This window comes from Idiotropiscis lumnitzeri, unplaced genomic scaffold, assembly GCF_059441095.1.
Source record: "Idiotropiscis lumnitzeri isolate Australia: NSW breed Sydney's pygmy pipehorse unplaced genomic scaffold, RoL_Ilum_1.0 HiC_scaffold_37, whole genome shotgun sequence".
Taxonomy (NCBI): Eukaryota; Metazoa; Chordata; class Actinopteri; order Syngnathiformes; family Syngnathidae; genus Idiotropiscis; species Idiotropiscis lumnitzeri.
The window spans coordinates 638,847-710,935 of record NW_028283575.1 but is presented as its reverse complement, the minus strand read 5'-3'; the positions used below and the strand labels follow the sequence as shown (position 1 = coordinate 710,935).

General features: G+C 43.2%; 1 long non-coding RNA gene across 1 annotated transcript; it reads right to left on the bottom strand.

Moving 5' to 3' along the window:
• Positions 1-25,535: 25,535 nt before the first annotated feature.
• LOC148315802 (uncharacterized) lies at positions 25,536-43,636 on the bottom strand. The gene is made up of 6 exons (XR_015840561.1): positions 43,541-43,636; positions 30,802-30,921; positions 29,428-29,597; positions 28,490-28,627; positions 28,272-28,362; positions 25,536-27,005 (listed from the first exon to the last, which is right to left on the bottom strand). It is a non-coding gene; the product is annotated as an uncharacterized LOC148315802 (long non-coding RNA).
• Between the last annotated feature and the right edge of the window lie 28,453 nt (positions 43,637-72,089).

The following is a 72,089-nucleotide window of genomic DNA, read 5'->3' as shown; positions in this document are numbered from 1 at the left end:
TCTTGCTCCATGCCGCTAAAGCAAACACGAACCTCAGTTTTTTACAGCGTCAACATTTGCATCATCCTCCATCAATTGTTCAATTTGACGTTGCATGGAGGTCAATTGAGCAAATTTGCAGCTGCGTGCCTGCATCCGTTTAGGCTTGTGATCTTCTACAGCTTTTCTCCGTCATTTTTAATGTCCGCTTTCCACTGTCTTGTTCCTCCATGTCAATCCACAATGAAGCAAACAAAAACGTCAAACTGACTGTAGCGTCTCAATTTGCAGGTCAGCCGAATGACGATCAAAGTTTTAAGCAGTTTACTCACGCACCTGTTACGTGCGCGTCCTTGTTAACTCGCGATGCTTGTCAAGTATGGACGCATGCTAACAGCTAGCAGCTCATTGTCCCGACTGGAAAGTTGCTCCTTAGCTGTGATGTGCCTAGGGTTACACTATCTATCATTAACAAACACAGCCAGCCCTCCTCTTTCCTCTTACCGCTTTCCAGTGTCCTGTCCGCAAGTAGTATTTGGAAGCCGTCAAATTCCACAACGGTGTCCGGCGTTAGCTCTGTTAGCCATGAATCCGTGAACATCAGCAAGCTAGCTCATTGGAAGTTCCTCTCGTGCCGCGTTAGCGCTGTTAGCTCGTCCATTTTCTTGGGAAGGTATCTAACATTTCCCATAAAAACGGACGGGAGGACGGGGTGGTCACGCCTCCTCTTTGCCTGGCGTTTCGCCCCCGCGCGACATCCCCCGTCTCTTCCTCCTCAACTCGTGGGGGATATCGGGTCTCGCTCCGGGAGTCGGCACGGGGTTAGCACGAAGTGCTAACAGCTGATCTCTTGTGTAAACGATTGATCCGTAGCTCCCAGTGACATCTCCGGACACGATCACGCAAAAAACAGCCCTCAGCAGCAATAAAACCACCGCAATTTGGATGTCCATTGCTGCGATGAGGTAAAATAAATAAAACTGGGTAAAGGGAAAAACACGCGAAAAAGGCTCAAATAGTGAGCCGTGCTGCTCTAGCAGGTAGCCACTCGCGTGGCGACGGAACCGGAAAAACAAATGTGGTCCCATCAAAATCTGATTGGATATTTAAAAATAAAAGCGTGAAAATTTGCTTATTTGTCTGTCGTCACCAATGATTAAAAAAATTAAAATCATTACAAAATCCTCAAGCTATCGTGATACCAGACGAGTTCTGCGGGACACCAGACCACCCCAGTTGTCCACAAAAAGTGGTCACTTCAAAATTTGATGTGGCATTTCAAAATAAAAAAATCACCTGAAATATGCACTGTGATCAACACTGATTTAAAAGAAAAATCTTTAAAAAATATCCTCAAACTATCGTGATACCAAACCAGGACTGGGGATACTAGACCACACCAGCTGTCCACCAAAAGTGGTCACATCAAAATGTGATGTGGCACTTCAAAATAAAAGTAGCCTGAAATTCGCTTATTTCACGGTCATCACCACTGAGTTAAAAAAAAACATAGCTCGAGCTTTCGTGATACCAGACCAGTTTTGTGGGACACGAGACTACCCCAGCTGTCCATAAAAAGTGGTCCCATTGAAATCTAATTTGTAATTTCAAACTAAAAGTTGCCTGAAATCTGCACATTTCACTGTCATCATGCCTGACTTTAAAATTTCATTAAAAAATATCCTCTAGCTATGGTAATACCAAACCAGGTTTGGAGGACACTAGACAACACAGCTTTCCACCAAAAGTAGTCCCATCAAAATGTAAGGAGGCATTTTAAAATAAAAGAGCTGGAGCTGTCGTAATACCAGACTAGTTTTGTTGGACACTCGACGACCCCAGCTGTTCATCAAAAGTGGTCCCATCAAAATCTGGTGTAATTTCACAATAAAAAAAAAAACACCTGAAATATGCACATTTCATTGTCATCAACACTGATTTTAAAATAATCATTTCAAAATACCCTCGAGCTATCGTGATATCAGACCCATTTTGGGGGACACTAGACAACCCCAGTTGTCCATCAATTGCGGTCCCACCAAAATGTGATACGGCATTTCAAAATAAAAGTAGCCTGAAATCAGCATACATCACTGTTATCACGCCTGACTAAAATATCATGACAAAATATCCTCCAGCTATCATGATACCAGACCAGACATATTTCACTGTCATCACCATTGATTTTAAAAAATTAATTAAAAACTAGAGCTGCGAGCAGCTATAAAGGGCCCTCGCCACCCGGACAACGTTGGGGTACTGGCACGTTGGAAATGTGAAATATTTCCGAGAAATAACGTGAGGAATCTTCAAGAGGAATTTGCTTGTAGTTAAAGTTAGAGCAGCTTTTGTTTTCAAAGCCTCGTCAATGTTTGAAGTAAATTTGTTGGCAGGCACTACAGGTGCATCAAATCAAAGACTAATAGACTGAAAAACATTTTCTTTCCGAGAGCCATCACCATTCTGAACTCTCACACACATGCACACACACACGACCACCCTTACCTTGCTGAACAGCGACGTATTGTGTTGTATTTCTCCAATTTCATACTATTTTCCATCACAATATTTATTCTCTTATTTATCTAATTTATATATTTGATTAAATTATTGTTGTATTGCACTGGAGAGGGGAGCTCCCTAATCTTGTTGCACACTGTACAATGACAATAAAAGGATTTCGGATTCTGATAAATTTAGAATGGCCGACTTCCTGTTCAATTTAGCATACGGCTCCATGAGACTTTTTATTAGGTCTTGGCTTTGTACACACTTCATCAAATTTTCAGTTTGGTGAAACAGAGATATGGGGCTGTTTTTTTTTGTTGTTTTTTTTTTCTAGGGGGCGATAGCGAGCCATTTTTAAACAACTGTACGACAAAATAATAAAATATTGTGAATATTGAATCAACTCCCGGTTGGGTGGACGCTGGCACGTTTGGCTGCCACTGCTCACCGGTAACTCTCAGAAATTTTTTGGATCCGCTTGTTGTACCTGCTTTAGCAGTTTACAATCCCTCCAGTTACAGTGATTTTATTTATTATCTGTATGTTGAGCGATCCCGATTCTCATGAATGCCACCCACCGATTGCATAGTCGCTGACGCGTCTACTGTGGCTAAAGTTTAGCTTACCTATCAAAGTTAGCACCTTATGTACAGGGTAAGTTTGGGATTTTTTTAGAGCATGAGCAGGGGAGTTTTTAAGCATTTAGTCCATTGTGGTGAACCGCCCCCATTTAAGTAAATTCAAAATGGCCGACTTCCTGTAAAACCTAGCGCATGGCTCCAAGAGACTTTTTTGTAGGTCTTGGCCTTATACATACTCCATCGAATTTACAAAAAGTAGGTGAATCACTCAACCAGGGCTGATGTTTTTGAATATTTCTAGAGGGCCATGGCAAGCCATTTTAAAAAAGCTGCACATTCCATTCCGCAGGATTGCTATGGACATTGTGGGTCCTTTGACAAAAAGCAGTGGTGTAGTGTGTGACAACGCCACACGTTTCCCAGAGGCATTTCCATTGCGCACAATCACTGCTCCGGCAGTACTTTGTGCCTTGGTGCAACTCCTTTCCAGAGTTGGCATACCAGATGAGATTCTAACAGACCAGGGAACCAATTTCACTTCAAGGTTAATGCAACTGTTCAACAAACAACTGGGCATCTCCGCCATCAAAACCACTCCATACCACCCATAGACTGATGGACTAGTGGAAAGGTTCAATCAGACCTTAAAGAAGATGCTCCAGAAATTTGTGGATGATACTGGAAAAGACTGGGACCGGTGGCTGCCCTTTTTGCTGTTTGCCTATCGCGAAGTTCCTCAGGCGTCAACAGGTTTCTCTCCCTTTGAACTCTTGCATGCTTGGGAGGTTCAGGGGCCATTGGACTTGCTCCGAAAGGCCTAGGAGGCACCTTCCACCACGTGAAGTGATCGGGGGGTGGTGAAATTTGTGCTGGAAATGAGGGAGAGACTGGCCAGGTACCAGTAGGAGGCAGAGGTCAACCTGCGGGAGGCCCAGAAAAGCCAGAAGACCTGGTATGACCAGCAAGCTCGCCACCGGGAGTTTAAACCCGGCCAAAAAGTATTGCGGCTTCTCCCCACATGCAACAACAAGCTTTTAGTAAAGTGGCAGGGGCCATATGAGGTCACCCGGAAGATGGGTCCAGTGACCTATGAGATTTTCCATCCGGAGAAGAAAAAAAATAAACAAACTTATCATGTGAACCTCCTCAAAGAGTGGAAGGAGCGTTCAAACCAGGCTCCAAAGGAGGTCATACTCGCGCGGAAGGTGGAGGAGGACGACGACGACGACAAGGACGAGGACGACGACAATGATGATGATGATGATGATGATGACGAGGCAGAGCTGGAGTCCTCGACGACGACAGATGCGCCTGCACTGGCACGTCGGAAACCCAAGCAAGTCACAGAGATGTGCTTAATTTTCAAGACGGTGCCTTCTCTTTTTTCCGCCAGCCCAGGGAAGACGACGGTGGTAGAACACGTCATTCGTCTCAAAGAAGGATTACCAATTCGTCAGCGCCCCTACCGAGTTCCGCAACACTTGGTGGAGAGACTAACCAAGGAGCTCCAGGAAATGCTGAAGCTTGGAGTCATTGAGCCTTCCAAGTCGGAGTGGTGCAGTCCGGTGGTTATCATCTCCAAGAAAGATGTGTGCTGATTTAGAAAGAGAGTGAAAGACGTTTAAGAGAAGAAGCAGAAAGTACTTAATATGGAGATAAAGAAAGACGAAGAAACAGGAGCGAGAAAAAAAGGAGGAAATGCACCAGCCGAGGATCAAAGAGACAGTGACAGTGAAAAAGGAAGTCAGGGTGAGAGAGCTGAGGAGGAGGGCCAGCGAGAAAAGGAGCCGGGATTGCCTCAACAAGTGGACAACAGCGCCCTGGGAAGCCTGCCACAAGAGATGAATGCAAAGCGGCCTGCCAAACAATCACACCAATCCAAGATAATATGCGTAAATGGGCTGCGGGCCTCACGACCACCCCGTCAGCACCGATCTTCTACCAAGGACGTGGAAGAGGAAGAGGACACCTGCCAACAAAAGACGACGTCTGCTACAACTGTAGGAAACATGGCCACTTTGCTCGAAACTGCCGTCAACCACCCAGGAAAACCGATTACAATTTACACAGACAGAATCAAGTTTGATAAGAAATTTGTGATTTGTCAGGACCAGTCGTGAAAGCAACGGAGGATCACGTGACGTAAAAAACAAACAAAAAAAGCAAGTGGAGAAGCAGTTCTACATGAACGTGCGTTTTACTTATTAGGCCGTGATACACTGACACAATTGGACCTTAATATCAGAGTCAATAAGCAAGGGCGAATTCAAACAAACGTCAAAACTTTAAAAGGGCACATTATTATCGGTTGCTACATTTGGAAGAACAAAATAGGACGTCAATAAATTATTAGAAGTAGCTCACAATAGAGTCTGTTTGGGCGATGACGTGCAACACATGGTTAGTCTGCAAGGGACTATCAGATACAATGTATCAAAAGTAAGTGAAAACGCAACTATGGTTTCGTGCACCACCACATGCAACACTTGCACCATTCTCATGGAAAGACTCTCCCTGCTGGAGGGACGTGTCCGCCAGCTAGAGCAGAGTACTGTGGTAAGCGTAAATGTGGCGGACAGCACCGGTTAGCATTGGCCGTAAACGGCTTGCTAATCGCGTTGAGCCTGTTAAGACACAGAGCAGTTCCATTCCACCTCGGTCTCCTGGCTCCCGCACTTTAGTGAAAGGTGACTCCATTACTCGATACATTAAGCTTGAAAATCCAACCACAGAATGTGTATTGCTGGGGCCAGAGCACCCGACATTGAAGCTAATCTTATGGAGCTAGCACACAAGAGACCTAGACACCAGCGCAGTGCAAACAACGCTAGCTATTCAGATATAGTAATACACGTCGGCTCCAATGACACTAGTGTTACTGCCGTTTCAATGATACGCTGGCTAAAGAAAGTTTTAACGCGCACTCACTCACCATGGGTTGAAGTTGCGATGACGTTCGCTCGGCTTCACTGGTCTTGATGTTGATGTGTAGTTATGTATGTCACGTCAAACAGTCAAGGGTTAGTCTTAATCGTAGTCATTTCAGTCCAGATGTCATGCCGTGAAGTCAAGTAAATCAAATAAATAAATCAATGGCTACGGTCTTCCAAACTTCAAATCAAAAACATCCGCGCATATGCGGTAATCAATACAATATACTATCTTCTATCTTCCAGTTTGTACATAAATAATGCGTCTTGAGTAAGTGCGGTTGAAAAACGGTATCCGACCAGCGTTCCCCCACCTGTCCTGCATTTGTTATTTATGGATGAACGCAACCAGTGCTGACGTCATCAATTGCCCTAGTGGTGGTGTTGCCATACTGCATTACTCAAAAGAAAACTGCTCCAACAACTAGGATGAAGCAATCAGAGATCACAAAGAAAAAACATAGCAAGGACTTGTGATCTCGCCAGAAAGATGAGTCTGAGTCGAGTAATTGTCTCTGGCCCCTTGCCTGCGAGAGGCAATGATGAGAAAGATGGGGGTGTAGCCCTCATTTCCGAATTTAATCTAAAACTTAGTCCTCGTCCTAGCAATTCCTTCAAAACATTTGAAGTTCTCATTATGCGATCCACGGCCGCACTGCCGTTTTATCTTGCCGTTTTTTACCGTCCCCCTGGCTCTTACTCAGGCTTTTTAGATGAATTTTCTGAATTTGTGGCTGATTTGGTAACTCATGCGGATAATATATCATGGGCGACTTCAACATTCATATGAATCTCCCGTCGGAACCACTTACCGTGGCGTTTCGGACAATAATTGATATGTTTGGTTTCATGCAAATAATAGATGAAGCAACGCATATAAATGGTAACACGTTAGATTTGGTATTAACCCGGGGCTTAGCATCCTCAAAAATAATTGTATTACCATATACTAGTGCTATAGCTGACCATTACTTAATCAAATTTGAAGTCTTGGCGCATTGCCATCGTTCTGACCATGATCAAAGCTATAGCAGCCGCAACATTAGCTCCTTAACCACCGCTGCGCTCTCTGAGCTACTCCCTTTAGTAACCGATTCGTTTCCTAATTATATTGGTACGATTGATGATCTTACAAACAACTTTAATGTCGCTCTGTTAAATGCGCCTGACTCCGTCGCACCTTTAAAAACTAAAACTTGTCCAAAGAGGCTGACTCCGTGGTTTTATGAGGAAACACGCATACTGAAACGATTCTTGTAGGAAGCTTGAGCCCAAATGGCGTGCGACCAAACTGGAGGTCTTCCGTCAGGCATGGTGCGCTAGTTTATACAAGGAAGCGCTCAATCTAGCCAAAACTAATTATTACTCTAGATTAATTGTTTTACATAAAAACAACCCTAAATATTTATTTGCTACTGTAGCAATGCTAACGCAACAGCAACCAACCTCGGATAGCTCTTCCTATTCAGCTCACGATTTCATGCAATTCTTTACTCAGAAGATTGAGTGTATTCGTGATGAGATTAAAGACACTGTTCTTACAATTCCGTTGAATTCCGTCATAAATGGTGTTAATAGGGACATTAGGGCTGATAACTGTCCGATAACCTTATCTCAATTTAAAAAAGTATCTCTTGAAAGCCAAACAAAATTGGTTAGTGGGGCAAAACCGACAACTTGTGTGCTCGATCCGCTTCCTGGCAAACTAATTAAAGAACTGTTTATGACCCTAGGACCGTCTGTCTTAAATATTATTAATCTATCACTTACCACGGGTATAGTACCAGCAGCTTTAGGACCGCCATTATGCGACCGCTACTTAAGCAACCAAACCTCGACCCAGAGAGTCTCAACAACTATAGACCGGTTTCAAATCTTCCGTTTATTGCAAAAATCTTGAAAAACTTAATGAATATATGACTAGTAATAATCAATTTGAACCTTTCCAATCAGGTTTTACCGAATGGAAGCTACGGAGGAGGAGGGCATGCTCGCGTCACAGTTAAGCCGAAGAGGAGCACCTTCCCCGGGCACGGGCGGTGTCAAGCGGCCCCTAAGTTTAACCGAATGGAAGCTCCGGAGGAGGAGGGCATGCTCGCGTCACAGTTAAGCCGAAGAGGAGCACCTCTTCCCCCCGGGCACGAGCGGAGCGCGAGGCTGTCAGTTATGAATGAATAAATGAATAAATAAATAAATGAAGAATGCCACCTTTCATTTCACTGGCATGATCCGTGCCTGTCATGCCGCGTGTGTTTTTGTTTTTTCAGCTGTGTGGGCGTTCCTCCAGCGATCGTCTCGCGCCATGCGGTCAGCTGCTGCGAGACGCGCCCACCAGCCCCGCACCGGATTCCCATTCACTCACTGATTACACTCACTACCACCTACACTGACTACCTGGCGTCGGATTGTTATCCTACTTGTGTCTGCGTTTGGAGAGTCCTGCTCAATCCTCCAGCTCTGCTGGAGGATCATAACATTCACAGGGCACACCGGACGGCGTACCAGAAGTTAAAAGTCGAAGTAATTAAATAAATACAAAAATAAGTAATTGAATAAATACAAAAATAATGGCTGGGGAATAAAAAAATAAGAAGTTTTAATAATAATTTTTTTTTGTTATAACATGAATTTCACTCTCTCTCTCTCTACCCGTATATATATATATATATATATATATATATATAATTTAAGCATTTTTGAAGGTGCGCCGCTACTTCGCGGATTTTCAGTTTTCGCGGGTGGTCTCGGTCCCCATTAACCGCGATAACCGAGGGTTCACTGTATTACTCTTACTCGATCTTGGCGCCGCTTTTGACACTTGATCATAACATATTATTAAAACGCCTTGAAACTTGTGTTGGCATTTCAGGTTCAGCGCTTTCTTGGTTTAATTCGTATCTGTCGGAGAGGAGGCACCGTGTAATTCATGGCAATGCGACTTCTGATCTTTGTAAGATCACACGCGGAGTTCCGCAGGGATTGGTACTAGATGCTACCGCTTGGTGATATTATACGGAAATATAACATTAGTTTTCATTGTTATGCTGATGATACGCAATTATACATGCCGTTGGATATAACGAATCCGTGTGATTGCTATAAATTAGAGGCATGCCTTGCCGAAATTAAACTATGAATGTCTTTCAATTTTTTGCGTCTTAACTCAGATAAAACCGAGATGCTGATCATTGGACCAGCGCGTCATCGGTACCTTTTTCAAAGACACCACTATGAGTATCGATAAATTGCCCAAAAGGATTCAACAAGATCAATGTCTAAAGTCATTTTTGGCCAATTTTCAATCAGATTCGTTAAAAGGGCACCGTGCAGTACGTCAAAATGTAAAAAATTATAATTTTTGTCACCACTGGGTGGTGCAAGGTGGTCGCTGCTCAGGCCCTAATAATAATAATAATAATAATAATAATAAAAGTAATAATATTTTCTACAAAAACAATAGGGACCTCGCAGCCGTCGCAGCTCGGGCCCTAATAACAATTTCTACAAAAACAATAGGGACCTCGCCGCGGTCGCTGCTCGGGCCCCAATAATAATTTCTACACAAAGTCCATTGTGGTGACCCGCCCCCTTTTAAGTAAATTCAAAATGGCCGACTTCCTGTAAAACCTAGCTCATTGCTCCAAGAGACTATTTTGTAGGTCTTGGTCTTATACATACAGTGAACCCTCGCTACTTCGCGGTTCACCTTTCGCGGGTTCAGTGCTTCGCGGGTCTAAAAAATATTCGGGGGCATTGTAGTTTCGCCGAGCGACACAACGGGGCGCTGGAGCGGTTAGACGGCCGGCGTGCGCCGAAGAAGAGCGTGGGCGAAGAGGAGAGTGGACGAAGAAGAGCACGTTCCCCCGGACACGATCGGTGGCGACGTTTCGCGTGGTTCGGACCGTACCAGAGCTCCGGCCAGCGTGCGTGGCAGTTAAGCCGTAGAGGAGCACCTTCCCCGGGCACGGGCGGTTCCAAGCGGCCCCTAAGTTTAACCGAATGGAAGCTCCGGAGGAGGAGGGCATGCTCGCGTCACAGTAAGCCGAAGGTGCTCCACCTTCCCCGGGCACGGGCGGTGCCAAGCGGCCCCTAAGTTTAACCGAATGGAAGCTCCGGGGGAGGAGGGCGGGCGTGTGTCACAGTTAAGCCAAATTGGAGCACCTCTTCTGCCCGGGCACGAGCGGCGCGCGAGGCTGTCAGTTATGAATGAATAAATGAATAAATAAATAAAGAATGCCACCTTTCATTTCACAGGGCACACCGGACGGCGTACCAGCAGGTAAAAGTCGGAGTAATTAAATAAATACAAAAAGAATGGCTGGGGAATAAAAAAATAATACGTTTTAATAATAATTTGGTTTTTTTGTTATAACATGAATTTCACTCTCTCTCTCCCCGTATATATATATATATATATATATATATATATTTATTATATATATTGTATATTTTTTTTAAGCATTTTTGAAGGTGCGCCGCTACTTCGCGGATTTTCAGTTTTCGCGGGTGGTCTCGGTCCCCGTTAACCGCGATAACCGAGGGTTCACTGTACTCCATAAAATTTACAAAAAGCGAGGTGAAACACTCAACCAGAGCTGCTTTTTTTAACATTTCTCGAGGGCCATGGCGAGCCATTTAAAAAAAGCTGCACAACTAACGTATAAAATATTGATAAATTTGCTCGGCCTGATGTGTGTGTAAAGTTTTACGAGTTGTCGTTCATATTTAGAACCTCATAATCAGCTTTGTTTTATTGACGAACAGTGCAATGCCACTCCCACAACTTTTCATGAAAAAGGACGAATTTCGTATTGTGACATCCTCATGGCCGAAACAGTCATCCGAGCATATATGAGGGCGACCTTGTTGAGTTGCACGGAGAAAAACATCCAAGAAAATAACTTGTATTAGCTTTTACCAGTTGGTGGCGCTACTACTACGATGTAAAATAAGTTGGTAGATGTCTTCAGGGCTGAAGTATCCTCAAATGTGTACAACTTCGAGAAGATAGGATCATCTGAGTCATGTTGCCGGAGCTTTTGTTGCCACAGAGTACAATCAGACTTTTCAGCACCTTAATAGCCACGCCTTTTGCCAAAACGTCACAAAATTCGGCAGAGAGTAAGATCATTGTCTTGAGTCTTTTCTGACTCATTTTCAGTCGGATTCGTCAAAAGGGCACCGTGCAGTACGTGAAAATTAAAATAAAAACAAATTTTTGATTCCACTTGGCGGCACTGTGTGTATAACAAAATAATAACATTAAGATGTCTTCAGGTCGGGACGTTTTATTTACAGGTGAAGGTTTGGATTTTTAGGAGCATGTGCAGGGGAGTTATTAAGCATTCATTTATTTGTATTAGGTTCATTTTGTCTTCTTATTATTGATATTTGACTGATTCATTAAAAGCAGACAATTATGTTTTAGGTTAATTTTTTACCTGACATGTTTCGGCGAGTCTTTCGCCTTCTTCAGAGTGTCGCATGATGGTGTCTTGAGCTGATGTTCCATGAGGGTGTGACTTACCTGTCAAAAAAATGAAAAAAATCAGAGCAGTAAAAGAACAAGCACAACATGAACATTACAAATCAGCAATCACTGACCACTGCAAAAGGGAAAACCACATCATGGACCGGGAGAAGGGCAGGGTCATCCGCACAGAAGAGAACAAACAACAGCGCTGGATCAGAGAGGCCATTGAGATCTGCAAGCGAGGCATAAAAACCATGAACAGAGACAAGGGAGCCTTCATCCTCTCTACCACCTGGACCAGCATCTTGGCGGAGTGAACGGACAGCGGGGGGCGTGACTTGCCTTCATTCTTGTGACAGGTAAGTCACGCCCTCATGGAACATCAGCTGATAAAGACGGGTCACAAGACAGCATCATGTGACACTCTGAAGAAGGCGAAAGACTTTCGTATTGTGACATGCTCAAGGCCTAAACACTCATCCGAGCAAATATAAGGTAGATTTTGTTCACTTGCCCGGAGAAAAACATCAACAAAAATAATTTGTATTTGTTTTAACCAGTTGGTGGCACTACCACTGCGATCAAAAATAAGTTGGCAGCCGTCTTCAGGGCCTGAATATCCTCAAATGTGAAAGATTTCCAGAAGATGGATCATCTGAATCATTTTGCAGGAACTTTTGTTGCCACGGAGAATAATCAGAATCTGCGGCACCGTAATAGCCACGCCCTTTGAAGGAAAGTCATAAAAATAGGGATAGAGTAAGATCAATGTCTTGAGTCTTTTCTAGCCAATTTTCAATCGGATTCGTTAAAAGGGCACCGTGCAGTACGTCAAAATGTAAAAATTGATATTGATTGGCGCAAGGTGTATAACTGAATATAAACATATAGATGTCTTCAGGTACCGACTCTTTATGTACATGTGAAGTTTTGGATTTTTAGCAGCATGTGCAGGAGAGTTATTAAGCATTTTGTCCATTGCGGCGAAGGAAATCTTAAGTGAAAACTTTGAAGCCCCGCCCCCGTCATATAGTATTTCGGAAACAAAAAATTTTAGCCCCAGTGTTTGTCCCAGGTCTTAAGATGCTCCAGACAGAACTTTAAGGCAATCAGATGAAGCCTTTAGGATCAGGGTGCAAAAGAATGACCCCTGTAAACATGCAAAAAAGGGCAAAAGTCGGACTTTCAAAAATTCATAACTCACTTCCTGTTCATATTAGACGTTAAAAAATATAAAATTTTTCGCCATGCCCGATGAGACTGCCAAGTTTGGTGAGTTTTTGTGCATGTTTCGGGGGTCAAAAATGCGATCGAACAATCGGAAAAATAATAATAATAATAATTTCTACAAAAACAATAGGGACTTCGCAGCGGTCGCTGCTCAGGCCCTAATAATAATAATAATAAAAGTAATAATATTTTCTACAAAAACAATAGGGACCTCGCCGCGGTCGCTGCTCGGGCCCCAATAATAATTTCTACACAAAGTCCATTGTGGTGACCCGCCCCCTTTTAAGTAAATTCAAAATGGCCGACTTCCTGTAAAACCTAGCTCATTGCTCCAAGAGACTTTTTTGTAGGTCTTGGTCTTATACATACAGTGAACCCTCGCTACTTCGTGGTTCACCTGTCGCGGGTTCAGTGCTTCGCGGGTCTAAAAAATATTCGGGGGCATTGTAGTTTCGCCAAGCGGCACGACGGGGCGCTGGAGCGGTTAGACGGCCGGCGTGCGCCGAAGAAGAGCGTGGGCGAAGAGGAGAGTGGACGAAGAAGAGCACGTTCCCCCGGACACGATCGGTGGCGACGTTTCGCGCGGTTCGGACCGTACCAGAGCTCCGGCCGGCGTGTGTGGCAGTTAAGCCGTAGAGGAGCACCTTCCCCGGGCACGGGCGGTGCCAAGCGGCCCCTAAGTTTAACCGAATGGAAGCTCCGGAGGAGGAGGGCATGTTCGCGTCACAGTAAGCCGAAGAGGAGCACCTTCCTCGGGCACGGGCGGTTCCAAGCGGCCCCTAAGTTTAACCGAATGGAAGCTCCGGAGGAGGAGGGCATGCTCGCGTCACAGTAAGCCGAAGAGGAGCACCTTCCCCGGGCACGGGCGGTTCCAAGCGGCCCCTAAGTTTAACCGAATGGAAGCTCCGGAGGAGGAGGGCATGCTCGCGTCACAGTAAGCCGAAGAGGAGCACCTTCCCCGGGCACGGCGGTGCCAAGCGGCCCCTAAGTTTAACCGAATGGAAGCTCCGGGGGAGGAGGGCGGGCGTGTGTCACAGTTAAGCCGAATTGGAGCACCTCTTCTGCCCGGGCACGAGCGGAGCGCGAGGCTGTCAGTTATGAATGAATAAATGAATAAATAAATAAAGAATGCTACCTTTCATTTCACAGGGCACACCGGACGGCGTACCAGCAGGTAAAAGTCGGAGTAATTAAATAAATACAAAAAGAATGGCTGGGGAATAAAAAAATAATACGTTTTAATAATAATTTGTTTTTTTTGTTATAACATGAATTTCACTCTCTCTCTCCCCGTATATATATATATATATATATATATATATTTATTATATATATTGTATATTTTTTTTAAGCATTTTTGAAGGTGCGCCGCTACTTCGCGGATTTTCAGTTTTCGCGGGTGGTCTCGGTCCCCATTAACCGCGATAACCGAGGGTTCACTGTACTCCATAAAATTTACAAAAAGCGAGGTGAAACACTCAACCAGAGCTGCTTTTTTTTAACATTTCTCGAGGGCCATGGCGAGCCATTTCAAAAAAGCTGCACAACTAACGTATAAAATATTGATAAATTTGCTCGGCCTGATGTGTGTGTAAAGTTTTACGAGTTGTCGTTCATATTTAGAACCTCATAATCAGCTTTGTTTTATTGCCGAACAGTGCAATGCCACTCCCACAACTTTTCACGAAAAAGGACGAATTTCGTATTGTGACATCCTCATGGCCGAAACAGTCATCCGAGCATATATGAGGGCGACCTTGTTGAGTTGCACGGAGAAAAACATCCAAGAAAATAACTTGTATTAGCTTTTACCAGTTGGTGGCGCTACTACTACGATGTAAAATAAGTTGGTAGATGTCTTCAGGGCTGAAGTATCCTCAAATGTGTACAACTTCGAGAAGATAGGATCATCTGAGTCATGTTGCCGGAGCTTTTGTTGCCACAGAGTACAATCGGACTTTTCAGCACCTTAATAGCCACGCCTTTTGCCAAAACGTCACAAAATTCGGCAGAGAGTAAGATCATTGTCTTGAGTCTTTTCTGACTAATTTTCAGTCGGATTCGTCAAAAGGGCACCGTGCAGTACGTGAAAATTAAAATAAAAACACATTTTTGATTCCACTTGGCGGCACTGTGTGTATAACAAAATAATAACATTAAGATGTCTTCAGGTCGGGACGTTTTATTTACAGGTGAAGGTTTGGATTTTTAGGAGCATGTGCAGGGGAGTTATTAAGCATTCATTTATTTGTATTAGGTTCATTTTGTCTTCTTATTATTGATATTTCACTGATTCATTAAAAGCAGACAATTATGTTTTAGGTTAATTTTTTACCTGACATGTTTCGGCGAGTCTTTCGCCTTCTTCAGAGTGTCGCATGATGGTGTCTTGAGCTGATGTTCCATGAGGGTGTGACTTACCTGTCAAAAAAATGAAAAAATCAGAGCAGTAAAAGAACAAGCACAACATGAACATTACAAATCAGCAATCACTGACCACTGCAAAAGGGAAAACCACATCATCGACCGGGAGAAGGGCAGGGTCATCCGCACAGAAGAGAACAAACAACAGCGCTGGATCAGAGAGGCCATTGAGATCTGCAAGCGAGGCATAAAAACCATGAACAGAGACAAGGGAGCCTTCATCCTCTCTACCACCTGGACCAGCATCTTGGCGGAGTGAACGGACAGCGGGGGGCGTGACTTGCCTTCATTCTTGTGACAGGTAAGTCACGCCCTCATGGAACATCAACTGATAAAGACGGGTCACAAGACACCATCATGTGACACTCTGAAGAAGGCGAAAGACTTTCGTATTGTGACATGCTCAAGGCCTAAACACTCATCCGAGCAAATATAAGGTAGATTTTGTTAACCTGCCCGGAGAAAAACATCAACGAAAATAATTTGTATTTGTTTTAACCAGTTGGTGGCGCTACCACTGCGATCAAAAATAAGTTGGCAGCCGTCTTCAGGGCCTGAATATCCTCAAATGTGAAAGATTTCCAGAAGATGGATCATCTGAATCATTTTGCAGGAACTTTTGTTGCCACGGAGAATAATCAGACTCTGCGGCACCGTAATAGCCACGCCCTTTGAAGGAAAGTCATAAAAATAGGGATAGAGTAAGATCAATGTCTTGAGTCTTTTCTAGCCAATTTTCAATCGGATTCGTTAAAAGGGCACCGTGCAGTACGTCAAAATGTAAAAATTTATATTGATTGGCGCAAGGTGTATAACTGAATATAAACATATAGATGTCTTCAGGTACCGACTCTTTATGTACATGTGAAGTTTTGGATTTTTAGCAGCACGTGCAGGAGAGTTATTAAGCATTTTGTCCATTGCGGCGAAGGAAATCTTAAGTGAAAACTTTGAAGCCCCGCCCCCGTCATATAGTATTTCGGAAACAAAAAATTTTAGCCCCAGTGTTTGTCCCAGGTCTTAAGATGCTCCAGACAGAACTTTAAGGCAATCAGATGAAGCCTTTAGGATCAGGGTGCAAAAGAATGACCCCTGTAAACATGCAAAAAAGGGCAAAAGTCGGACTTTCAAAAATTCATAACTCACTTCCTGTTCATATTAGACGTTAAAAAATATCAAATTTTTCGCCATGCCCGATGAGACTGCCAAGTTTGGTGAGTTTTTGTGCATGTTTCGGGGGTCAAAAATGCGATCGAACAATCGGAAAAATAATAATAATAATAATTTCTACAAAAACAATAGGGACTTCGCAGCGGTCGCTGCTCAGGCCCTAATAATAATAATAATAATAATAATAATAATAAAAGTAATAATATTTTCTACAAAAACAATAGGGACCTCGCCGCGGTCGCTGCTCGGGCCCCAATAATAATTTCTACACAAAGTCCATTGTGGAGACTCGCCCCCTTTTAAGTAAATTCAAAATGGCCGACTTCCTGTAAAACCCAGCTCATTGCTCCAAGAGACTTTTTTGTAGGTCTTGGTCTTATACATACAGTGAACCCTCGCTACTTCGAGGTTCACCTTTCGCGGGTTCAGTGCTTCGCGGGTCTAAAAAATATTCGGGGGCATTGTAGTTTCGCCGAGCGGCACGACGGGGCGCTGGAGCGGTTAGACGGCCGGCGGGCGCCGAAGAAGAGCGTGGGCGAAGAGGAGAGTGGACGAAGAAGAGCACGTTCCCCCGGACACGATCGGTGGCGACGTTTCGCGCGGTTCGGACCGTACCAGAGCTCCGGCCGGCGTGCGTGGCAGTTAAGCCGTAGAGGAGCACCTTCCCCGGGCACGGGCGGTTCCAAGCGGCCCCTGAGTTTAACCGAATGGAAGCTCCGGAGGAGGAGGGCATGCTCGCGTCACAGTAAGCCGAAGAGGAGCACCTTCCCCGGGCACGGGCGGTTCCAAGCGGCCCCTAAGTTTAACCGAATGGAAGCTCCGGAGGAGGAGGGCATGCTCGCGTCACAGTAAGCCGAAGAGGAGCACCTTCCCCGGGCACGGGCAGTGCCAAGCGGCCCCTAAGTTTAACCGAATGGAAGCTCCGGGGGAGGAGGGCGGGCGTGTGTCACAGTTAAGCCGAATTGGAGCACCTCTTCTGCCCGGGCACGAGCGGAGCGCGAGGCTGTCAGTTATGAATGAATAAATGAATAAATAAATAAAGAATGCCACCTTTCATTTCACAGGGCACACCGGACGGCGTACCAGCAGGTAAAAGTCGGAGTAATTAAATAAATACAAAAAGAATGGTTGGGGAATAAAAAAATAATAAGTTTTAATAATAATTTGTTTTTTTTGTTATAACATGAATTTCACTCTCTGTCTCTCTCTCTCCCCCCGTATATATATATATATATATATATATATATATATATATATTTATATATTTATTATATATATTGTATATTTTTTTTAAGCATTTTTGAAGGTGGCCGCTACTTCGCGGATTTTCAGTTTTCGCGGGTGGTCTCGGTCCCCATTAACCGCGATAACCGAGGGCTCACTGTACTCCATAAAATTTACAAAAAGCGAGGTGAAACACTCAACCAGGGCTGCTTTTTTGAACATTTCTCGAGGGCCATGGTGAGCCATTTCAAAAAAGCTGCACAACTAACGTATAAAATATTGATAAATTTGCTCGGCCTGATGTGTGTGTAAAGTTTCACGAGTTGTTGTTCATATTTAGAACCTCATAATCAGCGTTGTTTTATTGACGAACAGTGCAATGCCACTCCCACAACTTTTCATGAAAAAGGACAAATTTCGTATTATGACATCCTCATGGCCCGAAACAGTCATCCGAGCATATATGAGGGCGACCTTGTTGAGTTGCACGGAGAAAAACATCCAAGAAAATAACTTGTATTAGCTATTAGCAGTTGGTGGCGCTACTACTACGATGAAAAATAAGTTGGTAGATGTCTGCAGGGCTTAAGTATCCTCAAATGTGTGCAACTTCGAGAAGATAGGATCATCTGAGTCATGTTGCTGGAGCTTTTGTTGCCACAGAGTACAATCGGACTTTTCAGCACCGTAATAGCCACGCCTTTTGCCAAAACGTCACAAAATTCGGCAGAGAGTAAGATCATTGTCTTGAGTCTTTTCTGACTAATTTTCAGTCGGATTCGTCAAAAGGGCACCGTGCAGTACGTGAAAATTAAAATAAAAAAAAAATTTTGATTCCACTTGGCGGCACTGTGTGTATAACAAAATAATAACATTAAGATGTCTTCAGGTCGGGACGTTTTATTTACAGGTGAAGGTTTGGATTTTTAGGAGCATGTGCAGGGGAGTTATTAAGCATTCATTTATTTGTATTAGGTTCATTTTGTCTTCTTATTATTGATATTTGACTGATTCATTAAAAGCAGACAATTATGTTTTAGGATAATTTTTTACCTGACATGTTTCGGCGAGTCTTTCGCCTTCTTCAGAGTGTCGCATGATGGTGTCTTGAGCTGATGTTCCATGAGGGTGTGGCTTACCTGTCAAAAAAATGAAAAAAATCAGAGCAGTAAAAGAACAAGCACAACATGAACATTACAAATCAGCAATCACTGACCACTGCAAAAGGGAAAACCACATCATGGACCGGGAGAAGGGCAGGGTCATCCGCACAGAAGAGAACAAACAACAGCGCTGGATCAGAGAGGCCATTGAGATCTGCAAGCGAGGCATAAAAACCATGAACAGAGACAAGGGAGCCTTCATCCTCTCTACCACCTGGACCAGCATCTTGGCGGAGTGAACGGACAGCGGGGGGCGTGACTTGCCTTCATTCTTGTGACAGGTAAGTCACGCCCTCATGGAACATCAGCTGATAAAGACGGGTCACAAGACACCATCATGTGACACTCTGAAGAAGGCGAAAGACTTTTGTATTGTGACATGCTCAAGGCCTAAACACTCATCCGAGCAAATATAAGGTAGATTTTGTTAACCTGCCCGGAGAAAAACATCAACGAAAATAATTTGTATTTGTTTTAACCAGTTGGTGGCGCTACCACTGCGATCAAAAATAAGTTGGCAGCCGTCTTCAGGGCCTGAATATCCTCAAATGTGAAAAATTTCGAGAAGATGGATCATCTGAATCATTTTGCAGGAACTTTTGTTGCCACGGAGAATAATCAGACTCTGCGGCACCGTAATAGCCACGCCCTTCGAAGGAAAGTCACAAAAATAGGGATAGAGTAAGATCAATGTCTTGAGTCTTTTCTAGCCAATTTTCAATCAGATTCGTTAAAAGGGCACCGTGCAGTACGTCAAAATGTAAAAAATGATATTGATTGGCGCAAGGTGTATAACTGAATATAAACATATAGATGTCTTCAGGTACAGACTCTTTATGTACATGTGAAGTTTTGGATTTTTAGCAGCATGTGCAGGAGAGTTATTAAGCATTTTGTCCATTGCGGCGAAGGAAATCTTAAGTGAAAACTTTGAAGCCCCGCCCCTGTCATATAGTATTTCGGAAACAAAAAATTTTAGCCCCAGTGTTTGTCCCAGGTCTTCAGATGCTACAGACAGAATTTTAAGGCAATCAGATGAAGCCTTTAGGATCAGGGTGCAAAAGAATGACCCCTGTAAACATGCAAAAAAGGGCAAAAGTCGGACTTTCAAAAATTCATAACTCACTTCCTGTTCATATTAGACGTTAAAATATCAAATTTTTCGCCATGCCCGATGAGACTGCCAAGTTTGGTGAGTTTTTGTGCATGTTTCGGGGGTCAAAAATGCGATCGAACAATCGGAAAAATAATAATAATAATAATTTCTACAAAAACAATAGGGACTTCGCAGCGGTCGCTGCTCAGGCCCTAATAATAATAATAATAATATTATTAATAATAAAAGTAATAATATTTTCTACAAAAACAATAGGGACCTCGCAGCCGTCGCAGCTCGGGCCCTAATAACAATTTCTAGAAAAACAATAGGGACCTCGCAGCGGTCACTGCTCGGGCCCTAATAATAATAATAAAAATAATAATAATTTCCACAAAAACAATGGGGACCTCGTAGCGGTCGCTGCTCGGGCCCTAATAATAATTTCTACAAAAACAATAGGGACCTCGCCGCCGTCGCTGCTCGGGCCCCAATAATAATTTCTACACAAAGTCCATTGTGGTGACCCGCCCCCTTTTAAGGAAATTAAAAATGGCCGACTTCCTGTAAAACCTAGCTCATTGCTCCAAGAGACTTTTTTGTAGGTCTTGGTCTTATACATACAGTGAACCCTCGCTACTTCGCGGTTCACCTTTCGCGGGTTCAGTGCTTCGCGGGTCTAAAAAATATTCGGGGGCATTGTAGTTTCGCCGAGCGGCACGACGGGGCGCTGGAGCGGTTAGACGGCCGGCGTGCGCCGAAGAAGAGCGTGGGCGAAGAGGAGAGTGGACGAAGAAGAGCACGTTCCCCCGGACACGATCGGTGGCGACGTTTCGCGCGGTTTGGACCGTACCAGAGCTCCGGCCGGCGTGCGTGGCAGTTAAGCCGTAGAGGAACACCTTCCCCGGGCACGGGCGGTGCCAAGCGGCCCCTAAGTTTAACCGAATGGAAGCTCCGGAGGAGGAGGGCATGCTCGCGTCACAGTAAGCCGAAGAGGAGCACCTTCCACGGGCACGGGCGGTTCCAAGCAGCCCCTAAGTTTAACCGAATGGAAGCTCCGGAGGAGGAGGGGATGCTCGCGTCACAGTAAGCCGAAGAGGAGCACCTTCCCCGGGCACGGGCGGTTTCAAGCGGCCCCTAAGTTTAACTGAATGGAAGCTCCGGAGGAGGAGGGCATGCTCGCGTCACAGTAAGCCGAAGAGGAGCACCTTCCCCGGGCACGGGCGGTGCCAAGCGGCCCCTAAGTTTAACCGAATGGAAGTTCCGGGGGAGGAGGGCGGGCGTGTGTCACAGTTAAGCCGAATTGGAGCACCTCTTCCGCCCGGGCACGAGCGGAGCGCGAGGCTGTCAGTTATGAATGAATAAATGAATAAATAAATAAAGAATGCCACCTTTCATTTCACAGGGTACACCGGACGGCGTACCAGCAGGTAAAAGTCGGAGTAATTAAATAAATACAAAAAGAATGGCTGGGGAATTAAAAAATAATATGTTTTAATAATAATTTGTTTTTTTTGTTATAACATGAATTTCACTCTCTCTCTCCCCGTATATATATATATATATATATATATATATATATATATATATATATATATTATATATTTATTATATATATTGTATTTTTTTTAAGCATTTTTGAAGGTGTGCCGCTACTTCGCGGATTTTCAGTTTTCGCGGGTGGTCTCGGTCCCCATTAACCGCGATAACCGAGGGTTCACTGTACTCCATAAAATTTACAAAAGGCGAGGTGAAACACTCAACCAGGGTTGCTTTTTTGAACATTTCTCGAGGGCCATGGCGAGCCATTTCAAAAAAGCTGCACAACTAACGTATAAAATATTGATAAATTTGCTCGGCCTGATGTGTGTGTAAAGTTTCACGAGTTGTCGTTCATATTTACAACCTCATAATCAGCGTTGTTTTATTGCCGAACAGTGCAATGCCACTCCCACAACCTTTCACAAAAAAGGACGAATTTCGTATTGTGACATCCTCATGGCCGAAACAGTAATCCGAGCATATATGAGGGCGACCTTGTTGAGTTGCACGGAGAAAAACATCCAAGAAAATAACTTGTATTAGCTTTTACCAGTTGGTGGCGCTACTACTACGATGAAAAATAAGTTGGTAGAAGTCTTCAGGGCTGAAGTATCCTCAAATGTGTACAACTTCGAGAAGATAGGATCATCTGAGTCATGTTGCCGGAGCTTTTGTTGTCACAAAGTACAATCGGACTTTTCAGCACCGTAATAGCCACGCCTTTTGCCAAAACGTCACAAAATTCGGCAGAGAGTAAGATCATTGTCTTGAGTCTTTTCTGACTAATTTTCAGTCGGATTCGTCAGAAGGGCACCGTGCAGTACGTGAAAATTTAAATAAAAACAAATTTTTGATTCCACTTGGCGGCGCTGTGTGTAAAACAAAATAAGAACATTAAGATGTCTTCAGGTCGGGACGTTTTATTTACAGGTGAAGGTTTGGATTTTTAGGAGCATGTGCAGGGGAGTTATTAAGCATTCATTTATTTGTATTAGGTTCATTTTGTCTTCTTATTATTGATATTTGACTGATTCATTAAAAGCAGACATTTATGTTTTAGGTTAATTTTTTACCTGACATGTTTCAGCGAGTCTTTCGCCTTCTTCAGAGTGTCGCATGATGGTGTCTTGAGACCAGTCTTTATCAGCTGATGTTCCATGAGGGTGTGACTTACCTGTCAAAAAAATTAAAAAATCAGAGCAGTAAAAGAACAAGCACAACATGAACATTACAAATCAGCAATCACTGACCACTGCAAAAGGGAAAACCACATCATGGACCGGGAGAAGGGCAGGGTCATCCGCACAGAAGAGAACAAACTACAGCGCTGGATCAGAGAGGCCATTGAGATCTGCAAGCGAGGCATAAAAACCATGAACAGAGACAAGGGAGCCTTCATCCTCTCTACCACCTGGAGCAGCGTCTTGGCGGAGTGAATGGACAGCGGGGGGCGTGACTTGCCTTCATTCTTGTGACAGGTAAGGCACGCCTTCATGGAACATCAGCTGATAAAGACAGGTCACAAGACACCATCACAGGGTTCGAAGTTAACTTTAAAAACTGCTTGCCCATAGGGCAAGTGCCACTAAAATTTGCCTTGCCCGAGTGGCCAAATTACTTGCCCAACTTGGGCAAGTGACAATTTTTTTTCTCTTGCCCTGAGTGACTTTTTGTATGACAAAGTGTCTAATTACAAATTGCATGAATTTTTTGTTCGGACAGTTCCCGCCTAGAAAGAATTAAAAATACGTTACAATCATAAGGGTTGCTTATAGAAAAATGTATCATGTATTAACACATTAATTAGGTGTCTGCTGACCCAGGATTATGTTATTGTTATGTTATGTTATATATGAAAGAGAATGTGGAATGACACTGAACGATGGAAGGTGGAAGGATGTGGAAAGATTGTGAATGACATTGAATGATTTGGAATGACACTGAAAGATTTTGAATAATACTGAATGACACTGAATGAAGTAAAACTTTCTGGGAACGGGCCAATTCAAGATAGCTGCCGCACTGTGGGGGAGGCTTTGGTACCAAATTTGGAAAGAGACCCAAACGGTTGGGTCCATTTTATATCAGTGTGGGGGTGAAACGTTGGTCTCGGCGGAGCTGTCTGAATATTGGAGAAGTTAGAAGACAAAGTAAAACAGAACAATTAAAATCACTCTTCAAATACATATTGTTTGGTGGGCAGAGCATGATTTACAGCTCACCATTTTATTGCATGCACCAAGCATGTTATACATTTTTCTGTCCATGGGATGGCGTAGTCAAGAAAAATGAAGCATCTCGAAGCCCATTCGTGTGTGAAGTATTTCCCTGCAGGGCTTGGCTGCTTTATGGGGCTTCATTTTGCCATCACTAGTTTTAGATAGTTTTAATTTTTGAAAGAGCATTTTTGTTTTAGTATTAAGGTAGGCCAGAAATGGAATGAAATGCAGAGATAGAAATGACACAGGAAAAATTTGGCTAGAAGGGCTATAATTTTCATTAAAGCAGAGAAGAAAATAGAAACTACAAAAAACATTGATGTGTACTTGTCCACTTTAAGGTAGAACTGGTTGAAGTGAAATGAGTCACAAGATTGGAAAAATAGGAAATAAAATAGAATTAACATGTTCATTTTTGTGATAAGAAATTTGTGATTAGGTGAAAAGGGGAAAAAAAAGAGAATTACAGGCTTTTCAAATAAAACAACCTAATTTAAATTGGCCAACTTGTAAAATGGAAAAGAAAATTCTAAATTATGCACAGAAAGCATGAACGTGTTGGGCAGAAGGAAGGAAAAAGAAAAGAAAGAAAGGAGGAAGCAGTAAGTCTTGTTACAAAACATTAACTTTTCAGGACGAGTTGTGGTAGCAATGGAGGATCACGTGACGTAAAAAGTCAAACATAAAAGTGTGTGTAGAAGGAGTTCTACATCAACATGCGTTTTACTCATTAGGCCGTGATACACTGGCAAAATTGGACTTCAATAGAATTAATAAGCACGGGCGAATTCAAACAAACGTCAAAACTTTAAAGGGGCGCATTGTCAGTGATAAGAAAGAGAAAAGATATTGCCAGACCACTTTTCTGTAAAAACTTTCCTTGGGACGCCTCGGTGACCCCCATTAAATCCCTGACCCTTCATAGATAAAGTTGAGGCCCAGTGCCTCTCAGGGCTGTAATTTATGTGGCAGAGAAAGGTCCAACAAGCCTTGGTAATCTTTAAAACAGTATCGTCATGGCCATGGAATGGGTTGTGTATGTTGGAACTTGTGAAGATACACTACAAGATTGTATCGACAAAGCATCTTAACGCACTACCAAATTATTATAAGCCATTTGAGCAAAACAGTGACTGCAAAAAATGACTTCATTAGCCTGGGTTACTGCAGGAACCAGGGCAAAATGAATTCATTTGCATATTTAGTCACAACAATTTGGATTTCGTGGCAGAGAACCACTTAGAGTGTGATTAAGAGCTTTCACTGCTGCTTTAAGGAATCAAAAAATTACATTCTTTTCCCACCACATTCACATTGCACGCCGGCCTAATTGTCACAGGGACACATTATACTGATAAGTTGCGGTGCATTTCAGCCCAGCGTCATTTTTTCCCCGCATCATCTAGGAGGCGCCACACGACTGTGGAGCCGTCCAAATTATCACCAAACCGCGACTTGACCTTCCTCCCGACTGGAGGAACTCAGACTTGTAACACAGACCAGGTGCGCATTCCAGACTGATAAGAAGTAAAAGTGTTTGAGAACCAAGGTCGCAGCCTGAAATCAAACTGACTTTTATGCGATGGGAGTACTAACATTGTGATACCAACGGATAAGAGATTGTTAGGATAAGCAGGAAGAGCGTAGGCGGGTGTGAGCTAATTAAAATTTGGGGTTTCCCATCTTGTATGAGTTGTATGGTTACAATGTGGACTGACAGTCAAGATAAATGTTCATGCGTTCTGTCGACATTGGGCTTTAAAAACCACAACAGGAAAAGAAAAGTTGTGCATAAAGCACGTCTAAAATAGTTATTTGTGAACGCAAAATTCACTTAACAGAAAATGACACAATTACAATTGGAAACTGCCTCGCCTTTATATCGACACAGCGCAGCTAAAAGGGAAAATGAACACACCCCCACACGCACACACACGCAGAAAATCAACTTGACAATTTGATCCCACGCCAGGGAAAAAGGTACCAGTAATTGAACGCACACATTGGGAGAACAAAGGTGCAAACATTGCTGAGGACAGGATCAGCAAATTGGCAGATGGCAAATCCTGGCTGCCTAATTCATTGATTGGAAAAGTAATAAGAGTGACACACGAGCATAACTATGTGTCAAGAGAGGGGTAGTATGATATGAAATTGTTCCCACATACAGACTTTTCAACAAAAAACTTTTTTTTAGACAGTGTTATTTGTTTGAGATGCAATATTGTTTGGTTGTAATTCATATGTTTTCAAAATGGATTAAGTTGTTTCCGACAACATATGTTGATGCTAAAACAGTTGGAAAAAGTGTTGTGTAATCAAATTGTCAGGTTCAATCACCTAAGCATTCACTGAACATAGGCTAAATGAATGGAAGGAAGACAAGAGTTGATCTTTTACTCGCGAGGAGAACGAACGGAGGTGTGCTCAGTTACATCTCCAAATTCGTTCTGGAGCACACTCCGCCGAGCCCTCTATTTTATTAGGGAAGTCCCTAACAATACAATGTATTTGCACTAAGGGATGAAGGGGGGAGCACCAGCAGGAACATGTAAACATCTCAGACACAAGAGGAAAGACAGACATCAATGGCAGTCATCCACTGATTGAAAAGGCAGATATGCCCTTTTAGTGCTCTGGTACTAAAGTCTCAGTCCTTTTGTTTCAGAGGTGTGTCTCAGCACACCTCCTTTGATGTTGCAGACGTTGATCCAGTCTTCAGGCATCCGCTTCTCTGTGAAGTCTTCTCATCCATATGGTCAAACATGGGTCACGCTGTGGAACAATTCTTTTGCAATACTAATAGAGTAAAATATGGGATAAAATACATCTTCAACCTAACACAAATTATCCTGACATTTGGAATTTCAAGAAGTGATTTGAAGTGAAAATTATGCATTTTGTGAATGATGTTGTAACAAGTGGGACAGTTGTTGCAAAATTGACTCAAAGCGTCATTGTGCATACAGTCTGCAGGACTTGTGGAACGCACAAATGGGACTGTTAAGGGCAAACTTATCAAGACAATGAGGGAAAAAAAGGAGACAATGACCAGACTGTGTTTCAATCACAACAATGAGGATAGTGCCAGCCGAAGTTAGGACACTATCCCCTATCGACTCTCAGGTTCATCAGAACCACCAGCGACTGGCACATCAGTCCCAGTCCACATGGGAAACATGTTTTGACCAAAAAGAAAAAAAAAAAAAAAGACGCAATTACTGGTCAGTGTGTTCTGATCCACAGAGAAATCACGTCCGTGTGGGAGACCAACTCTTCTTCAAGGTGCTGAAACGACTTCGTTGGGACAAGTGAATGCTGAGATGGCCCTCGCCAGATGATTGCAGTGACCCCGACGGCAGCAAAGGTCGCGGGGCGTGGCAGCTGGATCCACCAGTTGCAGTACAAGCTTCTCCGGTTTCCAGCTAAAGGCCGAGCAACGCGAATCCCTCGAACAGGAGCCCACCTGAGTCACAATATCGGACCACACGCACATCGGAACCGCACAACCAGCCACAGATACGAATGTTGAAGCCACAGAACAAAAAGATTAGATATTGTTTGGAAATTAATGACGTACATAAAGAATTTTAGCCTTGATTGGAGAACATTACTGCATTTACATTTTTAATAAAATGAAACAATTATTGATGTTATGACCACTACGAAGAATTTGAAAGACAATATATCGGGATAATTATGGTTTTCATTTTTGTTATGTGTAGTCTGTTCATGTTGCATTATTCTTATGACAAAGATGATTATTAACTGCATGTTTGTTGCCCAAATGTACCATTACAACCTGATTGATGTTGAGAATGACGAATTCGAACTGGACAATGACAAACTCGAACTGGACACTGAAACCTAAATAACACATGGACCCTTTTGCCCCTGCCCCCACACATGCACACACATACACCACACACGAAGATCCGGGAGGTAAAGACGGCTGTCCCCTCCTACAACGAGGCAAGGGCCTCCATCAAGTCGCCGCAGAGACAAGCTCTGCGTGGAGACAAACTCTGCGTGGAGACAGTTTTGTTATTTTTCACTAGGTATATTGAAGTTTTTTTATGTTTTATTCCCAAGTGACCAACATACCATGAGAATCTCGTTCCACGCCGGAAGGGAGGAGGGGAATTTTGTCCCTACTGAGGGTTTTCGCCCCTCCACGGATGACCACACTGTTGTATGATTTCATTATGATGATCTGTCTTAAAGCCGTAAGGACATGATTTAAACCCACAAACGGGGAAATGTGAGATGGGATGAGGATATGTAAATAGTTTGTGTATTTCTAATCATGTTTTTATACACTATTTGTATCAGTTATAATTGCGCACACACACAGACACTCACATTATTGCTTTAGCACACACGCGCACAACTGGAACACACGCACACACTTTAGTTTCGAATTCCTGACTGACTACTGTGGTTGATTGCTTCCTGCCTGCCTGCTAGAATTTCAGACAGACCTCCATTGTCTGCTTAGGTTGCTGATAAAAGACCGAACGGGTGGTAGAGAGTGAGAGAGAGTGCGCGAGATTGAACTGGCAAGACGCCTGCTTCACCTCCTGACTTCCTCTCCCATTCGCGAATGGTCAAAAACAAAACTCTAACTGGTTTGGTCTGGATTTATGCCACCTTCAGTCTAAAAATGGCGTCAGGACGTTTTAAACCTGACAGTTGCCTTGAGATCTCCGAGCTCGAACTGCCCTATTCCCACCTTGATCACAAGCTCCCATGAACCACTTGGACAGGGTTGCCTGTGTCCTTCTCGTTGATGTCCTTTGTGGCTCCATTCCTTTTCAGTGCTCCTAAAACAAAAAAGACAAGAAGCCAACTTAGTAAAGCTATTTAATGATTGTGAAACCTTATGGGACATGCTGAAATGTCTTCACACCACAATCCCTTAAAAAAAAAATTAAAAAAAAAATATATTACCGTATAGAACATCAGAAAAAGGCAGGTCTCGGCGCTTGTTCTTGCTACGATGTCCAAAGAGATTGTACTTCAGAGACAGAGGATTTGTCATGATGAACGCCATCATTGTTCTGACACTATCGTCCAATCCACCAATACCTGCAACCATTATAACATGGGTGTCACTCGATCCAGATAATCATCACACACTTAAAAATATTTTGGCAGTTAAACTGGGTATGATAAACGTCACAGGAAAGGAATTGTCGATTAAGTGAACAGCTTCGGTAACGCCATATACACTCAAAGGGCAAGAGCCCAACATTCTACCAAAATGATTATGATTAGGGAGGTAACGATTCACTCAAGCCCCGATTCGATTTTTGATTTTCAGTTCCCGATTTCGATTCGATGTTTTAATTGTTTTAAGTTGCTGCCACGTTTGTCTCTGTGCGCTCGTGTGATGCTGCAGCGATCCACAAACAAAATATGTCTATACGTCTTGTGCATTTTGAATGGAACCAAAAAACAATACACGATGCCAAATTGTACTATTATTATGAAACTGCCTATGAGTAGTAAAAGAAATACTTGTAAAAATATTTCACATTTTTAGAGCCCCAATACATTCTTTTAAATATAGAAGGGACTGAAATCATGTGAAAATTGAGTCTTTTTCTCAGTTTCCGACTTGGGGTGAACACATTCGGCTTATCATAGTTGCAGTTGACCATCTTGAACTCTGAAGTCTTTCAACTCGGCCTTCCGAATCAGGGTTTTAGAGGTGGGGCTATTTAGTGATACAGTAGGATGGTTTGATCTCTGTAGCTCCAGAATCAGGAATGTACTGGGACTGGGGTTCCTACTTGGGTTTAGGGTACCTAATTTTATATTTCAAGAAATTAAATAATTATTTATAATTTTGAAGATAATACATTAAAATTTCATCATTTTCATACCTGCATTAGATCCTGCAGTAGACTCACAGACTCAACACGTTGGACGTACTCAAGGACCTTCTGCAGCGCCTCTCTTGGTTAGGAAGCTTTTTCTCTGTGACAATCCATGGGGAGGTGTAGATGGTACTTCGTCATCACAGGCTTCAGACTCGTCACTTGAGAAAACATCCCTGCAATGGATGCATAGACACTTGGGCATGAATGTCATTTAACAACAAAAGCTAGAACAAAAAGCTTTGCATTTAAAAGAATACATCTGTGATGGGGAAGCCAGGTTAAAGTGTTAATTTTATAATTATGTAATTAGCTGCAGGTTAGTCTAGTGAAGGTGTAATCACTTCTATTTTGGAGCATAGCTTTTGCTCTGTCCAATCATTGCCTCACCTGCTGAAACCCACATTCGGGTATTTTACAAACCAAAAACTTAAATACCTGTACAGCTCTCATTTTTAACTTATTTTCTCTAACCTTTACCCACAAAATTTGAATATTCAAAATAAAAGTACACAAAGAAGTCACAATTTTTCCACATTAGTTACTTACGTAGTTCCTCTCAAATGCAGCTCAACACTGCATTGAATTAGAGCTTGATAAGCCGACACACAAAACATACAAAGCACATTGTGGCATGATTCTGAATGAGCCAATCTAGCATTTCAACATCTGTTCAACTGTTGGAATTTTAACTATTATCTGACTCTATTAACCAACATTCATCCAACAATTATGCGCGCTCGTTTTGGACACTGCATTGAATTAGAGCTTGATAAACCCACACACAAAACATACAAAGCACATTGTGGCATGATTCTGAATGAGCCAATCTAGCATTTCAATATCTGTTCAACTTTCATCTTGAATTTCTATTATTTAAATAACAGGCAACATTCAACAGTTAATATGTTTTGCTTTACTTACCCAAATCAAACACATCACAAAAAAGCCTTAAATGAGCTAGTGGAGTAGATTGTATTAATTTGAGTGAAAGCTTAAGTCTTTTGGAGAATTTTGGAGAGAGATCGAGGGACACTGTGTTTAGCGTCGTAGGCCCAATGCGAACAATATGTAGCTCGTTGTAAAGGTCCTCATAAAAATAAATAAAACACACAACGCTTATCAGTATTATTAAAAGGGTGATTATAATGTACTTAAGTTTTCCCCAAAATAATTCGAGTACGTACGTTGTTGATATACCCTCTGTGTTCTCGTCACTTATCATTTTAGCATACTGTGTTTTAGCTAACGCACCAAGCAGTTTTCCAACACAGGCAACCTTGAAAAATTACAAAACACATTGTAAAGTAAGTCTAAAAAATGAGAGCCAGACATTTACCCAAGATTAATTAATTAATTCAATTATCGTTCGGGACTCACCGTGCTTTCAGCTCTTCTGCCGCACCTCAAAGACCGCGTAGCTTGCATTCGCTCCTTTTCTCACAGTTTGAATATGCTGCCTTCAAAAGAATCTGTAATTTTGACAACTCCAACTTGAATCTACAAAAATCAAGCAATAAGGTAGAAATAACTTCAAATATACTTTGAATAAAGATCTTTCACAGCATACAGAATTAATAAAATAACTAATTACTAATGTTGATTTTGTTTATTTAAAAAAAAGTAACTGTGTTGACTGTTGGATGTGGCTGACAATGCTGGACCTGCCTTGTCAAATAGTTCATAGATGACAATCTTAGCTGTCTGGTATATTATAAAATGTTATCTTGTCCCTTAAGGGTTATTAAGTCACAGTTGGGGGTACATGTAAATTCACAAAATATAACGTCCAGCCTTGTTAAATTTAGCATAGATAAATACATGAATTTAATTTTAATTTTAATAAATCAATCAATCCTCTGTACTGCTTCTTGTCCTCACAAGGGTCCCCGGGAGTGCTGGAGCCTATCCCAGCTGTCTTCGGGCAGTCGACAGGGTACACCCTGAACTGGTTGCCAGTCAATCGCAGGGCACACAGAGACAAGCAACCATCCGCTCTCACACTCAGACCTTGGACCAGTGACCAATCAACCTATACTGGATGTTTTTGGAAAGTGGGAGGAAACCGGCGAAAACCCTAGCAGGCACAGGGAGAACCTTGCACTTCTGTACTGTGATGCGGACTTGCTAACCAGTCCGCCACCGTGCCGCTTGTTCTAAAGAGTCCCAGAAAATAAAAACACCCGTCCCTTAGTCAAAAGCGGAAAAAGTCCAACAACAACCCGACCATAATTTGCATTGTTCCATAAGTTAAATCAATGTCAAACCTAATAAAAGCTGACTTCTGGTCCTCAAAAATCCTACACTTATTTTAGTCCTTTCACAATCTCGCAGCATAGGCTCCATGGCCATGTCTCTATCGTTTTGGCATCCATTGAATAGTTCTACTGAGAATAGTCTTCGGGTGGTTACTATTAGCATAGCATGCATTAAATATCAAAAAGGCTCCAGAACAAATTTTCAAACCCATGCCCGCTTAGCTCATCTATAACCCATACAGGACCCAGACATGGTTGACCAGCTCTAACCTATGCCCACTTATCCCACACATAACCCAAACAGGACCGATAAATGGTGACCACTTCTAACCCATGCCCACTTAGCCCACACATAACCCAAATAGGACCCAGACATGGTTGACCAGCTCTAACCCATGCCCACTTGGCCCATATACAGCCCATATGAGACCCTCACATGGTTGACCAGTTCTAACCCATGCCCACTTAGCCCACACATAACCCAAATAGGACCTATAAATGGTTTCAGTAGTAGATTCAGTAGTTTTTATCATTACAGCATTTTCCCCTCTGTATAATGGACAGACATTAGGAGTGTTTCCTTACACTTAGATACGTTTATACTGTGTATATTTGCATGCTTTTTATGAATGTCTGCTGCTAATGTTATACATTAACGGCTACATTACGCCGCCGACTCTGTGTGAGCTATATCTTTGCTGCTGTAACACCTCAAATTTCCCCATTGTGGGACTAATAAAGGCCATCTTTATCTTTATCTTTACCAGTTCTAACCCATGCCCACTTAGCCCATACACAACCCGTATTGCACCCACAACATTTGCCCAGTTTAAGCCCATGCCCACCAATCCCAGATGGCGCCCACATGGAACCCTGTACCATTGCCCACTTCTAGCCCATTCCCACTTGGTACCCAGGAATCCCGCATTTACCCCATTTGGGGCCCAGTTGGACATGTTGGCTGGGTACAGTACTTTTATTCTTGCAGTATTTTTATCATTGCAGTATTTTCAATCATTCAGTATTTTTTTTTATCATTGCAGCATTTTTATTTATTTCCCCTCTGAACCATAGACAGGCATTAGGAGTGTTTCCTTACACTTGTATATGTTGTGGGCTGTAAGTGTGTATATACATGGGGATCTGTGTATATACGTATATACTGTGTATATTTGCATGCTTTTTATGAATGCCTGCTGCCAATGTTATACATTAACGGCTACATTACGTCGGTGCCACTGTGTGATGTATATCTTTGCTGCTGTAACACTGCAAATGTCCCCGTTATGGGACAATTAAAAGACATCTTTATCTTTAGAAATTGAAGATTCACTTGCGAGGCCATTTTCAACACGGACCTTTCAAGAGAAGCTATATCGTCCAACACTCGGTCAGTGCTGTCTAAGTGCTTTTCTGTATATTGTTTGTCCACCCGTGGTGTCATAAATTATGGTATTATGAGGGGGATTTATTCAAGTAGGACTAAGTAGGACTTCATTGAAGGCCCAGGTGTGAAATGCATGGCCCTCCACTGGTTCAAATAATATCTAAAACTAAATTACCAGTTACATGTGCAATTTCAATATTCAACAATTATCTCAACAAAAAAGGACAATCTGAATTTTTTTTAAATGCACAATAAAACAGAAAAGCCATTTCCGGGTATTTTACAATTCAGTCTTCATTGGGGAAAAAACATTCAACAATTTGCTTTTCTTATTTAATACATAGTTCAGCACAGCAGGTGGCGGACAAGCACCTTAAAACGTCATTCGCCTACACAAGGAAGAAGAACATGCCAGAGGCGCTCCCGTGTCCTCGTCTTTCGGTCAACCTGAGAATAATGTTCTTGAGGATTAAAGTTTATAAATGTAAGTATGATGTGATTTTTTATTTTATTTTATGTTGTTGAACAGTGTTTTTGTTTATTTTATAATTTCGTCATTAAAAGGCTGTGGCGGTTGGAGAGTCAGCTTCGTGTTAGGGCGTGTTAAAGATCCCGATACCCACACTACACCCTCATTGAAGTATATACGAGTAAAATTATTCGAGCGCGCAGCCAAAGTATATTGTCCACAATTATTTGCGGACTTAACCAAAATCCCATTGAACTGGCGATGTTCGGTGGAATTCTTGTGCCCATGCTGAAAAAAATTCTCTTCAAATGTACATATCAAATTATGACATTATGATAAACAGTTGCATGTGTGCAATTTCGGTCACTCTTTTAAAGTCACCTACGTGTTTTGTCCGAGTGCAGCTAGCGTACTTAGCGACCTTGTGTGCATGCGCCGCAGATTGTGAGAGCGCCTCAAATAGTACAAATGAAGCTATAGCTTGTTCCGGTGGGTCCCAAGCCAGGGTTTTTTCTTAACTACCACATTACTTAAGTTTTAATATCACTCTCAACGTCAAAATTGTTACAAATAAATACATAATGATAACGTGCCGCCAAGCTCGATGACATAGGAGGCGGAAGTTGGTGTCGTCACACGCATTGTCCCAATTTTGCAATATCGGTACGCTTGGAACCTGTGCTCTGCAACACCCCATGTACACGTCAACGAGGAACGTATGGTGTAGAGTGTTTATTGCGATTGGGCCATTCTTTGTCACGGTCTTCTCTCTGACAAATTGGCATATTTAGCAGCCAAAATATAATGAGCCGTTGCTGTGATAGTAGTTGCAGCCCAAGGTTATTTTAGTAAACGAAAATGAACTCAAAACTTGAATAGAAAAAAATAAAATTCGATAATGAAAAAAATACAGTGAACCCTCGGTTATCGCGGTTAATGGGGACCGAGACCACCCGCGAAAACTGAAAATCCGCGAAGTAGCGGCGCACCTTCAAAAATGCTTAAAAAAAAAAAGTGCGAAGTAGTGGTGCACCTTCAAAAATGCTTAAAAAAAAAAAATAATAAATATGTATATATATATATATATATATATGTATATATATATATATATATACACGGGTAGAGAGAGAGAGAGAGTGAAATTCATGCTATAACAAAAAAAAAAAATTATTATTAAAACTTATTATTTTTTTATTCCCCAGCCATTATTTTTGTATTTATTCAATTACTTCTTTTTGTATTTTTTTAATTACTTCGACCTTTACCTGCTGGTACGCCGTCCGGTGTGCCCTGTGAAATGAAAGGTGGCATTCTTCATTTATTTTTTTTATTCATTTATTCATTCATAACTGACAGCCTCGCGCTCCGCTCGTGCTCGGGCGGAAGAGGTGCTCCTCTTCGGCTTAATTGTCATGCACCTGCTCCCCCGAAGCGTGTCTCCGTTCGGTTGAACTCGGTTTCATTTCGCCCCGCCCGTGCCCGGGGAAGGTGCTTCTCTTCGGCTTAACTGTGACGCGAGCATGCCCTCCTCCTCCGGAGCTTCCATTCGGTTAAACTTAGGGGCCGCTTGACACCGCCCGTGCCCGGGGAAGGTGCTCCTCTTCGGCTTAACTGCCACGCACGCCGGCCGGCCTCCTCCGGAGCTCTCGTACGCTCCCGAACAGAGCGAAATGTCGCCCCGCTAGTGCCCGGGCGGAAGTTGTTCCTCTTCGGCTTAACTGCCACGCACGCTGGCCGGAGCTCTGGTACGGTCCGAACCGCGCGAAACGTCGCCCCAAATCGTGCCCGGGGGAACGTGCTCTTCTTCGTCCACTCTCCTCTTCGCCCACGCTCTTCTTCGGCGCATGCCGGCCGTCTAACAGCTCCAGCGCCCCGTCGTGCCGCTCGGCGAAACTACAATGCCCCCGAATATTTTTTAGACCCGCGAAGCACTGAACCCGCGAAAGGTGAACCGCGAAGTAGCGAGGGTTCACTGTAAAATGAAAATGCTCTTTCAAAAATTAAAACTATCTAAAACTAGTGATGGCAAAATGAAGCCCCATAAAGCAGCCAAGCCCTGCAGGGAAATACTTCACACACGAATGGGCTTCGAGATGCTTCATTTTTCTTGACTACGCCATCCCGTGGACAGAAAAATGTATAACATGCTTGGTGCATGCAATAAAATGGTGAGCTGTAAATCATGCTCTGCTTACCAAACAATATGTATTTGAAGAGTGATTTTAATTGTTCTGTTTTACTTTGTCTTCTCACTTCTCCAATATTCAGACAGCTCCGCAGAGACCAACGTTTCACCCCCACACTGATATAAAATGGACCCAACCGTTTGGGTCTCTTTCCAAATTTGGTACCAAAGCCTCCCCCACAGTGCGGCAGCTATCTTGAATTGGCCCGTTCCCAGAGAGTTTTACTTCATTCAGTGTCATTCAGTATTATTCAAAATCTTTCAGTGTCATTCCAAATCATTCAATGTCATTCACGATCTTTCCACATCCTTCCACCTTCCATCGTTCAGTGTCATTCCACATTCTCTTTGATATATAACATAACATAACAATAACATAATCCTGGGTCAGCAGACACCTAATTAATGTGTTAATACATGATACATTTTTATATAAGCAACACTTATGATTGTAACGTATTTTTAATTCTTTCTAGGCGGGAACTGTCCGAACAAAAAATTCATGCAATTTGTAATTATACACTTTGTCATACAAAAAGTCACTCAGGGCAAGAGAAAAAGAATTGTCACTTGCCCAAGTTGGGCAAGTAATTTGGCCACTCGGGCAAGGCAAATTTTAGTGGCACTTGCCCTATGGGGAAGCAGTTTTTAAAGTTAACTTCGAACCCTGTGATGGTGTCTTGTGACCAGTCTTAATCAGCTGATGTTCCATGAAGGCGTGCCTTACCTGTCACAAGAATGAAGGCAAGTCACGCCCCCCGCTGTCCGTTCACTCCGCCAAGATGCTGCTCCAGGTGGTAGAGAGGATGAAGGCTCCCTTGTCTCTGTTCATGGTTTTTATGCCTCGCTTGCAGATCTCAATTGCTTCTTTGATCCAGCGCTGTAGTTTGTTCTCTCCGGTGCGGATGACCCTGCCCTTCTCCCAGTCCATGATGTGGTTTTCCCTTTTGCAGTGGTCAGTGATTGCTGATTTGTAATGTTCATGTTGTGCTTGTTCTTTTACTGCTCTGATTTTTTAATTTTTTTGACAGGTAAGTCACACCCTCATGGAACATCAGCTGATAAAGACGGGTCTCAAGACACCATCATGCGACACTCTGAAGAAGGCGAAAGACTCGCCGAAACATGTCAGGTAAAAAATTAACCTAAAACATAATTGTCTGCTTTTAATGAATCAGTCAAATATCAATAATAAGAAGACAAAATGAACCTAATACAAATAAATGAATGCTTAATAACTCCCCTGGACATGCTCCTAAAAATCCAAACCTTCACCTGTAAATAAAACGTCCCGACCTGAAGACATCTTAATGTTATTATTTTGTTATACACACAGCGCCGCCAAGTGGAATCAAAAATTTGTTTTTATTTTAATTTTCACGTACTGCACGGTGCCCTTTTGACGAATCCGACTGAAAATTAGTCAGAAAAGACTCACTTACTCTCTGCCGAATTTTGTGACGTTTTGGCAAAAGGCGTGGCTATTACGGTGCTGAAAAGTCCGATTGTACTCTGTGGCAACAAAAGCTCCGGCAACATTACTCAGATGATACTATCTTCTCGAAGTTGTACACATTTGAGGATACTTCAGCCCTGAAGACATCCACCAACTTATTTTTCATCGTAGTAGTAGCGCCACCAACTGGTAAAAGCTAATACAAGTTATTTTTTTGGATGTTTTTCTCCGTGCAACTCAACAAGGTCGCCCTCATATATGCTCGGATGACTGTTTCGGCCATGAGGATGTCACAATACGAAATTCATCCTTTTTCGTGAAAAGTTGTGGGAGTGGCATTGCACTGTTCGGCAATAAAACAACGCTGATTATGAGGTTCTAAATATGAACGACAACTCGTGAAACTTTACACACACATCAGGCAGAGCAAATTTATCAATATTTTATACGTTAGTTGTGCAGCTATTTTGAAATGGCTCGCCATGGCCCTCGAGAAATGTTAAAAAAAGCAGCCCTGGTTGAGTGTTTCACCTCGCTTTTTGTAAATTTTATGGAGTACAGTGAACCCTCGGTTATCGCGGTTAATGGGGACCGAGACCACCCGCGAAAACTGAAAATCCGCGAAGTAGCGGCGCACCTTCAAAAATGCTTAAAAAAAAATACAATATATATAATAAATATATAAATATATATATACGGGGAGAGAGAGAGAGAGTGAAATTGATGTTATAACAAAAAAACCAAATTATTATTAAAACGTATTATTTTTTTATTCCCCAGCCATTCTTTTTGTATTTATTTAATTACTCAGACTTTTACCTGCTGGTACGCCGTCTGGTGTGCCCTGTGAAATGAAAGGTGCCATTCTTTCTTTCTTTATTTATTTATTCATTTATTCATTCATAACTGACAGCTTCGCGCTCCGCTCGTGCCCGGGCGGAAGAGGTGCTCCAATTCGGCTTAACTGTGACACACGCCCACCCTCCTCCCCCGGAGCTTCCATTCGGTTAAACTTAGGGGCCGCTTGGCACCGCCCGTGCCCGGGGAAGGTGCTCCTCTTCGGCTTACTGTGACGCGAGCATGCCCTCCTCCTCCGGAGCTTCCATTCGGTTAAACTTAGGGGCCGCTTGGAACCGCCCGTGGCCGGGGAAGGTGCTCCTCTTCGGCTTACTGTGACGCGAGCATGCCCTCCTCCCCCGGAGCTTCCATTCGGTTAAACTTAGGGGCCGCTTGGAACCGCCCGTGCCCGGGGAAGGTGCTCCTCTTCGGCTTACTGTGACGCGAGCATGCCCTCCTCCTCCGGAGCTTCCATTCGGTTAAACTTAGGGGCCGCTTGGCACCGCCCGTGCCCGGGGAAGGTGCTCCTCTACGGCTTAACTGCCACGCACGCCGGCCGGAGCTCTGGTACTGTCCGAACCGCGCGAAACGTCGCCACCGATCGTGTCCGGGGGAACGTGCTCTTCTTCGTCCACTCTCCTCTTCGCCCACGCTCTTCTTTGGCGCACGCCGGCCGTCTAACCGCTCCAGCGCCCCGTCGTGCCGCTCGGCGAAACTACAATGCCCCCGAATATTTTTTAGACCCGCGAAGCACTGAACCCGCGAAAGGTGAACCGCCAAGTAGCGAGGGTTCACTGTATGTATAAGACCAAGACCTACAAAAAAGACTCTTGGAGCAATGAGCTAGGTTTTACAGGAAGTCGGCCATTTTGAATTTACTTAAAAGGGGGCGGGTCACCACAATGGACTTTGTGTAGAAATTATTATTGGGGCCCGAGCAGCGACCGCGGCGAGGTCCCTATTGTTTTTGTGGAAATTATTATTATTATTATTATTAGGGCCCGAGCAGTGACCTGTTTATTTTTTTTAAGCATTTTTGAAGGTGCGCCGCTACTTCGCGGATTTTCAGTTTTCGCGGGTGGTCTCGGTCCCCATTAACCGCGATAACCGAGGGTTCACTGTACTCCATAAAATTTACAAAAAGCGAGGTGAAACACTCAACCAGAGCTGCTTTTTTTTAACATTTCTCGAGGGCCATGGCGAGCCATTTCAAAAAAGCTGCACAACTAACGTATAAAATATTGATAAATTTGCTCGGCCTGATGTGTGTGTAAAGTTTTACGAGTTGTCGTTCATATTTAGAACCTCATAATCAGCTTTGTTTTATTGCCGAACAGTGCAATGCCACTCCCACAACTTTTCACGAAAAATCACGAATTTCGTATTGTGACATCCTCATGGCCGAAACAGTCATCCGAGCATATATGAGGGCGACCTTGTTGAGTTGCACGGAGAAAAACATCCAAGAAAATAACTTGTATTAGCTTTTACCAGTTGGTGGCGCTACTACTACGATGTAAAATAAGTTGGTAGATGTCTTCAGGGCTGAAGTATCCTCAAATGTGTACAACTTCGAGAAGATAGGATCATCTGAGTCATGTTGCCGGAGCTTTTGTTGCCACAGAGTACAATCGGACTTTTCAGCACCTGAATAGCCACGCCTTTTGCCAAAACGTCACAAAATTCGGCAGAGAGTAAGATCATTGTCTTGAGTCTTTTCTGACTAATTTTCAGTCGGATTCGTCAAAAGGGCACCGTGCAGTACGTGAAAATTAAAATAAAAACAAATTTTTGATTCCACTTGGCGGCACTGTGTGTATAACAAAATAATAACATTAAGATGTCTTCAGGTCGGGACGTTTTATTTACAGGTGAAGGTTTGGATTTTTAGGAGCATGTGCAGGGGAGTTATTAAGCATTCATTTATTTGTATTAGGTTCATTTTGTCTTCTTATTATTGATATTTGACTGATTCATTAAAAGCAGACAATTATGTTTTAGGATAATTTTTTACCTGACATGTTTCGGCGAGTCTTTCGCCTTCTTCAGAGTGTCGCATGATGGTGTCTTGAGCTGATGTTCCATGAGGGTGTGACTTACCTGTCAAAAAAATGAAAAAATCAGAGCAGTAAAAGAACAAGCACAACATGAACATTACAAATCAGCAATCACTGACCACTGCAAAAGGGAAAACCACATCATGGACCGGGAGAAGGGCAGGGTCATCCGCACAGAAGAGAACAAACAACAGCGCTGGATCAGAGAGGCCATTGAGATCTGCAAGCGAGGCATAAAAACCATGAACAGAGACAAGGGAGCCTTCATCCTCTCTACCACCTGGACCAGCATCTTGGCGGAGTGAACGGACAGCGGGGGGCGTGACTTGCCTTCATTCTCGTGACAGGTAAGTCACGCCCTCATGGAACATCAGCTGATAAAGACGGGTCACAAGACACCATCATGTGACACTCTGAAGAAGGCGAAAGACTTTCGTATTGTGACATCCTCAAGGCCTAAACACTCATCCGAGCAAATATAAGGTAGATTTTGTTAACCTGCCCGGAGAAAAACATCAACGAAAATAATTTGTATTTGTTTTAACCAGTTGGTGGCGCTACCACTGCGATCAAAAATAAGTTGGCAGCCGTCTTCAGGGCCTGAATATCCTCAAATGTGAAAGATTTCCAGAAGATGGATCATCTGAATCATTTTGCAGGAACTTTTGTTGCCACGGAGAATAATCAGACTCTGCGGCACCGTAATAGCCACGCCCTTTGAAGGAAAGTCATAAAAATAGGGATAGAGTAAGATCAATGTCTTGAGTCTTTTCTAGCCAATTTTCAATCGGATTCGTTAAAAGGGCACCGTGCAGTACGTCAAAATGTAAAAATTTATATTGATTGGTGCAAGGTGTATAACTGAATATAAACATATAGATGTCTTCAGGTACCGACTCTTTATGTACATGTGAAGTTTTGGATTTTTAGCAGCACGTGCAGGAGAGTTATTAAGCATTTTGTCCATTGCGGCGAAGGAAATCTTAAGTGAAAACTTTGAAGCCCCGCCCCCGTCATATAGTATTTCGGAAACAAAAAATTTTAGCCCCAGTGTTTGTCCCAGGTCTTCAGATGCTACAGACAGAATTTTAAGGCAATCAGATGAAGCCTTTAGGATCAGGGTGCAAAAGAATGACCCCTGTAAACATGCAAAAAAGGGCAAAAATCGGACTTTCAAAAATTCATAACTCACTTCCTGTTCATATTAGACGTTAAAAAATATCAAATTTTTCGCCATGCCCGATGAGACTGCCAAGTTTGGTGAGTTTTTGTGCATGTTTCGGGGGTCAAAAATGCGATCGAACAATCGGAAAAATAATAATAATAATAATTCCTACAAAAACAATAGGGACTTCGCAGCGGTCGCTGCTCAGGCCCTAATAATAATAATAATAATAATAATAATAAAAGTAATAATATTTTCTACAAAAACAATAGGGACCTCGCCGCGGTCGCTGCTCGGGCCGAAATAATAATTTCTACACAAAGTCCATTGTGGTGACCCGCCCCCTTTTAAGTAAATTCAAAATGGCCGACTTCCTGTAAAACCTAGCTCATTGCTCCAAGAGACTTTTTTGTAGGTCTTGGTCTTATACATACAGTGAACCCTCGCTACTTCGCGGTTCACCTTTCGCGGGTTCAGTGCTTCGCGGGTCTAAAAAATATTCGGGGGCATTGTAGTTTCGCCGAGCGGCACGACGGGGCGCTGGAGCGGTTAGACGGCCGGCGTGCGCCGAAGAAGAGCGTGGGCGAAGAGGAGAGTGGACGAAGAAGAGCACATTCCCCCGGACACGATCGGTGGCGACGTTTCGCGCGGTTCGGACCGTACCAGAGCTCCGGCCAGCGTGCGTGGCAGTTAAGCCGTAGAGGAGCACCTTCCCCGGGCACGGGCGGTGCCAAGCGGCCCCTAAGTTTAACCGAATGGAAGCTCCGGAGGAGGAGGGCATGCTCGCGTCACAGTAAGCCGAAGAGGAGCACCTTCCCCGGGCACGGGCGGTTCCAAGCGGCCCCTAAGTTTAACCGAATGGAAGCTCCGGAGGAGGAGGGCATGCTCGCGTCACAGTAAGCCGAAGAGGAGCACCTTCCCCGGGCACGGGCGGTGCCAAGCGGCCCCTAAGTTTAACCGAATGGAAGCTCCGGGGGAGGAGGACGGGCGTGTGTCACAGTTAAGCCAAATTGGAGCACCTCTTCTGCCCGGGCACGAGCGGAGCGCGAGGCTGTCAGTTATGAATGAATAAATGAATAAATAAATAAAGAATGCCACCTTTCATTTCACAGGGCACACCGGACGGCGTACCAGCAGGTAAAAGTCGGAGTAATTAAATAAATACTAAAAGAATGGCTGGGGAATAAAAAAATAATACGTTTTAATAATAATTTGGTTTTTTTGTTATAACATGAATTTCACTCTCTCTCTCCCCGTATATATATATATATATATATATATATATATATATATTTATTATATATATTGTTTATTTTTTTTAAGCATTTTTGAAGGTGCGCCGCTACTTCGCGGATTTTCAGTTTTCGCGGGTGGTCTCGTTCCCCGTTAACCGCGATAACCGAGGGTTCACTGTACTCCATAAAATTTACAAAAAGCGAGGTGAAACACTCAACCAGAGCTGCTTTTTTTAACATTTCTCGAGGGCCATGGCGAGCCATTTAAAAAAAGCTGCACAACTAACGTAGAAAATATTGATAAATTTGCTCGGCCTGATGTGTGTGTAAAGTTTTACGAGTTGTCGTTCATATTTAGAACCTCATAATCAGCTTTGTTTTATTGCCGAACAGTGCAATGCCACTCCCACAACTTTTCATGAAAAAGGACGAATTTCGTATTGTGACATCCTCATGGCCGAAACAGTCATCCGAGCATATATGAGGGCGACCTTGTTGAGTTGCACGGAGAAAAACATCCAAGAAAATAACTTGTATTAGCTTTTACCAGTTGGTGGCGCTACTACTACGATGGAAAATAAGTTGGTAGATGTCTTCAGGGCTGAAGTATCCTCAAATGTGTACAACTTCGAGAAGATAGGATCATCTGAGTCATGTTGCCGGAGCTTTTGTTGCCACAGAGTACAATCGGACTTTTCAGCACCTTAATAGCCACGCCTTTTGCCAAAACGTCACAAAATTCGGCAGAGAGTAAGATCATTGTCTTGAATCTTTTCTGACTCATTTTCAGTCGGATTCGTCAAAAGGGCACCGTGCAGTACGTAAAAATTAAAATAAAAACAAATTTTTGATTCCACTTGGCGGCACTGTGTGTATAACAAAATAATAACATTAAGATGTCTTCAGGTCGGGACGTTTTATTTACAGGTGAAGGTTTGGATTTTTAGGAGCATGTGCAGGGGAGTTATTAAGCATTCATTTATTTGTATTAGGTTCATTTTGTCTTCTTATTATTGATATTTGACTGATTCATTAAAAGCAGACAATTATGTTTTAGGTTAATTTTTTACCTGACATGTTTCGGCGAGTCTTTTGCCTTCTTCAGAGTGTCGCATGATGGTGTCTTGAGCTGATGTTCCATGAGGGTGTGACTTACCTGTCAAAAAAATTAAAAAATCAGAGCAGTAAAAGAACAAGCACAGCATGAACATTACAAATCAGCAATCACTGACCACTGCAAAAGGGAAAACCACATCATGGACCGGGAGAAGGGCAGGGTCATCCGCACAGAAGAGAACAAACAACAGCGCTGGATCAGAGAGGCCATTGAGATCTGCAAGCGAGGCATAAAAACCATGAACAGAGACAAGGGAGCCTTCATCCTCTCTACCACCTGGAGCAGCATCTTGGCGGAGTGAACGGACAGCGGGGGGCGTGACTTGCCTTCATTCTTGTGACAGGTAAGTCACGCCCTCATGGAACATCAGCTGATAAAGACGGGTCACAAGACAGCATCATGTGACACTCTGAAGAAGGCGAAAGACTTTTGTATTGTGACATGCTCAAGGCCTAAACACTCATCCGAGCAAATATAAGGTAGATTTTGTTCACCTGCCCGGAGAAAAACATCAACGAAAATAATTTGTATTTGTTTTAACCAGTTGGTGGCGCTACCACTGCGATCAAAAATAAGTTGGCAGCCGTCTTCAGGGCCTGAATATCCTCAAATGTGAAAGATTTCCAGAAGATGGATCATCTGAATCATTTTGCAGGAACTTTTGTTGCCACGGAGAATAATCAGACTCTGCGGCACCGTAATAGCCACGCCCTTTGAAGGAAAGTCATAAAAATAGGGATAGAGTAAGATCAATGTCTTGAGTCTTTTCTAGCCAATTTTCAATCGGATTCGTTAAAAGGGCACCATGCAGTACGTCAAAATGTAAAAAATGATATTGATTGGCGCAAGGTGTATAACTGAATATAAACATATAGATGTCTTCAGGTACAGACTCTTTATGTACATGTGAAGTTTTGGATTTTTAGCAGCATGTGCAGGAGAGTTATTAAGCATTTTGTCCATTGCGGCGAAGGAAATCTTAAGTGAAAACTTTGAAGCCCCGCCCCCGTCATATAGTATTTCGGAAACAAAAAATTTTAGCCCCAGTGTTTGTCCCAGGTCTTCAGATGCTACAGACAGAATTTTAAGGCAATCAGATGAAGCCTTTAGGATCAGGGTGCAAAAGAATGACCCCTGTAAACATGCAAAAAAGGGCAAAAGTCGGACTTTCAAAAATTCATAACTCACTTCCTGTTCATATTAGACGTTAAAATATCACATTTTTCGCCATGCCCGATGAGACTGCCAAGTTTGGTGAGTTTTTGTGCATGTTTCGGGGGTCAAAAATGCGATCGAACAATCGGAAAAATAATAATAATAATAATTTCTACAAAAACAATAGGGACTTCGCAGCGGTCGCTGCTCAGGCCCTAATAATAATAATAATAATAATAATAAAAGTAATAATGTTTTCTACAAAAACAATAGGGACCTGGCCGCGGTCGCTGCTCGGGCCCCAATAATAATTTCTACACAAAGTCCATTGTGGTGACCCGCCCCCTTTTAAGTAAATTCAAAATGGCCGACTTCCTGTAAAACCTAGCTCATTGCTCCAAGAGACTTTTTTGTAGGTCTTGGTCTTATACATACAGTGAACCCTCGCTACTTCGCGGTTCACCTTTCGCGGGTTCAGTGCTTCGCGGGTCTAAAAAATATTCGGGGGCATTGTAGTTTCGCCGAGCGGCACGACGGGGCGCTGGAGCGGTTAGACGGCCGGCGTGCGCCGAAGAAGAGCGTGGGCGAAGAGGAGAGTGGACGAAGAAGAGCACGTTCCCCCGGACACGATCGGTGGCGACGTTTCGCGCGGTTCGGACCGTACCAGAGCTCCGGCCGGCGTGCGTGGCAGTTAAGCCGTAGAGGAGCACCTTCCCCGGGCACGGGCGGTGCCAAGCGGCCCCTAAGTTTAAACGAATGGAAGCTCCGGAGGAGGAGGGCATGCTCGCGTCACAGTAAGCCGAAGAGGAGCACCTTCCCCGGGCACGGGCGGTTCCAAGCGGCCCCTAAGTTTAACCGAATGGAAGCTCCGGAGGAGGAGGGCATGCTCGCGTCACAGTAAGCCGAAGAGGAGCACCTTCCCCGGGCACGGGCGGTGCCAAGCGGCCCCTAAGTTTAACCGAATGGAAGCTCCGGACGGAGGAGGACGGGCGTGTGTCACAGTTAAGCCAAATTGGAGCACCTCTTCTGCCCGGGCACGAGCGGAGCGCGAGGCTGTCAGTTATGAATGAATAAATGAATAAATAAATAAAGAATGCCACCTTTCATTTCACAGGGCACACCGGACGGCGTACCAGCAGGTAAAAGTCGGAGTAATTAAATAAATACAAAAAGAATGGCTGGGGAATAAAAAAATAATACGTTTTAATAATAATTTGTTTTTTTTGTTATAACATGAATTTCACTCTCTCTCTCCCCGTATATATATATATATATATATATATATATATATATTTATATATTTATTATATATATTGTATATTTTTTTTAAGCATTTTTGAAGGTGCGCCGCTACTTCGCGGATTTTCAGTTTTCGCGGATGGTCTCGGTCCCCATTAACCGCGATAACTGAGGGTTCACTGTACTCCATAAAATTTACAAAAAGCGAGGTGAAACACTCAACCAGAGCTGCTTTTTTTTAACATTTCTCGAGGGCCATGGCGAGCCATTTCAAAAAAGCTGCACAACTAACGTATAAAATATTGATAAATTTGCTCGGCCTCATGTGTGTGTAAAGTTTTACGAGTTGTCGTTCATATTTAGAACCTCATAATCAGCTTTGTTTTATTGCCGAACAGTGCAATGCCACTCCCACAACTTTTCACGAAAAATCACGAATTTCGTATTGTGACATCCTCATGGCCGAAACAGTCATCCGAGCATATATGAGGGCGACCTTGTTGAGTTGCACGGAGAAAAACATCCAAGAAAATAACTTGTATTAGCTTTTACCAGTTGGTGGCGCTACTACTACGATGTAAAATAAGTTGGTAGATGTCTTCAGGGCTGAAGTATCCTCAAATGTGTACAACTTCGAGAAGATAGGATCATCTGAGTCATGTTGCCGGAGCTTTTGTTGCCACAGAGTACAATCGGACTTTTCAGCACCTTAATAGCCACGCCTTTTGCCAAAACGTCACAAAATTCGGCAGAGAGTAAGATCATTGTCTTGAGTCTTTTCTGACTAATTTTCAGTCGGATTCGTCAAAAGGGCACCGTGCAGTACGTGAAAATTAAAATAAAAACAAATTTTTGATTCCACTTGGCGGCACTGTGTGTATAACAAAATAATAACATTAAGATGTCTTCAGGTCGGGACGTTTTATTTACAGGTGAAGGTTTGGATTTTTAGGAGCATGTGCAGGGGAGTTATTAAGCATTCATTTATTTGTATTAGGTTCATTTTGTCTTCTTATTATTGATATTTGACTGATTCATTAAAAGCAGACAATTATGTTTTAGGTTAATTTTTTACCTGACATGTTTCGGCGAGTCTTTTGCCTTCTTCAGAGTGTCGCATGATGGTGTCTTGAGACCCGTCTTTATCAGCTGATGTTCCATGAGGGTGTGACTTACCTGTCAAAAAAATGAAAAATCAGAGCAGTAAAAGAACAAGCACAACATGAACATTACAAATCAGCAATCACTGACCACTGCAAAAGGGAAAACCACATCATGGACCGGGAGAAGGGCAGGGTCATCCGCACCGAAGAGAACAAACAACAGCGCTGGATCAGAGAGGCCATTGAGATCTGCAAGCGAGGCATAAAAACCATGAACAGAGACAAGGGAGCCTTCATCCTCTCTACCACCTGGAGCAGCATTTTGGCGGAGTGAACGGACAGCGGGGGGCGTGACTTGCCTTCATTCTTGTGACAGGTAAGTCACGCCCTCATGGAACATCAGCTGATAAAGACGGGCCACAAGACACCATCATGTGACACTCTGAAGAAGGCGAAAGACTTTCGTATTGTGACATCCTCAAGGCCTAAACACTCATCCGAGCAAATGTAAGGTAGATTTTGTTAACCTGCCCGGAGAAAAAAATCAACGAAAATAATTTGTATTTGTTTTAACCAGTTGGTGGCGCTACCACTGCGATCAAAAATAAGTTGGCAGCCGTCTTCAGGGCCTGAATATCCTCAAATGTGAAAAATTTCGAGAAGATGGATCATCTGAATCATTTTGCAGGAACTTTTGTTGCCACGGAGAATAATCAGACTCTGCGGCACCGTAATAGCCACGCCCTTCGAAGGAAAGTCACAAAAATAGGGATAGAGTAAGATCAATGTCTTGAGTCTTTTCTAGCCAATTTTCAATCAGATTCGTTAAAAGGGCACCGTGCAGTACGTCAAAATGTAAAAAATGATATTGATTGGCGCAAGGTCTATAACTGAATATAAACATATAGATGTCTTCAGGTACAGACTCTTTATGTACATGTGAAGTTTTGGATTTTTAGCAGCATGTGCAGGAGAGTTATTAAGCATTTTGTCCATTGCGGCGAAGGAAATCTTAAGTGAAAACTTTGATGCCCCGCCCCCGTCATATAGTATTTCGGAAACAAAAAATTTTAGCCCCAGTGTTTGTGCCAGGTCTTCAGATGCTACAGACATAATTTTAAGGCAATCAGATGAAGCCTTTAGGATCAGGGTGCAAAAGAATGACCCCTGTAAACATGCAAAAAAGGGCAAAAGTCGGACTTTCAAAAATTCATAACTCACTTCCTGTTCATATTAGACGTTAAAATATCAAAATTTTCGCCATGCCCGATGAGACTGCCAAGTTTGGTGAGTTTTTGTGCATGTTTCGGGGGTCAAAAATGCGATCGAACAATCGGAAAAATAATAATAATAATAATTTCTACAAAAACAATAGGGACTTCGCAGCGGTCGCTGCTCAGGCCCTAATAATAATAATAATAATAATAATAAAAGTAATAATATTTTCTACAAAAACAATAGGGACCTCGCCGCGGTCGCGGCTCGGGCCCCAATAATAATTTCTACACAAAGTCCATTGTGGTGACCCGCCCCCTTTTAAGTAAATTCAAAATGGCCGACTTCCTGTAAAACCTAGCTCATTGCTCCAAGAGACTTTTTTGTAGGTCTTGGTCTTATACATACAGTGAACCCTCGCTACTTCGCGGTTCACCTTTCGCGGGTTCAGTGCTTCGCGGGTCTAAAAAATATTCGGGGGCATTGTAGTTTCGCCGAGCGGCACGACGGGGCGCTGGAGCGGTTAGACGGCCGGCGTGCGCCGAAGAAGAGCGTGGGCGAAGAGGAGAGTGGACGAAGAAGAGCACGTTCCCCCGGACACGATCGGTGGCGACGTTTCGCGCGGTTCGGACCGTACCAGAGCTCCGGCCAGCGTGCGTGGCAGTTAAGCCGTAGAGGAGCACCTTCCCCGGGCACGGGCGGTGCCAAGCGGCCCCTAAGTTTAACCGAATGGAAGCTCCGGAGGAGGAGGGCATGCTCGCGTCACAGTAAGCCGAAGAGGAGCACCTTCCCCGGGCACGGGCGGTTCCAAGCGGCCCCTAAGTTTAACCGAATGGAAGCTCCGGAGGAGGAGGGCATGCTCGCGTCACAGTAAGCCGAAGAGGAGCACCTTCCCCGGGCACGGGCGGTGCCAAGCGGCCCCTAAGTTTAACCGAATGGAAGCTCCGGGGGAGGAGGACGGGCGTGTGTCACAGTTAAGCCAAATTGGAGCACCTCTTCTGCCCGGGCACGAGCGGAGCGCGAGGCTGTCAGTTATGAATGAATAAATGAATAAATAAATAAAGAATGCCACCTTTCATTTCACAGGGCACACCGGACGGCGTACCAGCAGGTAAAAGTCGGAGTAATTAAATAAATACAAAAAGAATGGCTGGGGAATAAAAAAATAATACGTTTTAATAATAATTTGTTTTTTTTGTTATAACATGAATTTCACTCTCTCTCTCCCCGTATATATATATATATATATATATTTATATATTTATTATATATATTGTATATTTTTTTTAAGCATTTTTGAAGGTGCGCCGCTACTTCGCGGATTTTCAGTTTTCGCGGATGGTCTCGGTCCCCATTAACCGCGATAACCGAGGGTTCACTGTACTCCATAAAATTTACAAAAAGCGAGGTGAAACATTCAACCAGAGCTGCTTTTTTTTAACATTTCTCGAGGGCCATGGCGAGCCATTTCAAAAAAGCTGCACAACTAACGTATAAAATATTGATAAATTTGCTCGGCCTGATGTGTGTGTAAAGTTTTACGAGTTGTCGTTCATATTTAGAACCTCATAATCAGCTTTGTTTTATTGCCGAACAGTGCAATGCCACTCCCACAACTTTTCACGAAAAATCACGAATTTCGTATTGTGACATCCTCATGGCCGAAACAGTCATCCGAGCATATATGAGGGCGACCTTGTTGAGTTGCACGGAGAAAAACATCCAAGAAAATAACTTGTATTAGCTTTTACCAGTTGGTGGCGCTACTACTACGATGTAAAATAAGTTGGTAGATGTCTTCAGGGCTGAAGTATCCTCAAATGTGTACAACTTCGAGAAGATAGGATCATCTGAGTCATGTTGCCGGAGCTTTTGTTGCCACAGAGTACAATCGGACTTTTCAGCACCTTAATAGCCACGCCTTTTGCCAAAACGTCACAAAATTCGGCAGAGAGTAAGATCATTGTCTTGAGTCTTTTCTGACTAATTTTCAGTCGGATTTGTCAAAAGGGCACCGTGCAGTACGTGAAAATTAAAATAAAAACAAATTTTTGATTCCACTTGGCGGCACTGTGTGTATAACAAAATAATAACATTAAGATGTCTTCAGGTCGGGACGTTTTATTTACAGGTGAAGGTTTGGATTTTTAGGAGCATGTGCAGGGGAGTTATTAAGCATTCATTTATTTGTATTAGGTTCATTTTGTCTTCTTATTATTGATATTTGACTGATTCATTAAAAGCAGACAATTATGTTTTAGGTTAATTTTTTACCTGACATGTTTCGGCGAGTCTTTCGCCTTCTTCAGAGTGTCGCATGATGGTGTCTTGAGACCCGTCTTTATCAGCTGATGTTCCATGAGGGTGTGACTTACCTGTCAAAAAAATGAAAAATCAGAGCAGTCAAAGAACAAGCACAACATGAACATTACAAATCAGCAATCACTGACCACTGCAAAAGGGAAAACCACATCATGGACCGGGAGAAGGGCAGGGTCATCCGCACCGAAGAGAACAAACAACAGCGCTGGATCAGAGAGGCCATTGAGATCTGCAAGCGAGGCATAAAAACCATGAACAGAGACAAGGGAGCCTTCATCCTCTCTACCACCTGGACCAGCATCTTGGCGGAGTGAACGGACAGCGGGGGGCGTGACTTGCCTTCATTCTTGTGACAGGTAAGTCACGCCCTCATGGAACATCAGCTGATAAAGACGGGTCACAAGACAGCATCATGTGACACTCTGAAGAAGGCGAAAGACTTTTGTATTGTGACATGCTCAAGGCCTAAACACTCATCCGAGCAAATATAAGGTAGATTTTGTTCACCTGCCCGGAGAAAAACATCAACGAAAATAATTTGTATTTGTTTTAACCAGTTGGTGGCGCTACCACTGCGATCAAAAATAAGTTGGCAGCCGTCTTCAGGGCCTGAATATCCTCAAATGTGAAAGATTTCCAGAAGATGGATCATCTGAATCATTTTGCAGGAACTTTTGTTGCCACGGAGAATAATCAGACTCTGCGGCACCGTAATAGCCACGCCCTTTGAAGGAAAGTCATAAAAATAGGGATAGAGTAAGATCAATGTCTTGAGTCTTTTCTAGCCAATTTTCAATCGGATTCGTTAAAAGGGCACCATGCAGTACGTCAAAATGTAAAAAATGATATTGATTGGCGCAAGGTGTATAACTGAATATAAACATATAGATGTCTTCAGGTACAGACTCTTTATGTACATGTGAAGTTTTGGATTTTTAGCAGCATGTGCAGGAGAGTTATTAAGCATTTTTTCCATTGCGGCGAAGGAAATCTTAAGTGAAAACTTTGAAGCCCCGCCCCCGTCATATAGTATTTCGGAAACAAAAAATTTTAGCCCCAGTGTTTGTCCCAGGTCTTCAGATGCTACAGACAGAATTTTAAGGCAATCAGATGAAGCCTTTAGGATCAGGGTGCAAAAGAATGACCCCTGTAAACATGCAAAAAAGGGCAAAAGTCGGACTTTCAAAAATTCATAACTCACTTCCTGTTCATATTAGACGTTAAAATATCAAATTTTTCGCCATGCCCGATGAGACTGCCAAGTTTGGTGAGTTTTTGTGCATGTTTCGGGGGTCAAAAATGCGATCGAACAATCGGAAAAATAATAATAATAATAATTTCTACAAAAACAATAGGGACCTCGCCGCGGTCGCTGCTCGGGCCCCAATAATAATTTCTACACAAAGTCCATTGTGGTGACCCGCCCCCTTTTAAGTAAATTCAAAATGGCCGACTTCCTGTAAAACCTAGCTCATTGCTCCAAGAGACTTTTTTGTAGGTCTTGGTCTTATACATACAGTGAACCCTCGCTACTTCGCGGTTCACCTTTCGCGGGTTCAGTGCTTCGCGGGTCTAAAAAATATTCGGGGGTCATTGTAGTTTCGCCGAGCGGCACGACGGGGCGCTGGAGCGGTTAGACGGCCGGCGTGCGCCGAAGAAGAGCGTGGGCGAAGAGGAGAGTGGACGAAGAAGAGCACGTTCCCCCGGACACGATCGGTGGCGACGTTTCGCGCGGTTCGGACCGTACCAGAGCTCCGGCCGGCGTGCGTGGCAGTTAAGCCGTAGAGGAGCACCTTCCCCGGGCACGGGCGGTTCCAAGCGGCCCCTAAGTTTAACCGAATGGAAGCTCCGGAGGAGGAGGGCATGCTCGCGTCACAGTAAGCCGAAGAGGAGCACCTTCCCCGGGCACGGGCGGTGCCAAGCGGCCCCTAAGTTTAACCGAATGGAAGCTCCGGGGGAGGAGGGCGGGCGTGTGTCACAGTTAAGCCAAATTGGAGCACCTCTTCTACCCGGGCACGAGCGGAGCGCGAGGCTGTCAGTTATGAATGAATAAATGAATAAATAAATAAAGAATGCCACCTTTCATTTCACAGGGCACACCGGACGGCGTACCAGCAGGTAAAAGTCGGAGTAATTAAATAAATACTAAAAGAATGGCTGGGGAATAAAAAAATAATACGTTTTAATAATAATTTGGTTTTTTTGTTATAACATGAATTTCACTCTCTCTCTCCCCGTATATATATATATATATATATATATATATATATATATATATAATATATATTGTATATTTTTTTTAAGCATTTTTGAAGGTGCGCCGCTACTTCGCGGATTTTCAGTTTTCGCGGGTGGTCTCGGTCCCCATTAACCGCGATAACCGAGGGTTCACTGTACTCCATAAAATTTACAAAAAGCGAGGTGAAACACTCAACCAGAGCTGCTTTTTTTAACATTTCTCGAGGGCCATGGCGAGCCATTTCAAAAAAGCTGCACAACTAACGTATAAAATATTGATAAATTTGCTCGGCCTGATGTGTGTGTAAAGTTTTACGAGTTGTCGTTCATATTTAGAACCTCATAATCAGCTTTGTTTTATTGCCGAACAGTGCAATGCCACTCCCACAACTTTTCACGAAAAAGGACGAATTTCGTATTGTGACATCCTCATGGCCGAAACAGTCATCCGAGCATATATGAGGGCGACCTTGTTGAGTTGCACGGAGAAAAACATCCAAGAAAATAACTTGTATTAGCTTTTACCAGTTGGTGGCGCTACTACTACGATGTAAAATAAGTTGGTAGATGTCTTCAGGGCTGAAGTATCCTCAAATGTGTACAACTTCGAGAAGATAGGATCATCTGAGTCATGTTGCCGGAGCTTTTGTTGCCACAGAGTACAATCGGACTTTTCAGCACCTTAATAGCCACGCCTTTTGCCAAAACGTCACAAAATTCGGCAGAGAGTAAGATCATTGTCTTGAGTCTTTTCTGACTAATTTTCAGTCGGATTCGTCAAAAGGGCACCGTGCAGTACGTGAAAATTAAAATAAAAACAAATTTTTGATTCCACTTGGCGGCACTGTGTGTATAACAAAATAATAACATTACGATGTCTTCAGGTCGGGACGTTTTATTTACAGGTGAAGGTTTGGATTTTTAGGAGCATGTGCAGGGGAGTTATTAAGCATTCATTTATTTGTATTAGGTTCATTTTGTCTTCTTATTATTGATATTTGACTGATTCATTAAAAGCAGACAATTATGTTTTAGGTTAATTTTTTACCTGACATGTTTCGGCGAGTCTTTCGCCTTCTTCAGAGTGTCGCATGATGGTGTCTTGAGCTGATGTTTCATGAGGGTGTGACTTACCTGTCAAAAAAATGAAAAAAATCAGAGCAGTAAAAGAACAAGCACAACATGAACATTACAAATCAGCAATCACTGACCACTGCAAAAGGGAAAACCACATCATGGACCGGGAGAAGGGCAGGGTCATCCGCACAGAAGAGAACAAACAACAGCGCTGGATCAGAGAGGCCATTGAGATCTGCAAGCGAGGCATAAAAACCATGAACAGAGACAAGGGAGCCTTCATCCTCTCTACCACCTGGACCAGCATCTTGGCGGAGTGAACGGACAGCGGGGGGCGTGACTTGCCTTCATTCTTGTGACAGGTAAGTCACGCCCTCATGGAACATCAGCTGATAAAGACGGGTCACAAGACAGCATCATGTGACACTCTGAAGAAGGCGAAAGACTTTTGTATTGTGACATGCTCAAGGCCTAAACACTCATCCGAGCAAATATAAGGTAGATTTTGTTCACCTGCCCGGAGAAAAACATCAACGAAAATAATTTGTATTTGTTTTAACCAGTTGGTGGCGCTACCACTGCGATCAAAAATAAGTTGGCAGCCGTCTTCAGGGCCTGAATATCCTCAAATGTGAAAGATTTCCAGAAGATGGATCATCTGAATCATTTTGCAGGAACTTTTGTTGCCACGGAGAATAATCAGACTCTGCGGCACCGTAATAGCCACGCCCTTTGAAGGAAAGTCATAAAAATAGGGATAGAGTAAGATCAATGTCTTGAGTCTTTTCTAGCCAATTTTCAATCGGATTCGTTAAAAGGGCACCATGCAGTACGTCAAAATGTAAAAAATGATATTGATTGGCGCAAGGTGTATAACTGAATATAAACATATAGATGTCTTCAGGTACAGACTCTTTATGTACATGTGAAGTTTTGGATTTTTAGCAGCATGTGCAGGAGAGTTATTAAGCATTTTGTCCATTGCGGCGAAGGAAATCTTAAGTGAAAACTTTGAAGCCCCGCCCCCGTCATATAGTATTTCGGAAACAAAAAATTTTAGCCCCAGTGTTTGTCCCAGGTCTTCAGATGCTACAGACAGAATTTTAAGGTAATCAGATGAAGCCTTTAGGATCAGGGTGCAAAAGAATGACCCCTGTAAACATGCAAAAAAGGGCAAAAGTCGGACTTTCAAAAATTCATAACTCACTTCCTGTTCATATTAGACGTTAAAATATCAAATTTTTCGCCATGCCCGATGAGACTGCCAAGTTTGGTGAGTTTTTGTGCATGTTTCGGGGGTCAAAAATGCGATCGAACAATCGGAAAAATAATAATAATAATAATTTCTACAAAAACAATAGGGACTTCGCAGCGGTCGCTGCTCAGGCCCTAATAATAATAATAATAATAATAATAAAAGTAATAATGTTTTCTACAAAAACAATAGGGACCTGGCCGCGGTCGCTGCTCGGGCCCCAATAATAATTTCTACACAAAGTCCATTGTGGTGACCCGCCCCCTTTTAAGTAAATTCAAAATGGCCGACTTCCTGTAAAACCTAGCTCATTGCTCCAAGAGACTTTTTTGTAGGTCTTGGTCTTATACATACAGTGAACCCTCGCTACTTCGCGGTTCACCTTTCGCGGGTTCAGTGCTTCGCGGGTCTAAAAAATATTCGGGGGCATTGTAGTTTCGCCGAGCGGCACGACGGGGCGCTGGAGCGGTTAGACGGCCGGCGTGCGCCGAAGAAGAGCGTGGGCGAAGAGGAGAGTGGACGAAGAAGAGCACGTTCCCCCGGACACGATCGGTGGCGACGTTTCGCGCGGTTCGGACCGTACCAGAGCTCCGGCCGGCGTGCGTGGCAGTTAAGCCGTAGAGGAGCACCTTCCCCGGGCACGGGCGGTTCCAAGCGGCCCCTAAGTTTAACCGAATGGAAGCTCCGGAGGAGGAGGGCATGCTCGCGTCACAGTAAGCCGAAGAGGAGCACCTTCCCCGGGCACGGGCGGTGCCAAGCGGCCCCTAAGTTTAACCGAATGGAAGCTCCGGGGGCGGAGGGCGGGCGTGTGTCACAGTTAAGCCAAATTGGAGCACCTCTTCTGCCCGGGTACGAGCGGAGCGCGAGGCTGTCAGTTATGAATGAATAAATGAATAAATAAATAAAGAATGCCACCTTTCATTTCACAGGGCACACCGGACGGCGTACCAGCAGGTAAAAGTCGGAGTAATTAAATAAATACTAAAAGAATGGCTGGGGAATAAAAAAATAATACGTTTTAATAATAATTTGGTTTTTTTGTTATAACATGAATTTCACTCTCTCTCTCCCCGTATATATATATATATATATATATATATATATATATATATATATATATATTTATTATATATATTGTTTATTTTTTTTAAGCATTTTTGAAGGTGCGCCGCTACTTCGCGGATTTTCAGTTTTCGCGGGTGGTCTCGGTCCCCATTAACCGCGATAACCGAGGGTTCACTGTACTCCATAAAATTTACAAAAAGCGAGGTGAAACACTCAACCAGAGCTGCTTTTTTTAACATTTCTCGAGGGCCATGGCGAGCCATTTCAAAAAAGCTGCACAACTAACGTATAAAATATTGATAAATTTGCTCGGCCTGATGTGTGTGTAAAGTTTTACGAGTTGTCGTTCATATTTAGAACCTCATAATCAGCTTTGTTTTATTGCCGAACAGTGCAATGCCACTCCCACAACTTTTCATGAAAAAGGACGAATTTCGTATTGTGACATCCTCATGGCCGAAACAGTCATCCGAGCATATATGAGGGCGACCTTGTTGAGTTGCACGGAGAAAAACATCCAAGAAAATAACTTGTATTAGCTTTTACCAGTTGGTGGCGCTACTACTACGATGTAAAATAAGTTGGTAGATGTCTTCAGGGCTGAAGTATCCTCAAATGTGTACAACTTCGAGAAGATAGGATCATCTGAGTCATGTTGCCGGAGCTTTTGTTGCCACAGAGTACAATCGGACTTTTCAGCACCTTAATAGCCACGCCTTTTGCCAAAACGTCACAAAATTCGGCAGAGAGTAAGATCATTGTCTTGAATCTTTTCTGACTCATTTTCAGTCGGATTCGTCAAAAGGGCACCGTGCAGTACGTGAAAATTAAAATAAAAACAAATTTTTGATTCCACTTGGCGGCACTGTGTGTATAACAAAATAATAACATTAAGATGTCTTCAGGTCGGGACGTTTTATTTACAGGTGAAGGTTTGGATTTTTAGGAGCATGTGCAGGGGAGTTATTAAGCATTCATTTATTTGTATTAGGTTCATTTTGTCTTCTTATTATTGATATTTGACTGATTCATTAAAAGCAGACAATTATGTTTTAGGTTAATTTTTTACCTGACATGTTTCGGCGAGTCTTTTGCCTTCTTCAGAGTGTCGCATGATGGTGTCTTGAGCTGATGTTCCATGAGGGTGTGACTTACCTGTCAAAAAAATGAAAAAATCAGAGCAGTAAAAGAACAAGCACAACATGAACATTACAAATCAGCAATCACTGACCACTGCAAAAGGGAAAACCACATCATGGACCGGGAGAAGGGCAGGGTCATCCGCACAGAAGAGAACAAACAACAGCGCTGGATCAGAGAGGCCATTGAGATCTGCAAGCGAGGCATAAAAACCATGAACAGAGACAAGGGAGCCTTCATCCTCTCTACCACCTGGGGCAGCATCTTGGCGGAGTGAACGGACAGCGGGGGGCGTGACTTGCCTTCATTCTTGTGACAGGTAAGTCACGCCCTCATGGAACATCAGCTGATAAAGACGGGTCACAAGACAGCATCATGTGACACTCTGAAGAAGGCGAAAGACTTTCGTATTGTGACATGCTCAAGGCCTAAACACTCATCCGAGCAAATATAAGGTAGATTTTGTTCACCTGCCCGGAGAAAAACATCAACGAAAATAATTTGTATTTGTTTTAACCAGTTGGTGGCACTACCACTGCGATCAAAAATAAGTTGGCAGCCGTCTTCAGGGCCTGAATATCCTCAAATGTGAAAGATTTCCAGAAGATGGATCATCTGAATCATTTTGCAGGAACTTTTGTTGCCACGGAGAATAATCAGACTCTGCGGCACCGTAATAGCCACGCCCTTTGAAGGAAAGTCGTAAAAATAGGGATAGAGTAAGATCAATGTCTTGAGTCTTTTCTAGCCAATTTTCAATCAGATTCGTTAAAAGGGCACCGTGCAGTACGTCAAAATGTAAAAAATGATATTGATTGGCGCAAGGTGTATAACTGAATATAAACATATAGATGTCTTCAGGTACAGACTCTTTATGTACATGTGAAGTTTTGGATTTTTAGCAGCATGTGCAGGAGAGTTATTAAGCATTTTGTCCATTGCGGCGAAGGAAATCTTAAGTGAAAACTTTGATGCCCCGCCCCCGTCATATAGTATTTCGGAAACAAAATATTTTAGCCCCAGTGTTTGTCCCAGGTCTTCAGATGCTACAGACAGAATTTTAAGGCAATCAGATGAAGCCTTTAGGATCAGGGTGCAAAAGAATGACCCCTGTAAACATGCAAAAAAGGGCAAAAGTCGGACTTTCAAAAATTCATAACTCACTTCCTGTTCATATTAGACGTTAAAATATCAAATTTTTCGCCATGCCCGATGAGACTGCCAAGTTTGGTGAGTTTTTGTGCATGTTTCGGGGGTCAAAAATGCGATCGAACAATCGGAAAAATAATAATAATAATAATTTCTACAAAAACAATAGGGACTTCGCAGCGGTCGCTGCTCAGGCCCTAATAATAATAATAATAATAATAATAAAAGTAATAATATTTTCTACAAAAACAATAGGGACCTCGCCGCGGTCGCTGCTCGGGCCCCAATAATAATTTCTACACAAAGTCCATTGTGGTGACCCGCCCCCTTTTAAGTAAATTCAAAATGGCCGACTTCCTGTAAAACCTAGCTCATTGCTCCAAGAGACTTTTTTGTAGGTCTTGGTCTTATACATACAGTGAACCCTCGCTACTTCGCGGTTCACCTTTCGCGGGTTCAGTGCTTCGCGGGTCTAAAAAATATTCGGGGGCATTGTAGTTTCGCCGAGCGGCACGACGGGGCGCTGGAGCGGTTAGACGGCCGGCGTGCGCCGAAGAAGAGCGTGGGCGAAGAGGAGAGTGGACGAAGAAGAGCACGTTCCCCCGGACACGATCGGTGGCGACGTTTCGCGCGGTTCGGACCGTACCAGAGCTCCGGCCAGCGTGCGTGGCAGTTAAGCCGTAGAGGAGCACCTTCCCCGGGCACGGGCGGTGCCAAGCGGCCCCTAAGTTTAACCGAATGGAATCTCCGGGGGAGGAGGACGGGCGTGTGTCATAGTTAAGCCAAATTGGAGCACCTCTTCTGCCCGGGCACGAGCGGAGCGCGAGGCTGTCAGTTATGAATGAATAAATAAATAAAGAATGCCACCTTTCATTTCACAGGGCACACCGGACGGCGTACCAGCAGGTAAAAGTCGGAGTAATTAAATAAATACAAAAAGAATGGCTGGGGAATAAAAAAATAATACGTTTTAATAATAATTTGGTTTTTTTGTTATAACATGAATTTCACTCTCTCTCTCCCCGTATATATATATATATATATATATATATATATATATATATATATTTATATATTTATTATATATATTGTATATTTTTTTTAAGCATTTTTGAAGGTGCGCCGCTACTTCGCGGATTTTCAGTTTTCGCGGGTGGTCTCGGTCCCCATTAACCGCGATAACCGAGGGTTCACTGTACTCCATAAAATTTACAAAAAGCGAGGTGAAACACTCAACCAGAGCTGCTTTTTTTTAACATTTCTCGAGGGCCATGGCGAGCCATTTCAAAAAAGCTGCACAACTAACGTATAAAATATTGATAAATTTGCTCGGCCTGATGTGTGTGTAAAGTTTTACGAGTTGTCGTTCATATTTAGAACCTCATAATCAGCTTTGTTTTATTGCCGAACAGTGCAATGCCACTCCCACAACTTTTCACGAAAAATCACGAATTTCGTATTGTGACATCCTCATGGCCGAAACAGTCATCCGAGCATATTGTTGAGTTGCACGGAGAAAAACATCCAAGAAAATAACTTGTATTAGCTTTTACCAGTTGGTGGCGCTACTACTACGATGTAAAATAAGTTGGTAGATGTCTTCAGGGCTGAAGTATCCTCAAATGTGTACAACTTCGAGAAGATAGGATCATCTGAGTCATGTTGCCGGAGCTTTTGTTGCCACAGAGTACAATCGGACTTTTCAGCACCTTAATAGCCACGCCTTTTGCCAAAACGTCACAAAATTCGGCAGAGAGTAAGATCATTGTCTTGAGTCTTTTCTGACTAATTTTCAGTCGGATTCGTCAAAAGGGCACCGTGCAGTACGTGAAAATTAAAATAAAAACAAATTTTTGATTCCACTTGGCGGCACTGTGTGTATAACAAAATAATAACATTAAGATGTCTTCAGGTCGGGACGTTTTATTTACAGGTGAAGGTTTGGATTTTTAGGAGCATGTGCAGGGGAGTTATTAAGCATTCATTTATTTGTATTAGGTTCATTTTGTCTTCTTATTATTGATATTTGACTGATTCATTAAAAGCAGACAATTATGTTTTAGGTTAATTTTTTACCTGACATGTTTCGGCGAGTCTTTTGCCTTCTTCAGAGTGTCGCATGATGGTGTCTTGAGACCCGTCTTTATCAGCTGATGTTCCATGAGGGTGTGACTTACCTGTCAAAAAAATGAAAAATCAGAGCAGTAAAAGAACAAGCACAACATGAACATTACAAATCAGCAATCACTGACCACTGCAAAAGGGAAAACCACATCATGGACCGGGAGAAGGGCAGGGTCATCCGCACCGAAGAGAACAAACAACAGCGCTGGATCAGAGAGGCCATTGAGATCTGCAAGCGAGGCATAAAAACCATGAACAGAGACAAGGGAGCCTTCATCCTCTCTACCACCTGGAGCAGCATTTTGGCGGAGTGAACGGACAGCGGGGGGCGTGACTTGCCTTCATTCTTGTGACAGGTAAGTCACGCCCTCATGGAACATCAGCTGATAAAGACGGGCCACAAGACACCATCATGTGACACTCTGAAGAAGGCGAAAGACTTTCGTATTGTGACATCCTCAAGGCCTAAACACTCATCCGAGCAAATGTAAGGTAGATTTTGTTAACCTGCCCGGAGAAAAAAATCAACGAAAATAATTTGTATTTGTTTTAACCAGTTGGTGGCGCTACCACTGCGATCAAAAATAAGTTGGCAGCCGTCTTCAGGGCCTGAATATCCTCAAATGTGAAAAATTTCGAGAAGATGGATCATCTGAATCATTTTGCAGGAACTTTTGTTGCCACGGAGAATAATCAGACTCTGCGGCACCGTAATAGCCACGCCCTTCGAAGGAAAGTCACAAAAATAGGGATAGAGTAAGATCAATGTCTTGAGTCTTTTCTAGCCAATTTTCAATCAGATTCGTTAAAAGGGCACCGTGCAGTACGTCAAAATGTAAAAAATGATATTGATTGGCGCAAGGTCTATAACTGAATATAAACATATAGATGTCTTCAGGTACAGACTCTTTATGTACATGTGAAGTTTTGGATTTTTAGCAGCATGTGCAGGAGAGTTATTAAGCATTTTGTCCATTGCGGCGAAGGAAATCTTAAGTGAAAACTTTGATGCCCCGCCCCCGTCATATAGTATTTCGGAAACAAAAAATTTTAGCCCCAGTGTTTGTGCCAGGTCTTCAGATGCTACAGACATAATTTTAAGGCAATCAGATGAAGCCTTTAGGATCAGGGTGCAAAAGAATGACCCCTGTAAACATGCAAAAAAGGGCAAAAGTCGGACTTTCAAAAATTCATAACTCACTTCCTGTTCATATTAGACGTTAAAATATCAAAATTTTCGCCATGCCCGATGAGACTGCCAAGTTTGGTGAGTTTTTGTGCATGTTTCGGGGGTCAAAAATGCGATCGAACAATCGGAAAAATAATAATAATAATAATTTCTACAAAAACAATAGGGACTTCGCAGCGGTCGCTGCTCAGGCCCTAATAATAATAATAATAATAATAATAAAAGTAATAATATTTTCTACAAAAACAATAGGGACCTCGCCGCGGTCGCGGCTCGGGCCCCAATAATAATTTCTACACAAAGTCCATTGTGGTGACCCGCCCCCTTTTAAGTAAATTCAAAATGGCCGACTTCCTGTAAAACCTAGCTCATTGCTCCAAGAGACTTTTTTGTAGGTCTTGGTCTTATACATACAGTGAACCCTCGCTACTTCGCGGTTCACCTTTCGCGGGTTCAGTGCTTCGCGGGTCTAAAAAATATTCGGGGGCATTGTAGTTTCGCCGAGCGGCACGACGGGGCGCTGGAGCGGTTAGACGGCCGGCGTGCGCCGAAGAAGAGCGTGGGCGAAGAGGAGAGTGGACGAAGAAGAGCACGTTCCCCCGGACACGATCGGTGGCGACGTTTCGCGCGGTTCGGACCGTACCAGAGCTCCGGCCAGCGTGCGTGGCAGTTAAGCCGTAGAGGAGCACCTTCCCCGGGCACGGGCGGTGCCAAGCGGCCCCTAAGTTTAACCGAATGGAAGCTCCGGAGGAGGAGGGCATGCTCGCGTCACAGTAAGCCGAAGAGGAGCACCTTCCCCGGGCACGGGCGGTTCCAAGCGGCCCCTAAGTTTAACCGAATGGAAGCTCCGGAGGAGGAGGGCATGCTCGCGTCACAGTAAGCCGAAGAGGAGCACCTTCCCCGGGCACGGGCGGTGCCAAGCGGCCCCTAAGTTTAACCGAATGGAAGCTCCGGGGGAGGAGGACGGGCGTGTGTCACAGTTAAGCCAAATTGGAGCACCTCTTCTGCCCGGGCACGAGCGGAGCGCGAGGCTGTCAGTTATGAATGAATAAATGAATAAATAAATAAAGAATGCCACCTTTCATTTCACAGGGCACACCGGACGGCGTACCAGCAGGTAAAAGTCGGAGTAATTAAATAAATACAAAAAGAATGGCTGGGGAATAAAAAAATAATACGTTTTAATAATAATTTGTTTTTTTTGTTATAACATGAATTTCACTCTCTCTCTCCCCGTATATATATATATATATATATATTTATATATTTATTATATATATTGTATATTTTTTTTAAGCATTTTTGAAGGTGCGCCGCTACTTCGCGGATTTTCAGTTTTCGCGGATGGTCTCGGTCCCCATTAACCGCGATAACCGAGGGTTCACTGTACTCCATAAAATTTACAAAAAGCGAGGTGAAACATTCAACCAGAGCTGCTTTTTTTTAACATTTCTCGAGGGCCATGGCGAGCCATTTCAAAAAAGCTGCACAACTAACGTATAAAATATTGATAAATTTGCTCGGCCTGATGTGTGTGTAAAGTTTTACGAGTTGTCGTTCATATTTAGAACCTCATAATCAGCTTTGTTTTATTGCCGAACAGTGCAATGCCACTCCCACAACTTTTCACGAAAAATCACGAATTTCGTATTGTGACATCCTCATGGCCGAAACAGTCATCCGAGCATATATGAGGGCGACCTTGTTGAGTTGCACGGAGAAAAACATCCAAGAAAATAACTTGTATTAGCTTTTACCAGTTGGTGGCGCTACTACTACGATGTAAAATAAGTTGGTAGATGTCTTCAGGGCTGAAGTATCCTCAAATGTGTACAACTTCGAGAAGATAGGATCATCTGAGTCATGTTGCCGGAGCTTTTGTTGCCACAGAGTACAATCGGACTTTTCAGCACCTTAATAGCCACGCCTTTTGCCAAAACGTCACAAAATTCGGCAGAGAGTAAGATCATTGTCTTGAGTCTTTTCTGACTAATTTTCAGTCGGATTTGTCAAAAGGGCACCGTGCAGTACGTGAAAATTAAAATAAAAACAAATTTTTGATTCCACTTGGCGGCACTGTGTGTATAACAAAATAATAACATTAAGATGTCTTCAGGTCGGGACGTTTTATTTACAGGTGAAGGTTTGGATTTTTAGGAGCATGTGCAGGGGAGTTATTAAGCATTCATTTATTTGTATTAGGTTCATTTTGTCTTCTTATTATTGATATTTGACTGATTCATTAAAAGCAGACAATTATGTTTTAGGTTAATTTTTTACCTGACATGTTTCGGCGAGTCTTTCGCCTTCTTCAGAGTGTCGCATGATGGTGTCTTGAGACCCGTCTTTATCAGCTGATGTTCCATGAGGGTGTGACTTACCTGTCAAAAAAATGAAAAATCAGAGCAGTCAAAGAACAAGCACAACATGAACATTACAAATCAGCAATCACTGACCACTGCAAAAGGGAAAACCACATCATGGACCGGGAGAAGGGCAGGGTCATCCGCACCGAAGAGAACAAACAACAGCGCTGGATCAGAGAGGCCATTGAGATCTGCAAGCGAGGCATAAAAACCATGAACAGAGACAAGGGAGCCTTCATCCTCTCTACCACCTGGACCAGCATCTTGGCGGAGTGAACGGACAGCGGGGGGCGTGACTTGCCTTCATTCTTGTGACAGGTAAGTCACGCCCTCATGGAACATCAGCTGATAAAGACGGGTCACAAGACAGCATCATGTGACACTCTGAAGAAGGCGAAAGACTTTTGTATTGTGACATGCTCAAGGCCTAAACACTCATCCGAGCAAATATAAGGTAGATTTTGTTCACCTGCCCGGAGAAAAACATCAACGAAAATAATTTGTATTTGTTTTAACCAGTTGGTGGCGCTACCACTGCGATCAAAAATAAGTTGGCAGCCGTCTTCAGGGCCTGAATATCCTCAAATGTGAAAGATTTCCAGAAGATGGATCATCTGAATCATTTTGCAGGAACTTTTGTTGCCACGGAGAATAATCAGACTCTGCGGCACCGTAATAGCCACGCCCTTTGAAGGAAAGTCATAAAAATAGGGATAGAGTAAGATCAATGTCTTGAGTCTTTTCTAGCCAATTTTCAATCGGATTCGTTAAAAGGGCACCATGCAGTACGTCAAAATGTAAAAAATGATATTGATTGGCGCAAGGTGTATAACTGAATATAAACATATAGATGTCTTCAGGTACAGACTCTTTATGTACATGTGAAGTTTTGGATTTTTAGCAGCATGTGCAGGAGAGTTATTAAGCATTTTTTCCATTGCGGCGAAGGAAATCTTAAGTGAAAACTTTGAAGCCCCGCCCCCGTCATATAGTATTTCGGAAACAAAAAATTTTAGCCCCAGTGTTTGTCCCAGGTCTTCAGATGCTACAGACAGAATTTTAAGGCAATCAGATGAAGCCTTTAGGATCAGGGTGCAAAAGAATGACCCCTGTAAACATGCAAAAAAGGGCAAAAGTCGGACTTTCAAAAATTCATAACTCACTTCCTGTTCATATTAGACGTTAAAATATCAAATTTTTCGCCATGCCCGATGAGACTGCCAAGTTTGGTGAGTTTTTGTGCATGTTTCGGGGGTCAAAAATGCGATCGAACAATCGGAAAAATAATAATAATAATAATTTCTACAAAAACAATAGGGACCTCGCCGCGGTCGCTGCTCGGGCCCCAATAATAATTTCTACACAAAGTCCATTGTGGTGACCCGCCCCCTTTTAAGTAAATTCAAAATGGCCGACTTCCTGTAAAACCTAGCTCATTGCTCCAAGAGACTTTTTTGTAGGTCTTGGTCTTATACATACAGTGAACCCTCGCTACTTCGCGGTTCACCTTTCGCGGGTTCAGTGCTTCGCGGGTCTAAAAAATATTCGGGGGTCATTGTAGTTTCGCCGAGCGGCACGACGGGGCGCTGGAGCGGTTAGACGGCCGGCGTGCGCCGAAGAAGAGCGTGGGCGAAGAGGAGAGTGGACGAAGAAGAGCACGTTCCCCCGGACACGATCGGGGGCGACGTTTCGCGCGGTTCGGACCGTACCAGAGCTCCGGCCGGCGTGCGTGGCAGTTAAGCCGTAGAGGAGCACCTTCCCCGGGCACGGGCGGTTCCAAGCGGCCCCTAAGTTTAACCGAATGGAAGCTCCGGAGGAGGAGGGCATGCTCGCGTCACAGTAAGCCGAAGAGGAGCACCTTCCCCGGGCACGGGCGGTGCCAAGCGGCCCCTAAGTTTAACCGAATGGAAGCTCCGGGGGAGGAGGGCGGGCGTGTGTCACAGTTAAGCCAAATTGGAGCACCTCTTCTACCCGGGCACGAGCGGAGCGCGAGGCTGTCAGTTATGAATGAATAAATGAATAAATAAATAAAGAATGCCACCTTTCATTTCACAGGGCACACCGGACGGCGTACCAGCAGGTAAAAGTCGGAGTAATTAAATAAATACTAAAAGAATGGCTGGGGAATAAAAAAATAATACGTTTTAATAATAATTTGGTTTTTTTGTTATAACATGAATTTCACTCTCTCTCTCCCCGTATATATATATATATATATATATATATATATATATATATATAATATATATTGTATATTTTTTTTAAGCATTTTTGAAGGTGCGCCGCTACTTCGCGGATTTTCAGTTTTCGCGGGTGGTCTCGGTCCCCATTAACCGCGATAACCGAGGGTTCACTGTACTCCATAAAATTTACAAAAAGCGAGGTGAAACACTCAACCAGAGCTGCTTTTTTTAACATTTCTCGAGGGCCATGGCGAGCCATTTCAAAAAAGCTGCACAACTAACGTATAAAATATTGATAAATTTGCTCGGCCTGATGTGTGTGTAAAGTTTTACGAGTTGTCGTTCATATTTAGAACCTCATAATCAGCTTTGTTTTATTGCCGAACAGTGCAATGCCACTCCCACAACTTTTCACGAAAAAGGACGAATTTCGTATTGTGACATCCTCATGGCCGAAACAGTCATCCGAGCATATATGAGGGCGACCTTGTTGAGTTGCACGGAGAAAAACATCCAAGAAAATAACTTGTATTAGCTTTTACCAGTTGGTGGCGCTACTACTACGATGTAAAATAAGTTGGTAGATGTCTTCAGGGCTGAAGTATCCTCAAATGTGTACAACTTCGAGAAGATAGGATCATCTGAGTCATGTTGCCGGAGCTTTTGTTGCCACAGAGTACAATCGGACTTTTCAGCACCTTAATAGCCACGCCTTTTGCCAAAACGTCACAAAATTCGGCAGAGAGTAAGATCATTGTCTTGAGTCTTTTCTGACTAATTTTCAGTCGGATTCGTCAAAAGGGCACCGTGCAGTACGTGAAAATTAAAATAAAAACAAATTTTTGATTCCACTTGGCGGCACTGTGTGTATAACAAAATAATAACATTACGATGTCTTCAGGTCGGGACGTTTTATTTACAGGTGAAGGTTTGGATTTTTAGGAGCATGTGCAGGGGAGTTATTAAGCATTCATTTATTTGTATTAGGTTCATTTTGTCTTCTTATTATTGATATTTGACTGATTCATTAAAAGCAGACAATTATGTTTTAGGTTAATTTTTTACCTGACATGTTTCGGCGAGTCTTTCGCCTTCTTCAGAGTGTCGCATGATGGTGTCTTGAGCTGATGTTTCATGAGGGTGTGACTTACCTGTCAAAAAAATGAAAAAAATCAGAGCAGTAAAAGAACAAGCACAACATGAACATTACAAATCAGCAATCACTGACCACTGCAAAAGGGAAAACCACATCATGGACCGGGAGAAGGGCAGGGTCATCCGCACAGAAGAGAACAAACAACAGCGCTGGATCAGAGAGGCCATTGAGATCTGCAAGCGAGGCATAAAAACCATGAACAGAGACAAGGGAGCCTTCATCCTCTCTACCACCTGGACCAGCATCTTGGCGGAGTGAACGGACAGCGGGGGGCGTGACTTGCCTTCATTCTTGTGACAGGTAAGTCACGCCCTCATGGAACATCAGCTGATAAAGACGGGTCACAAGACAGCATCATGTGACACTCTGAAGAAGGCGAAAGACTTTTGTATTGTGACATGCTCAAGGCCTAAACACTCATCCGAGCAAATATAAGGTAGATTTTGTTCACCTGCCCGGAGAAAAACATCAACGAAAATAATTTGTATTTGTTTTAACCAGTTGGTGGCGCTACCACTGCGATCAAAAATAAGTTGGCAGCCGTCTTCAGGGCCTGAATATCCTCAAATGTGAAAGATTTCCAGAAGATGGATCATCTGAATCATTTTGCAGGAACTTTTGTTGCCACGGAGAATAATCAGACTCTGCGGCACCGTAATAGCCACGCCCTTTGAAGGAAAGTCATAAAAATAGGGATAGAGTAAGATCAATGTCTTGAGTCTTTTCTAGCCAATTTTCAATCGGATTCGTTAAAAGGGCACCATGCAGTACGTCAAAATGTAAAAAATGATATTGATTGGCGCAAGGTGTATAACTGAATATAAACATATAGATGTCTTCAGGTACAGACTCTTTATGTACATGTGAAGTTTTGGATTTTTAGCAGCATGTGCAGGAGAGTTATTAAGCATTTTGTCCATTGCGGCGAAGGAAATCTTAAGTGAAAACTTTGAAGCCCCGCCCCCGTCATATAGTATTTCGGAAACAAAAAATTTTAGCCCCAGTGTTTGTCCCAGGTCTTCAGATGCTACAGACAGAATTTTAAGGTAATCAGATGAAGCCTTTAGGATCAGGGTGCAAAAGAATGACCCCTGTAAACATGCAAAAAAGGGCAAAAGTCGGACTTTCAAAAATTCATAACTCACTTCCTGTTCATATTAGACGTTAAAATATCAAATTTTTCGCCATGCCCGATGAGACTGCCAAGTTTGGTGAGTTTTTGTGCATGTTTCGGGGGTCAAAAATGCGATCGAACAATCGGAAAAATAATAATAATAATAATTTCTACAAAAACAATAGGGACTTCGCAGCGGTCGCTGCTCAGGCCCTAATAATAATAATAATAATAATAATAAAAGTAATAATGTTTTCTACAAAAACAATAGGGACCTGGCCGCGGTCGCTGCTCGGGCCCCAATAATAATTTCTACACAAAGTCCATTGTGGTGACCCGCCCCCTTTTAAGTAAATTCAAAATGGCCGACTTCCTGTAAAACCTAGCTCATTGCTCCAAGAGACTTTTTTGTAGGTCTTGGTCTTATACATACAGTGAACCCTCGCTACTTCGCGGTTCACCTTTCGCGGGTTCAGTGCTTCGCGGGTCTAAAAAATATTCGGGGGCATTGTAGTTTCGCCGAGCGGCACGACGGGGCGCTGGAGCGGTTAGACGGCCGGCGTGCGCCGAAGAAGAGCGTGGGCGAAGAGGAGAGTGGACGAAGAAGAGCACGTTCCCCCGGACACGATCGGTGGCGACGTTTCGCGCGGTTCGGACCGTACCAGAGCTCCGGCCGGCGTGCGTGGCAGTTAAGCCGTAGAGGAGCACCTTCCCCGGGCACGGGCGGTTCCAAGCGGCCCCTAAGTTTAACCGAATGGAAGCTCCGGAGGAGGAGGGCATGCTCGCGTCACAGTAAGCCGAAGAGGAGCACCTTCCCCGGGCACGGGCGGTGCCAAGCGGCCCCTAAGTTTAACCGAATGGAAGCTCCGGGGGCGGAGGGCGGGCGTGTGTCACAGTTAAGCCAAATTGGAGCACCTCTTCTGCCCGGGTACGAGCGGAGCGCGAGGCTGTCAGTTATGAATGAATAAATGAATAAATAAATAAAGAATGCCACCTTTCATTTCACAGGGCACACCGGACGGCGTACCAGCAGGTAAAAGTCGGAGTAATTAAATAAATACTAAAAGAATGGCTGGGGAATAAAAAAATAATACGTTTTAATAATAATTTGGTTTTTTTGTTATAACATGAATTTCACTCTCTCTCTCCCCGTATATATATATATATATATATATATATATATATATATATATATATATATTTATTATATATATTGTTTATTTTTTTTAAGCATTTTTGAAGGTGCGCCGCTACTTCGCGGATTTTCAGTTTTCGCGGGTGGTCTCGGTCCCCATTAACCGCGATAACCGAGGGTTCACTGTACTCCATAAAATTTACAAAAAGCGAGGTGAAACACTCAACCAGAGCTGCTTTTTTTAACATTTCTCGAGGGCCATGGCGAGCCATTTCAAAAAAGCTGCACAACTAACGTATAAAATATTGATAAATTTGCTCGGCCTGATGTGTGTGTAAAGTTTTACGAGTTGTCGTTCATATTTAGAACCTCATAATCAGCTTTGTTTTATTGCCGAACAGTGCAATGCCACTCCCACAACTTTTCATGAAAAAGGACGAATTTCGTATTGTGACATCCTCATGGCCGAAACAGTCATCCGAGCATATATGAGGGCGACCTTGTTGAGTTGCACGGAGAAAAACATCCAAGAAAATAACTTGTATTAGCTTTTACCAGTTGGTGGCGCTACTACTACGATGTAAAATAAGTTGGTAGATGTCTTCAGGGCTGAAGTATCCTCAAATGTGTACAACTTCGAGAAGATAGGATCATCTGAGTCATGTTGCCGGAGCTTTTGTTGCCACAGAGTACAATCGGACTTTTCAGCACCTTAATAGCCACGCCTTTTGCCAAAACGTCACAAAATTCGGCAGAGAGTAAGATCATTGTCTTGAATCTTTTCTGACTCATTTTCAGTCGGATTCGTCAAAAGGGCACCGTGCAGTACGTGAAAATTAAAATAAAAACAAATTTTTGATTCCACTTGGCGGCACTGTGTGTATAACAAAATAATAACATTAAGATGTCTTCAGGTCGGGACGTTTTATTTACAGGTGAAGGTTTGGATTTTTAGGAGCATGTGCAGGGGAGTTATTAAGCATTCATTTATTTGTATTAGGTTCATTTTGTCTTCTTATTATTGATATTTGACTGATTCATTAAAAGCAGACAATTATGTTTTAGGTTAATTTTTTACCTGACATGTTTCGGCGAGTCTTTTGCCTTCTTCAGAGTGTCGCATGATGGTGTCTTGAGCTGATGTTCCATGAGGGTGTGACTTACCTGTCAAAAAAATGAAAAAATCAGAGCAGTAAAAGAACAAGCACAACATGAACATTACAAATCAGCAATCACTGACCACTGCAAAAGGGAAAACCACATCATGGACCGGGAGAAGGGCAGGGTCATCCGCACAGAAGAGAACAAACAACAGCGCTGGATCAGAGAGGCCATTGAGATCTGCAAGCGAGGCATAAAAACCATGAACAGAGACAAGGGAGCCTTCATCCTCTCTACCACCTGGGGCAGCATCTTGGCGGAGTGAACGGACAGCGGGGGGCGTGACTTGCCTTCATTCTTGTGACAGGTAAGTCACGCCCTCATGGAACATCAGCTGATAAAGACGGGTCACAAGACAGCATCATGTGACACTCTGAAGAAGGCGAAAGACTTTCGTATTGTGACATGCTCAAGGCCTAAACACTCATCCGAGCAAATATAAGGTAGATTTTGTTCACCTGCCCGGAGAAAAACATCAACGAAAATAATTTGTATTTGTTTTAACCAGTTGGTGGCACTACCACTGCGATCAAAAATAAGTTGGCAGCCGTCTTCAGGGCCTGAATATCCTCAAATGTGAAAGATTTCCAGAAGATGGATCATCTGAATCATTTTGCAGGAACTTTTGTTGCCACGGAGAATAATCAGACTCTGCGGCACCGTAATAGCCACGCCCTTTGAAGGAAAGTCGTAAAAATAGGGATAGAGTAAGATCAATGTCTTGAGTCTTTTCTAGCCAATTTTCAATCAGATTCGTTAAAAGGGCACCGTGCAGTACGTCAAAATGTAAAAAATGATATTGATTGGCGCAAGGTGTATAACTGAATATAAACATATAGATGTCTTCAGGTACAGACTCTTTATGTACATGTGAAGTTTTGGATTTTTAGCAGCATGTGCAGGAGAGTTATTAAGCATTTTGTCCATTGCGGCGAAGGAAATCTTAAGTGAAAACTTTGATGCCCCGCCCCCGTCATATAGTATTTCGGAAACAAAATATTTTAGCCCCAGTGTTTGTCCCAGGTCTTCAGATGCTACAGACAGAATTTTAAGGCAATCAGATGAAGCCTTTAGGATCAGGGTGCAAAAGAATGACCCCTGTAAACATGCAAAAAA